Source organism: Stegostoma tigrinum, chromosome 14, assembly GCF_030684315.1.
Source record: "Stegostoma tigrinum isolate sSteTig4 chromosome 14, sSteTig4.hap1, whole genome shotgun sequence".
In the NCBI taxonomy this organism is placed as follows: Eukaryota; Metazoa; Chordata; class Chondrichthyes; order Orectolobiformes; family Stegostomatidae; genus Stegostoma; species Stegostoma tigrinum.
Genome location: NC_081367.1, coordinates 70,076,298 through 70,133,009, shown reverse-complemented (window position 1 = coordinate 70,133,009; position 56,712 = coordinate 70,076,298). Strand labels below are relative to the sequence as shown.

The following is a 56,712-nucleotide window of genomic DNA, read 5'->3' as shown; positions in this document are numbered from 1 at the left end:
ACTCTTCCAACATAAATATTAATACTGGGCATTTAATTGATGCTTGGCGTAAAGCTAACCGTCTGACTCGACAGGAAGTTAGCGAAAAGAATAATATGTCCTTTTCGGACACATTTGTTTACGGAAGTGCGTTGATGGATATTACACTTTTATTTGAAAGCCTTGGAATTTAAAATATATCAGTGTAATTAGGCAGCATTGTAGACACTTTTTCAAGATTTAATTGTGGCAGATTTCTGTAACTTTTCCATATGGAAGGGTAAAATGCACAAATACGTTTTTTGCAATTAGACAAGGCCTTCGTGACTTCATATTTTTTGCAAGTGCAAACGTTAATAGCAGGTATTATTTGACATCATCTATAATTTAAGTCTTTTTTAGACTGAATTATAACCAATGCTTCTTAGCCCAAGCTCTTGGTGCGAAATTAAATCTACAAAAAATACAATTTATTTTACGCAATCAGATTTTCTCTTTTGCGGCTTTACTAACTTAATTCACATCCACTTTTAAAATTCCCTTCCATCCAACGGTGCTCATAGAAATTGCTAAGTGAGGAAAAAATAAAAGTCTAAATTACGTAAGTTAAATGACTGCAGCCAAACGCCTGTTTCACTAAATCAGATGGTCCTCCTCGCTATTTACTTTGATAGATTTGCAGGCTATACTGCTTCCACTAACTTAGCTACGCTTGTTGGAACTGTTGGGCTTTGTTCTTCATTGTAGCTTGCATGACCGCCCCATTAAGCAGACAACATATCAACAGACAACACGAATCATGATGCTAGCTAAAGTTACCAAAGCTTGTGATGTCCATAGAATACATAACAGAAAATGACCTTCCGGGAGATGAGATTGATAGTTAACTGCTTATTCAAAGATTAGGGTTATAGAGGCCAGTGCTGTATGGTAAGCAGGCGGCCTAGTGAAAGAGATAAGTTCATTTGGTGTAGGGGTCGCAATGTAGCACCAAATACAATTAAAATCGTAAATATTAGTTTAGTCATCATACTCAGAAATGTAATGATGTTTTCCAACATCGGCTTGAAATTGTCTTAACTGACAAACAGGCAGCGCAGAGAACGCTGATTCGAACCAGTGAGGATACGCTTCATCCATGATGTTTAGCAATGTAGTTCTTTTTTAAAAAAGAAAAATCAAGCCGTGGCCTTATGTACGTTTGCGTGAAGAATGGCACTTTTTGAAATTAATCTTTTCAGCAGCCGGTAAGAGTCAGCCATAGTCGCGTTCAAAGTAAAACCAATCGTAGAGCGCCACCTTGTAGAAGGAAGAATTGTAGAAACTGAACTGCCAGTGGGATGGAGAGACTCGCTCAGCAACAAATTGAAAAAAAATGGTCATTTGCAGAGTTTTCTTGCTGCCTACGCCGAGATGCGTTTAAATATTTTTAAAATTGTTTTCCGATTTGTGGATCTTGAGAGCGGAGCCAGCAAAGTCATTGTGCTGAAAAAAAAGACACGAAAGCAAAATTGAAGAATGTTGGAGCTTTGAGCGAATGTATTTGGGAAAAAAAGCAAGCGTTAAAATAATGTGCATCAGTGTAAACCAGCTATGGCGTGTGGGAGCGCATATTGTTTATAAACAGGAATAGGAAACCGGTTTGAAAGCTGTTAAATAGACTAATGCCACACTTCGTTTAAAACAAAAAGCAACGATTGTTCCGAGTCCCCATGAAAGGCGAGCAGATAAAAATAAAAGTTACCGGAGTTGGTTTTTTGGAGAACATGCAATAATAACTGCCTATGATAATGGCAAGATAAAGTTGGTGTGAATGGCGCAGTGTGTTTTGAAACTGATCTGCACGGCCGCCACGATTGTGAGCTCCTGCAAACTGTGGAACACGAGTGTCGACCTCCTTGGGCCAATTCCTTCGCCCGTTTTCCAATTTGTTTGCTCTTAGTTTACTGGAAAGAATGTTAAAGTCTTGCCTTCTCCCTCCCCGCCATCCCCCGTTGCAAACCTAACGTTGGCAAGTTGGACATCAGGAGTGCTCGGCGAACTGATGAGAGCGCAAGTTTAGCATTTTCCAACTTTAATAAATGGGAATTCAGCGCGAGTTTAGCTGTTTGCAAATCCAGCACAACGATTCGCATCATTGCAATAAAAGAAACCCAAGGAATCAGAAGGTGCAGAAGATCTTTGACATTTTATTGACTTGCCTCAAACGGACAGCGATGTTGAAGAGTAACGTTGTTGGCCAATTTGGATTTTATTCATTACTTAATTTCTTTTTTTAAAAAATGATATTTTCTTCATGGTTTATTGATTTCTGAAAACCATGAGAATTTGCCTTAGAATGTGCTATTCAACACTATTTAAAAGAAGGCGAGTAAATGCTTCGCAAATGGCCAGTTTCAGTGAAAATACTTTCGGACCTATTTTTGATTTAAACGCTGTTTGCAGGAACATATAATACACGCACTGTATGGAATGCCGAAAACATAGCACACCCTGCATTTCCATCTTCGGAGTTAAATGGGGTGATTTTATTTTTCTTCAGGCGCGTTCTTGCAACATGGGAGCAGATTAGTGCGGTTTTCACTGCCGGTTCTGCAAAAACAAATCTCCAATATTGTTGCCAATATTTATAGGTACAGTATTGGTAACACGCATAACACATAGTAAAACAGTTTTTTAAAGACATATCTCCGTCTCGACGCAACATTGGTTTAGACAAGATCCGTCTCAAAGAACAGAAAAGCCTTTTATTTTGTTCTTCATGGTGGGAGTAAATACTGCAAGTAGCAGTAACAAGTGCAATTTTCTAACGTTGTCGACAAGCATTAACTGAACCTGGATAGTTTTGGAATAACGGGGTTGCCTTTTTTGAATTCTTACCTCCGACCCTTCTTGCTTAATACAACGAGTTGCTCATATTTTGGAAAATAACACACATCTTTGTTAAAATGTCCCAATCTCAGAAACCGTCCCTACTGGGAACTAAAATCAATTCAATGCAATTAAACAGGGTTATCGGCATGGAGATGCGCACCGAAAGATATCAACGTCCCTTTTTTTTGTTTTGTTTTTAAGCACGTTTGTTATGCAATGCACTGTATATTAAATTAATCCGAGTGGAGCCAACACTGTTTCGATCTTGGTTACTTTACTATTTCTCCTTGTTTACCTGCAGAAAACAAGCCGAGGCCCAAGGGTTCTCGAGGGTCGTGCAATTCACTAACTACAGAAACACGTTCAGTCTGTGGAACATCGCTGCTATTTTTAACCTGCAGCTGGAAGCTGCCATCAATTCGTAACATTCATTCCAATGTTAAAATGATAGCACACAAAAGAGCGGAGTTACCAGATGACGCACTTTACACACAAGAAAAGGTTTAAGGGGAATTAGCATAAGCATGCTGTATTTTTTTTAATTATTCGCGTTGCAACTCCTACAACTGGAATTACAGAGACAATCGGAGAAGGCAAAAGAAGGAAGATTGTTTAATGTTTAGCTCGGCGCTCTTCGTCCCAAATGACTGCTGTGTCATCAAGAGGTTTCTATCAGTGTGAAACATTCTTGGAACTTCACTTTGGCGAGACAGTGCAGCCGGTCGCCGTACATGCGCAGTGCACCCATTGGAAATGTGGCCAACAGTGTTACACGTGCTGGTGAATATTTATTTTATAATCGCCATCCCCTGACCTTCCAGCACTGACACCGAGCAGGTCAAATCAGTTCCCCGTCACTTACGGCAGCTTCTAACACATGCTAATGATATCCAGCAATAATTGCATCTGTATAAATTATATTAATATAAATGTCCCCGCATACATATTTATACATGCAATATATACACAGCCAGAATTAAAATGTTAAATTACTTTGCTGGTTCCTTGATAGTCTTATTGAATCAGCATCATTTATCTCAATTCAACCCTTCAACTTTTAATTTTTTTTCTTTGTTGACTTTGTTTGATCTGCAATGTCAGTTTAATATCAGTTCACATAAAACTAAATTGATCAAACACATCAATCGCGCTTTGTCTTTTTTAAACAGGGCATAACTATTGACTTCAAATCAGCACTTTTTCCTCTTTTGTCAGTGAAAATTTACTAGGAGCTTATCAGGGTTGCGTTGAAATCGATCACACATGCGAACGATCGTGGTACGGATTATATCTTTAAAACAGAAATGCCTTGGAAAAATCGATGTTTTCCAGGTGGATTCGGGCTGGTATTATCAAGGGGCAAACGCTGTGGCAATGCTTATCCTAAGTGGTGCCTGTGTGTGTGTGTGTGTGTGTGTTTGTCTCATATATGTTAGTATGTGTTATTTACATTTAGTGACATCCATATTACACAGGATCAAAATTAGCGTTTCAGAGAAGTAATATTGCTAATCACATACCAAAATAATAAATGGATCTTGCAGTTTATTCAACTTGAGAACGTACAAGGACCAGTTGAAGATGAACTTAGATTCGCTTTCATATTAATTATTTAGAAAATCGAATACTTCTTGACCATACAGTTTCCTGTCCACTCATTGGTGATGTTTATAGGCTATATACGGTGCTTATTTCGGCTGTTAGAAAAATGCAATGTCATTCATCGTTGATTACTGTCACAAAATCTAAGAGCCGCAAAAACTACCGGTAAAGATAAAGGTACTCATGGTGCAGCAACTCCAAGGAGTAATAAGCACCTGTCATAAAAATTAACATAGCATAAGTAATAAGAGCGCATTTTTTGACTGGTTTCATCATCGTTTAATCTATCTTAGGTTCTGAATAGACTGCATTCAAAGAACAACTCCGTGTATATTGAACAATTGGCTTCTAGCATATTATTGTGCACCTCTTCCCGATGTTCCATTAGCTTCAGATCAACAAAGTACTCTTTTAGTATGTACAGGTCGAAAGGGAAAGTTTGGCTTTGTTGTGGTTTAAAAGACGCAATACTATAAACCGCTAGGACTCAGTACCAGCACTATATTATTGTCGCAATGTTTTTTTTCTCTGTCTGTAAATACTGTGCAAGCAAGATAAATCAATACTTTTTTGTATTTGGCTTAATGTTGAATTTTCTGCCGGTTTGTCTGAACAGTATTTTGAATCTAGTTAAGGTGAGGTTACATCATATGCTTTCTTTCATGCAATATTGGTGTTGTGAAATTGATTGTATCTCTAATTTTAACACTTAATGTCGTTCAAAAGCACTAATTAAACAACACACTCAAAATTGTATTTTACTCGAATATTGAACAAATCTTTACAATGATAATAATTTTAGCAAATATGTTATATACATAATTAACGCCCATGCCACTAAAACTTGACTCCTACAAAATCCGTAAAACATGAAAACAGTTTCTACTGCCTGGCGTGATGCAATCATGAGGATGATAAAGGGTTTTTATTCCAATGGAAAATGCCAATTTTTTTTGATTGAACGATTTCGGAAACCAAAGGGCCGCAATGTTTTCAGTTTTCATGCATCTATTTGAACTTGGTCCTTAACGTATTGAAAATTGGGCTCTCCTACTTTCAGAAACTCGGGAACAATCGGTAGATATCACCGATGTGATGCATAGACAATGTACACAAGCTCAGCCAAAATAGTTCAAACCAACACGTGTTTTTTGTAATAGAGACAGCTTGTGTGCTTCATAACCGATGTTCTAATTTTCAAAGGTGCAGGGGTGTCTTTGTTTGAGAGTCCAGCCAACTTTCTCTTCGGAAAGAAATGCTTTGCAGAATGGCAAATGTTCGTCAACAAGTAACAGACCTGTCAGGAAAGACCTGGTACGTGTTTTTTTTCTCTCGCTCATATGCGTGCGTTTTCCTCATCTCTCTGTGTAATCATTTGATGGATTATTTCCTCTGCAGAGACCAAAAGTAAAATGGTAGCAACAAAACCAAAACCGCTGCACCGTTTTAGAAGCTTCTGTGGCAGCACTTATTGGAGAACTAATAAAAAGCAAATTAAAGATTGCAATCCCCGAGGAAGATTTTGTGAGACGGTTTTTCTGACAAACCGTCAAACTCAAGACAGAGAAATGGTACAGTGCACTTCAGCTTAATTTCCCAACACTGTACATAAAAACAATCACATTTATACATTTTATTTGCGCATTGCTCTTGCATATTTGTTTACTGTGTTGCATTATTGGCGTTCACATACAGTTCGAAGAAAACTGAAGCATGCACATTACATTTTAGGATCAGCTATAACATACAAGTCTACTGCACGCAACTTTTCAAAAAGTATCTCGTTCGGTTAAAGAAGTGCTTCTTTCTTTCTGCGGAGTACGATGGTTACCTCGAAAAAGAAACCAAAATAAAAATAAAACTCATCCTGGTCTTGTTGCTTGGACAGATTCTTGTCAAGATCACTTTGAAGTGAGACTTCATCAATAATTTTCATGACATCTGTAACAGCTTTGAATAAAATCTCAAGATTATTGTGACTATAGTTATCACAGACCTTCAAGTACTTGTGTTAAAAAAAACACAAACGATGTTTAAGAAAATGCTAGTATATATTTCTGTTTTTTTTAACGACATGTTGCGTGTGAAACCCAAAGAAAATTAGAAACGAGTGGGAGTAAGGGTTAGTGTGGTATATTGAGAATAAATGCAGTTATTTAGAATCATATTTCTAATATTGCAATCTGCTGTTTTTTTTAAAGTAGAATATCAGGCGATGCAACACGAAGGCTTTGTGCCCACAGGCTTGGAGTATGTCACATCGATCCTGCCTGCTGTTGTCGGTTGTAATTTTGTTATCTTGCTGTGTGTTTATTCACAGTCGTTGGTGCTGCTCTCTGGCACTGATTCCGGGTGAGAGGTTACTCCCAATAACTCCCTCTTGACGTGCGCCTTTCTTCAATTCGCCTCTACATCTTCTCATTTCTTAGCCCCAACCTCCTTCTCAATTCTGAAGAAAACTTACCGGCGTTCTGTTTATAGTTGCATCGTGTTTTGGCAAATGTGAACGGGACGCAGAAGAGATTGAAGATTGGACTTTTCTTTTTAAAAAAGTGCAATGATTAAGATTTTTTCAAAGAAAAGAATTTTTTTCAGTAAAGATTTATATCTAAAGGAAGCCCATCTTTTGCACATGGCACAAAGTGTGTGGCTGTTAGGAACTTTGTGTGTGTATATATTGCTGTGGACAGCGCTGTAAGAAACTTCTCCACAAATTCGATCCGCAGCGGGAACCCGGATCCGCCGCGCGTTCCGATTGCGCCCTTTCCTCCGCCCCAATTTCCGCGCGAGATCAGCGGGGCGCAGATTTACTCCTCGTTGTTTGGGACTGCGAGACAAACCACGTGCCCTCCCGCCCGAGTTTCCTCTTCGACAAAATTCCGGACGGTCGGAAATTCGGGCGCGCCGTCCTTTCCGATTGTTTGCAGTATGTTTGACATTTCCTGTGTGTGTGTCGGGGCAGGGGGTGGTGGGGTTTGCCGAAATTTCAACGAGATCTAATTATCCACGCCGAAGCAGTGGCCGGAGTTGCAGACCTACTCTAGAGAGAGGGAGGTCCTTAACTAATTCGGAACTTCTTTGGAGTCTAACAAAGTGAGTTGGCTTCCAGAAAGACCATTGAAGTCGGAGGAGTATAAACTTCATTGCCAAGTGAAGCCTTGCCTACAATGTGGATGGTGGCTTAGATAAGCAACTTATACCCAGGTGCCTCCTCACAGTCTGGAGTAGGTGGGCCGTAAATCCAGACCTATCTGGCTCAAAAGGTAAAAATTGTATCAGAGATACAAAGATGCAGATGCCGGAGAATCCAAGATAACAAAGTGTGTGTAGCTGGATGAACACAGCAGGCCAAGCAGCATCTCAGGAGCACAAAAGCTGGCGTTTCGGGCCTAGACCCTTCATTGATGAAGGGGGCCCCACTCTGATGAAGGGTCTAGGCCCGAAACGTCAGCTTTTGTGCTCCTGAGATGCTGCTTGGCCTGCTGTGTCCATCCAGCTCCACACTTTGTTATCTTGGATCAAAAGGTAAGTACACTTACCACTGCTTCACAAGAGCCACTTCGACGGTAACTTATTATGACTAAAAGGAAGCTAGATACTCATGTGAATGTGTAGGAAGTGAGTTATTGGAATTGAAGTCTTGTATTTGAGAGAAAGGCTTGTCCTGCATAGAGACAAATTGGACCCATGCCTGGTTATACACTGGACATTTAACATAGTTATGTGCTGTTTCAAAGTGCTTTATCCATTTATTATCGAGTTTTCTTTTGGCATGTTTTGCAGAAGCAAGCTTTCTTTTTCGCAGATTACTTCCTTACCTCCAATTTGGACACATTTAATTTTTAGTGGCTCTTGTGAGCTAAGTGGATTTTCCATAAGCCTTTTGATTTTTTTTCCAACTTCTTTACCTTCCACTGACTTCACTTTTGCCTGTTAACACCTTTCTCCATCTTTTACTCTTTCTCTCTCTGTCTGTCCCTCTTGTTTGTTCTGGGATTGTGTCGTGAACACCCTCATTATTCTGATGATCACCAAGAAAAAGCCAGCGCTGGTGTCAGAGCAATAAACTTGTGTCAGTGCAGTCAGTTTGAGGAGCATTTAAATCTGTGCTAATGGGCATCGAAATGAATGTGAAGTAGTGGATACAGATTACCATTGACTGGATGTATATGCCATGCAGTGCTGCATCACTTTTGCAGGAGATTGTGTTATTTACTCAATGGAAAGGGACTTTTATTCTGATTATGGATGATATTAAAGAAAAAGAGTTGCATTTTCTAGCATTTGTTGTGACTCAGAATTTCCAAGAGAACTTTAATATTAATATCTTTGTCATGTAGTACGTATCATATACCAGTTTATATTTCATGCTGAGAAGATAACAAAGTTGTTTCCTGCTTAGAAACACCAAATATCTAACAGTCTAATCCTAACAATGTAGTATAATTCAAGCCAACCAACTTCAATATTGATTTTGTTTTCGCAGCAGGTATTCTCACAACATTACACTGGCTATAGTGTGATTGTGAATGGTAAAAATGAACCCAAGAAACAATTTTAAAATGTAATATGTTCATTAATTGCTTTTAACTTTGTAATATTTGCAGGATGGTTTCTGCACTGTCACTCCTATCAAACATTCAAAAAATCTCACTGGCAACCAAATTAGTGCCAATGCCCTTTTCATTTCCTTATACCCCTGTGAGTGTTTTTTCATTAGATAAGTTTTGAAGGTTACTGCTGAATTTGTTTCCACCAGAATTTCAGGTAGCACGTTCGAGATCAGAACAACTTGCTGTATTTAAGAAAAAAAGTTCTATTCATTTTATTCCGTGTTATTTTACCTGTTTTTAAGTTTGTATCATCTGTTGACTGACCCCCCCCCCGTCATTAGAAACAATTTCTCCATATCAATGAGCAGAACCTTAATTCTTTAGTTTTTGTGCTTAAAATATGTGCCTGTAGCCACAATGCATAGCTGTAAATGCAAGATATCAAAAGTGGTGAAGCTTGTGGTGTTTGTGGTGCTATTCAAATGACTAAGAAAGAAGCATTGTATTTTTGTAGCATCTTTCACAACTTTATATTGTTCCAAAGTTCTGCCCAACCAATGAAATACATTTGAAGTGCTATCTCTGTCGTAATGTCAGATGACAATAGTCTGGTCTCCCTCTCATTGGGAACACCCTTCCTGGTTTACTGTTTCGAGTGCTGTTCAAATGTTTTTGACTTCTATCAGTGCTCCCTTCAACTTCAGTAAAGTTTTTCTGTTTCACAAGTATACACAATATTTGCTTGAAATATGCTAATAGCTCGCATGTTTCTGTTGAATCGGCGCATGAAAAGTTTCATTAACTTGAGCAACGCCTCTTTTCTTTTTTTGACTATGTCCTGTTCAATTCAAAAATTCTGTTATTTTATATTATCACCCTATCAATTATTTGCTTCTAATGTATTTTCTTCCAGATTTTAATCACATAATAAAGTACAATTAGTTATGTCACTTTGTATCCATGCACTTCAGAATTACGAAGCAAAACATATTTACCCAATCTCTGTGAAAGAGGGTTTTAAAAATATGCAATCATGTATGTGTCGTGCACGTTAGTAGCTGTGGTTGTTTGAAAATAAATCACTTGTGCTGTAGTATTTGTGAATTATACGTTCAAAATTGCAAGCAGTTTATTGTTAACATTTGGCTGTGGTGTGTCCCCTACATAGTTTCCAAGTTTTTGAGAACTGTCATTATAAGAGTAACACAGCATCTATTAAAATAAGTAGACTCTGTGCACTGTAAAAACGAACATACCAAAGAGATGTTCAATATGTGTTGGAAAGAAGAGGAATTTTGTCAAGTGTCCTTGCAGATTGTTAAGTTTTTATTGATATTTTAAAGCATAGCTTTGGTTTGTGGAAACATGAAAATCAAATATTACAGATTTTTTGACCCACAAAAACATTGAAAGAAAGAGGTGCCTGTGAACAGACAATATTGCCTAATGCTTGTGGTCGGCCTTACTTATGGTATAACATTTTATTGCATGGTTGGCAGCTTTGTGTCTGGTATGTGCAAGATGCTGTGCTTCAAAGGACTACAGAAGTATAATCAAAACTACATTTATTTTAATTATTATGTTTGCTGCATTTTGGAACCCTGAAAGTGAATGTTTGTGTGCTGTTAGCCCGTGAAACTGTTTTTTTACACAGCACATAAAGCGAATTTGATTATCTTCAACATATTTCAGCATCTGATCTTGGATTTATTATTGCACATAGGCAATCAGTCAAAATGTTTCATTCAGCTAATGCTATTAAAATTAGCAAAGCATAGCATTACTTTAATTTTGACTCAGTTATCTTGTGTTTGACATTTATCCGATAGGAGTTAACAAAGAATGTGATAGTTTACATTAGTGATAACGCTTTAATGTTCTCACCTACCATTCTTTACAGGGTTGGAGACAAAATGGTTTAAACAAATAAAAGGGAGTTAAATTGGAGACAATAGAAATGAAGTGAAATATATATGTATTAATGATAATACCCATTAAATTAAAAGCATGGGTCTGGATTAATATATTTTAATTTTGAATTCAACACCATGAATCAGAATAAGAAAATTAGAAGTCTCACTCTTGGTTGTTGAATGATCAATTCTTCTACAAGTTCTGGAAAAATTTTTAAAAAGTGGCAGAGTATTTACAATTTTAAACTTTTAGGCTATGTAAATTGTCCCACATACAAATGTTTTCATACTCTGTATTGATGTGTATGTGTTGCATATCTTTTGTGAAATAAATTTTAAAGAAATACAAAAATGAAACTCTCTCATAGCTGTGAAGGAGCATGAGGGAAATTATTGACACCCATTTGCTTGCGAAATGCGTGTAAATTTATTTATAGGGTAGCACTACATTTCAGCTTGACCAACAGAAATTATAATCTAACAATCAGAAATATTATCATAGCCCAGTAGGGCATTACTGCAACGAGGATGAGACTAACGAATATCACTAGGAAAAAAAGAGGATATATGAAATAAAAACTGAAAGAACTGCTGTCAATCAGAAACAAAAATAGAGATTACTGGAAAAGCTCAGCAGGTCTGGCAGCATCTGTGGAGAGAAATCAGAGTTAATGTTTCAGGTCGAGTGACCCTTCCACTGTTTCCATCCTGTTTGTTCCGGGGATATATGGATTTGTTTCTGGCACAGTTTATTCTTGCCTTGCAATTGCTTGATTGCTGCTGCTGATGGCCAACTAAATCCTCCTCAGCATTACGATTTGGGCTAGATTCTGCTGAAATAGGACATTAAATACCATTAGTTAGACTTGCCTTTAGAGTCCTCAGTACAGAATATTTTGGACTTCGGATTGCTAAATACCTGAGCACAACGCGGGAAACAAAACTATTGGGACCTGAATGAAAGACGACCAGCCCATGTATCTTCCTAATTAGTCAGATTGAAGGATTAGGAAACAAACAACAGAATACTTGAAAGAAAGTGCAAATTTGAGTTGTCAAAGTCAATGTAAAATCAGCTAAAGGAATAGAAGTGGAGAGGGAAAGAAGGATTGGAACAAGAAAAAGAAAGGAACAATAAAACTACTTTAAATATGAAATTTTCATAAATTTCTACAGCAATTAGTGTCTTAAAAACCAAGTTTGCACTTATAAATTTAATTTTCAGTGCCAGACATGTTGTTAAAAGAGCATTTATGCTTTTAGTAACAAAACTTAATTTTCGTTGGTGTTTTGTGTATATCAACTGAACAAGTACAACATCATAGCATTCACTACATCTCAAAGATAACGTTGACAATGAAATGCCATTTTTACGAAGCTGTTGTTCGTTGAAGTAATGCAACAGCAACTTTAAATATTGACATTTAAATATCTGCCTCACCAGAGAGGCTATCTATATGTAAGTAACATCAAACATCATTAGCTTCACCATTAATTTTACAGCAACATCTGATGAACAACATTATCCATGTAAAATTAGAAAAGTACGCTCACAATGTTTTTCAGTTTCACACTATGTCCTTATTCTTTTCCACTGCTTTTGTAAACACAAGCAGAAGTGTTAATCATGCCCCAGAACAATTAGAAATCTGTTGTGCTTTCTTGTTGTACAGAAAAGAAACAGTTTTATTTTACCGTCACTGGAGTCCTGTATGATTTAGAGACATTAAAACTCCTAAACTCATTCCCTGCTTTCTCAATTCATTTAGATGTTTAGTAGTTTGATCTGACCCCATTATCTGAAAGACTATGTCAATACTGTTTAGTTATTTCAATGTTTAAACATTTGAGCAAATCTAAAGGTAAGGATGACTTTTACCTCAATAGCTAAATACAGTATCAGGAACATAGGAACAGAAGCAGGCTGTTCAGCTCCTTTAACTTGTCCGACCGTTCATACCATTCAATGAGATCATGGCTGAACTGTGGTTAACTCTGTATACCTGTCTTTGGTCCATTCTCCTTCATACCTTTAACGTAACAAGAATACATCCATCTCAGATCGAAAATCAACAACTGACCCTGCATCCACTGATATTTGTGCAAGGGAGTTCCGAATATCCCTAGCCCTTTGTGTGTAGAATTGCTTCCTAATATCTCTTTTGAATGGCCTGGCCATAATTCTGAGCCTATGTCCCTAGTTCTAGAATCCCCAATGAATGGAAATAGTTTATGTACGCAATGCTTTCCTGTTAATATCTTGAAGACCTCAACCAGATCACCCTTAACCTTCTAAATTCCAGAGCAAACAGTTTAATTTGTATAATCCCACCTCATAAGGCAGAGAAAACATGAGTGCTTCTCTGGCCTCCATGCTTCTGATCCCTACTCCCCATCCATTTAACCCTTCCCCTGACATCTTTCAGGTGCCCACAATAGGGAACCACTGTCAAACTGTGATGGAGCTGGCTTTTAGTACGATGTGGCCTTTCCCAAAAGGGTCCAGACCCAAAGTGTCAGTTTTCCTGCTGCATTGATGCTGCCAGGCCTCCTGTGTTCATCCAGCTGTACACCTTCTTATTTTAATGCAGTGGTGTGTTTTTGATTTCCATGATCTGTCAGATTTTTTCTCAGCAGAGTGAGCAAAACAATGCCTCTCTATCCTATTAATAACAGTTTAAACTAGCCTCTAATGAAGAAAATCCAATTAAGCATGATGGGAAATTTAAAGATGTTTGATACATCTATCTACTTATAACACATGCACAGTGGCAAGAAGAATTAGAGCATTTTAGTCCTCAAATTCACCTTTTTAAATTACGCCACATTAAAAATGTTGACTGGCTAACTTCTCTCTAGTTGTAATACAGCACTTGAACTAACCCACTAACCTGAACCTTTCATCTCAGAGGCAGGGACATAACCATTGTGCCATGTTCTCAGTCAATGAACTGAAATGTCAAACAGTGTTTAATGGTTGATTTGGCACCCAATCCACCATCTTGGACCTTGCCGCTCCTTAAACTACTCCTTGGATCGCAGCTGAGCATGCGTTCAGTTTAACAAAGGGCCCTAACCTCACTTATATTATTTAAAGGGACCAGCAATCATTTTTCAGGTGACATGCTGCAGAGATGAGTTAGAAGCACTGTTCTCTGTTATTCGGGAAATTCCTGGATTTAATGGAAGTGGCAGTGGACTTAGACAAAAAGATAAGATGAGTTGAAAGATATTAGGGAACAGTGACCCAATTGAAATGAATAGATTCCTCAGGGAACTTCAGTGGGCGTAGGCCAAAAAGATGTTTGCCTTCTTGCGAGAGAAATATGGGACCTCCCATTTACAATGGAGATCAGGAGAGATTTCTTGTCTCAGAATGTCAGGATTCTGCTTTCAGTAGTGTGACCGTAATTGTATTCCTTCTTGTTTTTCATCAGCACTTGGAGATGGAGTCCAGGGAGGAGGGAGAGGAAGGCTTTCAGTAGAAAATCTTACTCCCCACCCCCCCTAATAATCTTTAGACCACGTAGTGTACTTCATCTCAGCTAAGAGTAGTGTCTGAGGCAGTTTTATTTCACGAAAGATTTGGTGGCTGACTTGTACCACTTCTTCAAATGGACCTGGTCCTGCACAGCAAAGTGAAAATGGTGCTGCCTGTGAAAATTAAAAAAAAAATTCTGCATCAGTGATCCTTCCCAATCAGAACAGATGATATTCCTAATATCTCCCTGCATCATTGGATCTGGGTGCTGAGAGAAGCCTTGTAAAGCAGAAAAGTGAAAGTTATTTGCTTCACTCTCACCAGGGAAAAGTAGACTATGTAATCAGTTGGCTTCCCCAGACAATATATTCCCAATGTCACTTCACTCTTCAGGGCTCATGCATTAAAGAGGAGACACATTGCAATGGCAAGGACTAACTCTTCACGAGAGTCAGCCTGCCCAGAGAACATTATCAGTCAAAGCCTGCTAACCTGGATGTATGTTTCATTCCACCCATAATATACGTTCACTCATCAATCTTTTATCTGTCTTAACCTCTGCATTAGTTTCCTCTGGGAGCTCCAGTTTCCTCCCACAGTCCAAAGATTTGCAGGTTAGGAGGATTGGCCATGGAAAGTGCAAGGCTACAGGGATGGGTTAGCGAGTTTCGGTCTGGGTGGAATGCTCTTTGGAGGGTCAGTATGGACTTGGGCTGAATGGCCTGCTTCCACACTGTAGGTATTCTATGATTCTTTGAATGTGTGTGCATGTGTTTGGTATTTCTGAAGAGTTACAGTTTAAGTCACAAAGTAATAAATTAAAATTATTTTCCTGTCTATGTCATTTGCTAAAGTTTAGCGAGTCACACTAAATAGCGGGTAGCACGGTGGCTCAGTGGTTAGCACCACTGCCTCACAGTGCCAGGGACCTGGGTTCAATTCCATCCTTGGGTGACTGTCTGTGTGGAGTTTGCACATTCTCCCCATGTCTGTGTGGGTTTCCTCCGGGTGCTCCAGTTTCCTCCCTCAGTCCAAAGATGTGCAGGTTAGGTGGATTGGCCATGCTAAATTGCTAGAAGTGTTCAGGGATGTGTAGATTAAGTGGGTAATCAGGTCTGGTTGGGATGCACTGAGGTTTGGTGTGGATTTGTTGGGCCAAAGGGCCTGTTTCCACAGTGTAGGGATTCTATGATAAATGAGTTATTATCCATTAGTGAGGAAACTTGGTGTGAATTGCTTTTGTGCTAAATTGCAGTCAACTCCAAGCAGTTGGTCATTTTAGTGGTCTCTTTGGAATCTGACACATTTTATGACAACTTGTGAAACAGTGGGACACTTTTGTAAGGATACTGTTTCCATTTAAGTCATGACTTCTACTTACTGCCCATCAACTTACCTACTTAGTTTACCCAGCTTACTCATTGACACACTTACACATTAACTCATTACGCCAACCACTCACTTTAGAGTTGTTCATTCACCAAAACACTCATTCATCAACACTTATCAAGACATAGCAGCTAATGTGGTATGTCTTGTCTGCCCCTTTGGTTGATCCAATGCTACAAGAAAGTCATTGGATTTCCTCCATTCTGCAATTTGAAGAAGCCAGCATCAGAAGAGCCAACGTGGAGCTCAGTCATAGGGCAGAAAAAAGAGCTCAAAGATGGTGATTTCTACTCATCAGAAGATTGGGGTCCTAAATACAGTCACATAGAAATATTGAATTTGTTGAATGATTCCTAGCAGTGTGCAATTAAGAATCCTCACAAAAGACAAGATATTTAAGTGGAAAGGTCCATCAAAACTGCAGAAGAAATCAGATATAATGACATCATTAAGGCCAACAGAATGGATCAGGAAGTGGAAAAAGTTTATGTTACAATTGAGTCAAATCAAGAGAATGACCCCTAAAATTACATAAGAATGGTTTCCATCAACTCTACCGGCAGTAATTGAAAAGTACTGATCTTGTTATATGTATAACTTCAATGAAGTAGGAGTTTTATGCAACTTAGTACCACATGTAACATACAGGTTTTGCAGAGGAAGTGTGTGACTGGAAAACAGAGCAAGGAATGTGTGACTTGTCTGGATATCAATGTGGATGGATGGATTTGAGGAATTAAAGTGGGTAATTACCCATTTTCCAAAACATTTGCTGCTTTCAGGAGGCATTGTTCATTCTTTCAACTAAAGATCTTTGACTTCTGTAAATGTTGTAGAGAATCTACGACATCCGAACACAAACTTTCATCTGAGAATCATTATGGATAATTGTACTGTACAACCTGGAATTGCTATTCAGTGGAATGTGGAACTTGTTTATCTTCCAAAAAGGCAAGTCTGTTTTCGTTAGAGAGAAGAAGGTTGAGAGGTGACTTATTGCGACATATAAGATAATCAGAGAGTTAGATAGGGTGGATAGGGAGAGCCTTTGTCTTAGGATGGTGACGGCGAGCACGAGGGGGCATAGCTTTAAATTGAGGGGTGAAAGATATAGGACAGATGTCAGAGGTAGTTTCTTTACTCAGAGAGTATTAAGGGAATGGAATGCTTTGCCTGCAACGGTAGTAGATTCGCCAACTTTAAGTACATTTAAGTCGTCATTGGACATTCATATGGATGTACATGGAATAGTGTAGGTTAGATGGGCTTGAGATTGGTATGACGGGTCGGCACAACATCGAAGGCCGAAGGGTCTGTACTGTACTGTAATGTTCTATGTTCTATTCCAAGCACCAGACATTTATATGGGGGCATTCCAACCATTTCAGTGGTTGCAAACAAAAACAAAAGTTGCTGGAAAAGCTCAACAGACCTAGCAGCATCTGTGAAGAAAAAGTCAGATGTTTTGGGTCTGGGAACTCATTTCAGCGGAAAGGTCACCTGACCCGACCAAAACGTTAACTTTGATGCTTTCTTCACAGATGCTGCCAGATCTGCTGAGCTTTTCTGGAAACTTGTGTTTGTGTTCTTGATTTACTGCATGTGTAGTTCTTTAGGTTTTCATTCCAGTGGTCAGATTTAGAAGTTATTGGCAAGAAGAAGACTTTGAAAAGGCCAGACTGAATTCCTAATCAATTTGCTGGAAGTCTTTAACTACAAAGCATTGGGGTCTTGTGAGTTCGTTCAGTACTGAAAAAGATTTTCAGGTATAGGCACAGAAGAAGAGGAGCACTTGATGAAACAAGCTGCACTGATATTCCTCAGTCTGACTATATTACAGCTGGTAACACTTTGAGCAGCATCAAAGTTTTGGTCCAACCTGGGATGAAATTCTTTAGGGTAGTGGGTACTTTGACAATGGTAATTTTCCTGAAGGGATATTTCAAGGAGCCTATGTCAAGAATATCACTAATATTCAGTATTGCATACAATCCTCAGGAATGGCATTTGAGTCAAAAATTGTGCCTTATGTGGCAAATATCAAGGAAGAATCTGCTTCTAATTCCGTTTTGAACTAACAAAAGGTGTAGAAAATCATTGACCCTGTGCGAAATTGGATTCAGCTTCTGATGATGATGCAAACTGCTGGCTTCTTCTGCTACCTGCACCTTGGCTTGTTTGGTTTGCTTGGAACATCTCCTCCTTTTGTTGTAAGAAAACAGGACTCTCCCTCCTGCCTTGAGCCTGGAGGAGAGAATGCCAGGAGTTATCACTTAGCCATGTAGCCTGCTCAGCTCTTAATCTGTGCAACCACAAGCAAGTTCCATGGGTTTCATGGTCCTCCTGAATTGTGGGGAATTGGGTTGCTCTTTTGAAGTGGGTGTGTTGAAAGGCAAACAAAGTGATGGTGAATGTTTTCCAGATTGAAGCAAGGATTCTAACATTCCATTGAGGGTTTGCCTCTGCTATGCTCTGGTTATGTTAAATTCTGGCCTGTGATGGCATTTTAAGATTTCCGCATCCTCTGCAACTTTCTACCAGATTTTAACCCAATTTATAATGCCCTGTTGTTAAAATCTAGTTCTGCGTAAAATAACTCCACAGGAGTCCGATATCCTAGTCATTGGGACTATCCCTGCATTTGTGCATTCATGAGCATGTGGCACTGAGGTGAAATAGCGGTTACTGATATTACTATTTTAGTCATTTGGGAAACCATATATTCAGTTTCAGTGTTCTCCAAATTTTCCTGCAGAGTATCATTCCTGTTTCTGTCTTTTTCATTGCTATCAAAATCTTTCATTGTTTGCATACTCTCTCAGAAAGGTTTGTTCATTTTCAGCTGATATCCTTGACCCTGGCATCAGGGAAACAGGATCCTATCTGTGCATGCAGGCTGTTTGTTCCCTGCATTCACTTGCTTTGTCATGCAGACTTGGCTTTCCATAGAAACCATTTCTGAAACCAGTATTGTTTAGAAAATGGGGGTTGGGGGCAGCATGGTGGCTCAATAGTTAGCACTGCTGCCTCTCAGTACCTGGAGGCCCAGCTTTGATTCCACCCTCTGGTGACTGTCACTGTGAAGTTTGCACATTCTCCCCATGTCTGCATGGATTTCCTCCCACACGCCAAAGGTGTGCAGGTTAGCTGGATTGGCCATGCTAAATTGCCCATAGTGTTCAGGGATGTGGAGATCAGGTGGGTTACAGGGGGATGGGTCTGTGTGGGATTCTCTGAGTGTCGATGTGGACTTGTTGGGCCGAAGGGCCTGTTTGCACACTGTAGGCATTCTAAGTCTAACTAAGTAATATGCTTAAGGGGACTCCTGCAATACTTAATATTTGTTGCCTGTCTAGCGGTCAGCTGTTCCCCCATTCTGGCACATATTTAAGATGAAGGGTTAACCCCTCCTGGACATTGCTGTCTGCTGCTGTTAGTCTGATGGATGCACTGCTCAAACTCAGAAGATTTTAGTTCCAGCTCCTCCAAATAATGATGTTTCTTATTCATGTAGTTTTCCAGGACCCAAGAAACACCTTGAAGTTCCACATGGCACAGGGTTTACATGAGATGCTGTGCCATTCCTCCACTTATTAAAAAATAAACTAAATTTCCTAGTTAAGCCCACAGCCGAAATCACCGATCTGTTGCCCATTGATGCCATTCCTTCATTATTGTCATGTTGCTTTTCTAATCGCCAAATGTGAGTGACTTCCATATGAATCTGTTCTGTGTTTTGGGCTTTCTGTTGCACTCTGTTTATGCTTAGGGTATTGTTTGTCATGACTCAATTAATTTCTTCATCTAACTTACGTTATAGCTTGATCGGATTTAGAGGTTATCTGTAAGATGCAGCAGCAGAAGTATTTGATGGAAAAAGATCAGCACCTGTGCCTAATTAATAACTTCTGCATTCACTCAGTTTGCAGTGCAATCTGCTTCAAAATGTGTGAGCAAACAATGACCACACTGTGCATCCACATATATTTTTTTTATACAACATAACCCACATTACAGTGATTGGTTTAATCTTTCAGCTCACTAAAATTCGACAGTGGCAGCAATTAGTTACCTATGAGTATGATTGTCCACCTCGGAAATTCTGTCACCGGTTGTGGGTTCTATGGGTTGTTGTTTGGCTGCTGGGCCAGATTCTAGGGCCAATCTCCATCCACACATTTAGCAAGTGCTTCCAGGAGTTGGAATTGGTTCTAGGCCTCGAGTTCATTGGTATTCCTTTCTCCGGCTCCTTTTCCGTATTTCCTGTTGCTGACGGGTGTTTTTGAAGAATTGTGACCCTTCGTACAGGAGCTTCCTTCAAGTTGGCTTCTTCAGAATGAGGATCTCCTTGGTGTTGACATCTATGTTGCATTTCTTGAGGGAAGCCTCGAGGGAGTCTTTGAAATGCTTCCTTTGTCCTCCTCTCATTTGAGTGCCCGTTAAGGCATCATTTTATAGCTATTGACAGTTCGTTGTCAATGTAAGACAGCTTCTATTAAGTGTTAACAAATTCAAAATTGAATTCAAACAGTTTAATTAAAACTGAAAAAGTTAAAGTTTCAGGTAAGTATTATTTGCCTACTACTTACCAGTTAGTCCTACTTTTACCTGATCTCAATTTCTGTACTGCATTGTGGCCACTCTGCACTGACCATTCATTTCTTGTGTTCGTACTATCTTTCCAATTTAAGTTATTAGGAGAAGAATTCTTTGTTACAGGGTAGGCTGTAGAGTAATGGACTGACTATACTGTTGACTCTGTTCATCCTGTGGTTTATGATTCTAAACTAAACAGTATCATTAAAATTATTTATCATGTGATTGTCTCCTTTCTCTCTTGGGCTGTCTGCCACCATCCTTCCTTGCCAAACATTTACACTGCTGACCCATCTCTGCTGCTTGCTGGTTTTGTCCTGAAAGCTGTCATTTGGAACTGCACATCCAACTTTTCAACCCTTTGCAGAATAATCTGTTCTGCATTTATGGTTTAACTCTGATAACATGAATAAGAATGAAAAAATCTTTTGTTAGAAATACCAGATGAGAATCAATGTCCTTTGTATGACAGTTCAGAAGTAACATCAAAAGCTGATCTTGCATTTTGTCCAAATGCATGACATTATTCCTTGAAATACACGTATCCTTGTGGTATTATCAGTACTTTGATGTGCTTAAGGTTGTCATTTATTTTACTGATAATCAACTCTAGATTCCAAGAAGACACATTGCTACTGACATCATTATAATATGAGAAGCAGCTTCCACAAAACTACTCCCTGCAGTTTACTATAAGATATCTGAATAAGTTACAAATAAAACAGGTGGTTTGAAAATTAGTGAATTTATTTTGGAATGACATATTCATGAAAGAACCACCTGAAAGCAAAAAATAATGTAAGGTTCGCATGAGGGACAGATCTTACGCCTAACCATAACTTAGGTTGGATTTTTTTTTCATTGAATATTTTTCAGGCTGCATTACATAGATTCCTGATTGACACGGAAGTTAACAGCTGTCAAAGGTGGATAGGAAAATAAGAGTAGAGGATACAGCCAGATCAGCTAAGATCAAATGGCAGAGCAAGCTCAGTGGACTAAATAGCCTCGTTCCCCTTAACTCACATGTTAATCTGTCATTCCAGATGTCAGACAAACAGTCTAATAAATCAGAAGCAATTAGCTTTAGTTTTATTGGTTCTTTTTTTCCCTCAGGTTCCTTGATACCGCATTACCTTGACGTCAAATACAGTCACTGTCACATCCCCTCTTGAATTTATTTCTTGTCGATATTTAACAAAGGTTATAATTGAGATCTGGAGCTAAATGATCCTGCCAGAATACAAACAGACATTAGTGAGCAGGTAATTGTTTTAGTAAGTGGCACTTAAATGTGCTGTACTTTTATACTTTTTAAATTTATTTTTCTTATTCATTCCAAGAATGAGTTTGTCAGAATTTAGGGTGGAAGAGAGTAGGGGAAGTACTGTGTTTAAGCTCCTGATATAATAACGTGTCGATGAAGAGGTAGTTCTTTCTCATCTGACAAGCAGATTGGTGCATTTCTTCTGAGCTGCCGAAGGTCGCTGAGTGGATCACCTGCTGTAATAACCTCTGAACGTCACATTGGAAGATATAGCGTTGTAACTGCATGGATCACTTCCACAGATCCAATTAATAGAAGATAAAACAGAAATGTGGATCATTGATAATGGGAACTGCAGATGCTGGAGAATCCAAGATAATGAAATGTGAGGCTGGATGAACACAGCAGGCCCAGCAGCATCTCAGGAGCACAAAAGCTGACGTTTCGGGCCCGAAACGTCAGCTTTTGTGCTCCTGAGATTGCTGCTGGGCCTGCTGTGTTCATCCATCCTCACATTTCATTAATGTGGATCATTGTTTGTTTTGAACTAGCATAAAACCGAACAATACAGATTTAAACATTAACTGCACACAAGAAATGAAAATATCAATTTTTTTAAAAAAATCAAAAGAACTTGGTTGCTCTACATCAGAAATAAAAATAGTGATTGCTGGAAAAGCTCAGTGAGTCTGGCTGCATCTGTGGAGAGAAATCAGAGTTAATGTTTTGTTTCGAGTGACCCTACCTTGGAATTATTTAAATTTTGAATAACATTGAAACTGCTGAGTCAAGCGACCTGTACGGAGAAAGGTAGTGATATGAGGGAAGACAACCCAACTTTTTCTTCAGATTTAAGTAACCAGCTTTGTATTTCTAGCATTTTCTGACTAAACATTAAAACTCTTATTGTTTCCAATTTTAAGTAGTTTTCAATGTTGTGTCTTATAGGAGGTCTTGTGGCAGTAGTAGCATCCCTGCCCCCCAGACGGAAGCTACGGATTCAAGTCGACCACAGAATATGATGGTCAAGGAAGTTTCATTAACTGAGTATGCCTCAACTGAATGATTATTGAAAGGAAAGTATCAAATCCACGTTGAGTACATCAATTTATGTAGTCCTTAGTCACCTGCATCATCTTCGGCTAACGATGAGCAGAAAGTGAAGATCGCCAAGAGCCCACAGTCACAGGAGAATGTTTCATGTCTAGGGGAGAGGGTGTGGAGAGATTTTGAAGATGATATTGTAAATTCAATCTGCTGGTATTGAGAACCTCAAGACCACTGAGATAGATGTAATGGGTGAACATGACTCATTGCGTATTTGAATGTACTAGGTGAGATTTTGAAAAATCTGACGCTTACATTAAAATGGAGATCGTGAGGTTGGCTGGGAGTTCATTGAAGAGGTTTAGTATGGACATGAAGAAGGTATGGATAACGGTTCAGCAAAATAGAATAAGATACTGGGAGGTGAGCAGTGCTGTAGAGGTGTAAATAATTGGTGCTAAGAAACAGTTTCTACTGTGCAGTTATCCCTTGCAACTGAGTTGAATACTGATACATACAAATATGTGCTGACGACATCCAGCTTTGGTTCAATATCATTCGTCTCATGGTAACGAGGTTCTATTTTGCAGTTGGAATTTAACTTTATTAACTGTGAGGTGGGAGAACTAACAAGACAAGAGAATACTCAGTGAGATTCAGGACACTAGAAAGCTCAGAGAAATCTTGGGATGTTTGTCCACAGATCCCTGAAGGCAGCAGGACAGTTAAGGTATAGATTGTAAGAACACAGACGTTATGTTGTAGTTCTAATCTCTGTGCCACTGGGACGATGTGATTATACTGAAGGGCGGACAGAAGAGATTAATAAAAATATTGCCTGGGGAGCAGTATTTTAGCAACAAAGAAAGGCTGGACAAGCTCGAAGAGTTTTCTTTGGAACAGAGAAAGTCGAGTCAGCCCTGATAGAAGTGTATAAGATTGTGAGGGTCGTGGACTGCGTGGCTAGAAAGCAGCTGTTCTCTTTAGTTAAAGGGTCAATAACAAGGGGTGCACGTATAAAGGGAAGTGAAGGAGGTGAGGCAGAAAAATGGCTTCATTCTCATGATAGTAAGGGTCGGAATGCACCTGCCTGGGAGCATAGTTGAGCAACCTCAAACTTTAAAAAGTATTTGGATGTGCACTTCAGATGTCATAGTATTCAAGACAATGGACCTAGTGCTGGAGTTTATTCATTCAGAGGACAATGACTATTTATTGCCCAATGCTGATTTCCCAGAGGTCAGTTGAGAATCAGCCACATCACTGTGGGTCTAAAGTCACATGTAGGCCAGACTAGATAAGGACTGCAATTTCCTTTCCAAAAGGATATTAGAGGTTGATTTGTTTTGTGGGTGGGTGGGTGGAGGGGTGAAAAATTGGCTGTGGTTTCATGGTCATCATTTGTCTCTTAATTCCAGATTTTTAAAACATGCCAGTTCAAATTCTGACATGTCAGGATTTGGATCCAGATTATTTCCTTGTTTTCTGGGTTAATAATATATAACACAGCTGTGCCATCATTGTCTCTTGGCAGTGCAGGTTCAATGGGTTGAAAGGCCTTGTCTATACTGTATGATTCTACGAGTCTGTACCTATTACAAAAAAAAATCCTTGTTCCCCATTACTCTTCCCTTCTAATTAACATGATATTCCTTGTTTACCTAACCTGACAATGCTTCAGGTCCTAAATGGTTACCTACAGCATCCAACTTTAGCTGCACATCACTTCTCTTGTGATACAAGGTGCTATTAACAGTGTGTTCAAGTGGAACATACCAAACAACTCCTGCTCACTAGTACCTGTTCGCATTTTACCAGAATCACTCAGCCCCAGATTTCATTATCACTTTTGTCTAAATATTGACAAGCAATAAATTCCAGTGGAACATGACAGTTCCTGGATTTGACTTCAAGATAATGCGGCATCAAGAAGCCTTAGTTTTAAAAATAAAACTAATAATGCTGGACTAAATTGTTTCTGATTTATTAGGCCCTTTGTCTGACATCTAGAACAACAGATGAACAAATGAATTAGGAGCATGAGACATCTATTTGGTCCATTCAGCATGCTCTGCTGCTTGATTAAGATCTTTGTTGATATGATTGTGCCCTCAAGGCTGTTTTCCTATCCTCCTAAGATAGCCATTCACTCACTTGTCAATCAAGAATCTGTCTAACTTAGCCTTAAAAATAGTCAATGACAATGCTTTCATTATTTTCTCAGCAACAGAATTCCATAGATTACCAGCCATCTGTGGTGACAAAAACTTGTCTTTGTGCTTGTTCTAAGAGAGAGACTCTGTTATTTTTAAGCAATGCCACAAATTTTAGTGCCTCAGATAAGGGAACCAACCTCTTAGGTTCCTCAATGCTTCACAGGAAGACGAAAACCCATTGTTTTCAGTCCCTCCCATAGAATCTATTTCCTAGCCATTAACTGCATTCTATTTCTTGACACTGTCCAATGCTGAGCTAGACCTTTTGGAATTATAGTATTGTATTTGCCTCAGATAAGAACAATCAGTTGTATATCTGCGATATCATGGGGACTGCCCGCTTTGATCACCTTTTATACTGATCTGTCTCAATTTACACTGTTGAAACCCTGTTCCAAGTTGTTACTACTTCTGGATTAGGGTATAATACAACTGTCTTCACTAAGCTTTCATTTTCACCCTGTGTCAACTTGAGCTCATCCAAAACTCTGCTACTTGTATCTCAATTCACCAAAATGCTTTTGTCCTTATGCTTTTTGACCTATATTTTATTGCAATCCGGTTGCAGTAGTTCTCAAATTCACATCCTTGTTTTCAGATCCCTCTGGTTTCATCCATTCCTCTCTGTCTCAATATTTCTACCTCAGAAATCTCTGAAAGCTCTGTGCTGCTCCAGTTCTGGCCTCTTGTGTGTCCCACATTTTAATTGCCCTCCCTTTGGTAGCTGTGCGTTCAGCTGCCCACACCCTACACAGTGGAATTCTGTCCGTAAACCTCTGCACCTCTTTATTTCAACCCTCCTTTAAGATGCTTCTTTTATCTATCACTTGAACAAAGCTTTCACTTTCACTTCCTCCTTAAATGCTTTGGTGTCTCAATTTTATTTGATAATGCTCCTATGAAGTGCCTTGGGATTTTTTTTTCCATTAAAGATGTTGCAAATATAAAAAATCTACTTGTGCACTGTGTGTGGCCTGACCAATGCACAGTAATATTGTCCATGAGAATGCAAGCTGACATGTCCACTTCTTGCTTTATGAGTTATGAACATATGAAAAATGACAGGAAATCAGTAACCAGTTTATTAAGTTTATCCTAACCTGACAGACCTAATGCACAACTCATGCACAATATCATCTTTCCCTTGCTTCTGATAGTCATATAGTCTCTTGGGTGAAGCATAGAAAAGAGGAACACTCACTGAAATTTGCCTTCAATTCTTAGAAGTAATGAAGCAAATTCTAAGATATCACCAGTTCCAACCACCTGCATTCTATAACAAGATATCTTTGACTCATCCAACTCTCAATTCAAATGGCAACTGTGAACCTACAATTGACACATGTTGCACAGTTTTTGGCTCTGAAGAAATCATTACTTCCTGGCTTGTTTTTGTGATGTTTTTGAGGCCTGTTTGTCGTCTCCTGCCATTTAATGCAGTGACCCTTCCACTTGGAATGAATCTAATCCCTTCATTATTAACAATATCTCAAAGACTTTGCTTTTTCACAGGGAAAAGTCCCAGCTTTCTAAATCAGTACTGATAATTAAAGGCCCTGAAATGAGCTATCAACTTTTCAGATCCTCAATATTCTGCTTCCACGTTAGGGGTCCAAGAATGGAAATGGTATTCTTGATAACCCTGAGCAAGACCTTGTGTAAGGTAAGGATTATATCTGTTTTACATTTAGTTAACTTAGCAAAATTCAAATGACACTATTCATGGCCCTTCAAAAGTAGCAATTAATGCACAACTTTGTAGTGTTGGATAGTTGTTTATAATCTCTCCTTCCAAAATGCACCATCCTTTGTTCCTAGACAGTGGTCTGTATCCCCAGTGCATCTAGCTCCACCAACAGAATAAGATCTTTACTCTCACATACATCTTGGTCATATACAAAACTATTTGTGGTCAGTTCCCCTCATGCCTTCAACATTTCGTTAGTTGGACGACAGTCTGATTGCTTTTGGACTCCACTTGTAAATTGCTCTGCTAATATTAATAACTGCTCTTGTCCATGCAACTAATTCAATGTTCAGCTTAAGTTCTGCCTATTATAAAACATAATCTATGTCATAGTTTTCTGTGTAGCATTTTACCAATGGCTCTTTGAAAAGTCAGATGCGCAGAATATGTTTCAGTTTTCAGTAATTTTATACATTTTATTGAAAAGCTAGATGTTATGATAGAAGGCTTTTTTAATGAGACAGTGCTGCAAAGCTCTAAAAGCTATTGCTTTTCTAAAATTATTACACATCTCTAATACAAACTTGTGGCTTGCTTATACCTGAAGTTAAACTAATGGACTTGTAGTTTCCTGGTTCTGATTTACTGCTCTTTTTGAATATGGGCAGCACATGGGCCTCTCTCCTTCTCATGGGAACATCTCAGGGAGCTGTTAAATACATGAGTTAGTGATTAATATTTTGCAGCCCTATTTTTTTTCCGCTCTTAAGTTGGATGTCATTAAGGCCAGCAGCCAAAATTGCTATGAGTCTGAACTCAGTTCGGGTCTACTTCTGCATCAGTTGCTATATGCTTAGTTTGCCATCACCTTTAGACCAGGGAGAACTCAGCATTGTCTTTAATCCTGAAATTGATATAAAGTAATAATTTGAAACTTTTATGATATAGCCATGAGCATTTGCCCTGTGGACTTCTTCATTGGCCCTTTGCAGTCTTTAATGGCCCTCTGATTCTGAAAGTGGCTGAAAAGGACCTCATTGTTACTATTATAAATGTGCAGTAAATTTCTTTACATTGCCAGTTTTGTCAAACTGATAGATTCCATTGCCCTCAGATAAACTGAACTGATCTGTCATCTTAAGAATTATTTACTGTATACATTGGAAGATATTTCTCATTTGAATATCAAAAGCTGATCATTTTCTTGTTTTGCCCTGAGCCATTCTTCTGCTCTTTATGCATGGCTTTCAAAAATAAAATTGTAGATTTACCTTGTGGGCTGAGACACACTACTCCTGTTGCTCCTGTTAGCCCACAGGTAGTGCTGGAAAGAGTCACCTGTTCCATGGAGCAGTTCTTTACACCAGCTGCTGTGATGAGACCAAACTGAGACAATACCACGGACTGAGTCACATTAAAATTTTCGAGAGCAGCTCACTTTTTGGTAGCGTCTGGATCATACATCTCCCACTCTGCCTTCATTAATACTGGAAGTGGGTGAGTTTGAAGTCATTTAGATTTGTATTTCTGATTTTGTACATTTCACTCCTTAACTGGCTCAAACCTGCATTTTTGGAAGTTAAAATGACATTCTTTCTTTCCATATCTGTTTTCTTGCAGTCCTTCCCTTCCCAAAAAATAGAATATTATTTCAATGTTAAGAAGAAGCAATGTGTTTTCAATAGATACTTGTCCAATGTCTCAAGTTTATTGTGTAGCAGTCACAGGTGCAAATCTATATCCTGCCACTGTTACAAATGTAAAAATTCATAAGCTTAAAGAGACCTATAATGTTTTAAGTCATAGGGGATGAGATCATGTCAAACTCTTTGTCGAGACAGGCTTGTATGATCTGGTTGTCATGGGGAAGGAGATTCAGGCTGAAATCCTTGGAAAATCAAGTGGCAGTTTTCACACCTTGACAAAAAAAGGGGGCAGCTGACCCTTCTGGACACAGACAATGAGACAAAGACAGAAATTGCTGTTTCTGTGAAAGGATGAAATAATGTGTTTTGTTAGCCAACTTGGGTGCAGTTTTAAGGATGAAGGGAAGCGAGCATGGCAGGTTGTATTGCTTTCAGAAGCTGGTCAGGGATACTTAAAGAATTGAATAGAATGACTGTAAAGGGGAACTGGGAGATTTGTTCTGGGATGGCAAGGAGAAGCAAAAGTTGAAAAGCCAGGAGAAGTTTAGGACTTCAGCTAAAATGATATGTCTACCGTGAGCATGGTATGATGTACAAAAAAAAGTCAAGGAACTGCAGATATCAATTAATGTGGAGCTTGGAAAGCACAGTAGGTTACTTAGCATCCGAGGAGCAGGGAAGTCAACGTTCCAGGCCTGAAAAAGTGTTTTGGCCCAAAATATTGACTTCCTTGCTCCTCGCATGGTGTCTGACCTGCTGTGCTTTTCTAGATCCACATTTATTGACTCCAGCTTCAGCATCTGCCGTCCTTACAGTCTCCAAAGAGCTGCAGATGCTGAAAATCAGAAACAAAATCAGAAATTGCTGGAAAAACTCAGAACCTGCAGAACCATTTTGCTAATTATCACTTGTTTACTGATTCCTTTATTCACTAATAGGATGAGAGTGTCACTGGTGAGACAGCATTTATGGCCCATCCCTAATCACCCAGAGGGCAGTTAAGAGTCAACCACATTGCTGTCAGTCTGGAGTCACGTGTAGACCAGTCCAGGTAAGGATGACAGTTTCCTTCCCTCAAGGGCATTAGTGAACCAGAGAAGTTTTTCCAAAATCGACAATCATCACAGTCATCATTAGACTCTTAATTCCAGATATTTTATTGAATTCAAATTCCACCATTTGCCGTGGTCGGATTTGAACTCAGGTACCCAGAACATTACCTGGGTCTCTGGATTAACAGTCCAGTGATAAAGCACGAGGCCATCACCTCCCCATTGTGATGTTAGCAAAATTTCTTCATTCCACTCCATGGTTTAAGTTATCACTGGAATGTTTTTGGCATCCTATGTAATGAAGACAGAAACAAAGAATGAATTAATTCCTTACACCACTTTTTTGTTATCTATTATTAACTCCTTATTTTCACTCTCTGGAGGACAGGCACTAACTTTATTCACCCTTTTCCTTTTCAGAAAACTGTACAAACTTTCTATTTTGTCAAACTATTTGCTAGTTTCCCCAGGTGTGCCAGTTTCCTTTTTCTGATTAACTACACTTTTCACTCTATTTTACAACAAAATACATGTGATAATAAATAAATCAAATCAAATCATTCCCTGCTGTCCTTTATAATCTACCTAATCATCACATCCCAATCACAACGATGTACATTTTTTTTAAGTTTGATGCAAGTGTCTATATATTTTTCTGATGCCCTTAGAAGTTTTCTTCATAGAAGGAATATGCTTATTTTGAGCATGCTGAAATATCCTCATAAATATCTGTTACTGTTTTCATGCTGGTCTATCCCCTAGCAAGGTAATATACTTCACATAGCTCAGCGTTCATACGCGCATGGTTGACCTTTTATAAGTTTAGTCTCAGACCCGCTCTTCATACTTTCAAACAGTTCATAACATTCAATCATATTACGGTCACTGCTAACTGGGGGTGTCTATCTGAGGTTATTAATTTATCCTGTCACATTGAACAATAGCAAATCAACCACAACATGTTCTGAGGAAGGGCCTCCGGACCCGAAATGTTAACTCTGTTTTTTTCTTCACAGATGCTGCCAGACCTGCTGAGCTTTTCCAGCAACTTTGTTTTTCTACAACATGCTCTCGTTCTGGTTCCAAAACACGCTGTTTTAAGAAGATATTTCAGATGCATTTTATGAACTTTTCATCTGAGTTACCAATGCAACTACGATTTTTCCCATCTACATGTAGATTTACATGTAGACTGATCATTCTTGCAGTCCTTTATTACAAACAGCCAATATTTCTTCCTGTAAACTTTGTTGTACATTGGTTAAGAGTCCTGTAGAGCATTGCCACTAGTAATTTATTTCTCCTGCTATTTCTCAACTCTCTCCATAAGGACTTATGTCCTCATCTCCTGAAACAAATTTATCTTTAACTATTTCACCAGGACCACTCTTGAGTACGAGTACTGCTCTACCATCTTTATTTCGCTTTCTTTTCTTCTCGAATATCCAGTTCCCCTTAAAGTTGAGGGCCTAGTAATGTCTGCATAATGGCAATAAAATCATATTCATTTACTTCACTGTGTAATGTCAGTTTGTTTACTTGTTATGAATGCTATGGGTATTCATATACATAGGCATTAGGTTTGACTTTTTGTTGTTGTCACATCTCTGTCTTGAATGTTAGTAAACTCTTAAATTTATTCTCTCTTCCACTGCCTGGCATGCTGTGAACTTCAGTTCCTGTATTACTGTTTTGGTCTTCTGCCTTGACTGTCCCCCATAATTTGCTACATCTACTCAAGCTTACTCCTACTATTCCTTATGGTCTTGTGTTGCTCATATGTGGATAAGTTGTGGACTGGCATCTTGAACCAATGCTGACAGTGTTACAGATGCAGTCCAGTAACCACTCTCTTCCCGAGTGTAAAAGCTGGAAGAGTTGCAGATGCTGTGAATCAGAAATAAAAACAGAAATTGCTGGAAAGGTTCGACAGGTCTGGCAGCATCTGTGGGGAGAAATCAGAGTCAGCATTTCAGATCAAGTGGCTCTTTTCAGAAAAAGTTCTGAGGAAGTATAGAAACGGGCCATTTGGTGCGACAAGTCTACACCAACCCTCCAAACAGCATCCCACCCAGACCCATCTCTCTATCCTTTCCCTGTAACCCTACGTTGCCCCTGGCTAATGCACCTAACCTATACATCCCTGAACACAATGGGTAATTTAGTATGGGCAGTCCACCTAAAGTGCACATCTTTGGACTGTGGGAGGAAACCTGAGCACCTGGTGGAAACCCACACAGACACGGGGAGAATGTGCAAACTCTGGACAGACAATTGCTCGAAGATGGAATTGAAGCCAGGTCCCTGGATCTGTGAGGAAGCAATGTTAACTACCGAGCCACCATGCTACCTGACTTGACCTGAAATGTTAACTGATTTCTGTATGGATGCTGCCAGACTTGCTGCGCTTTTCCAGCAATTTCTGTGTTTGTCTCTTCCCAGATATATTGGCTGAAAGATTGGACTACAAACTGGCATAGAATGACTGCTACCAGCGTAGTGTGCATACACCAGCATAGTGTGCATATTGTGCTGATCTTGGTAACTTCTCCATCTGCATGATATCTCACCATTAAGGCGTGGTATCTGTAATACACATTGGCATTATTCATGGCGTCTTGCAGCATGGGGAAGCTTATAACGTTCTGGTGTACATGTTCAAAAGTAAATACTAGGTCAAGCAAAGAGGCACAGAATGGCAGCATTGTTTCAACTTAGTGTTGCATGTTGACCCACTTCAACGTGTAGCTACTGTCTCTGTTCCTAACACGTGTTCCAAATGTCTGTGCTAATGCTTTTATCAAGATTGAATATGGTGCAAGTAAGAAGTGAGCACAAGTAGCATTTTAGCAGTAGATCAGCACTGGCAGTGTTGAAACCACAGAGTCATATAGTTTTGAAGAACAGAGATGGTCATTTTGCCCAAAGGGCCTAAACCAGTGTTTATGCCCCGTAATGAGCATCCTCTTTGTTCATTTAGTTCCATACAGCTATCCTGATGAAGGGTCTAGGCCTGAAACGTTACATCTCCTGCTCCTCTGATGCTGCTTGACCTGCTGCATTCCTCCAGCTCCATGCTGTATTGACTCTGACTCCAGCATCTGCAATTCTTGCTATCTCCTTCCATTCCTTCATTATTTGTGTGTCCAGGTGCACCCTATAGCAACTGCACCTAAATTAGTTGTCTCTGCTATTGTGTATCGTATGCAGTTACTCTTTGAAACCATTCTCTGGGCAAATAAGTTACTCTTTATTACCTTATTGGATTTATGGATGAGTGCATTATATTGTGGCCCTCATTTTTGTCTCTTCCTCAGGCAGAAACATTTTTTCTGATTATAACCTTTTATTCACACTTATAAAGACAGCTTTCATGTTCGCACGTCAATTATCACTTTCTTCAGGAAAGAATTCAGTTGTTCCATCTTTCATTGCTTATGGCAACATGCTTGTAAATCTATTTTGTCTTTTCTCCAGTGCCTATGCATCTTTTTCATAATATTGTTTTTCTAATATGAAGATCAGAAAAGTTCCCATTAAGCAAGGTGTGATCTAACCATTCTCTGAATAGAGTCAGAGGCTAAGTGACTCACCACCTGACTTCCCAAAGCCTGTCCACCATCTACAAGGCACAAGACAGGAACGTGATGGAGTAATCTACATTTTCCTGGATGAGTGCAGTTCCAAAAGCACTCAAGAAGTTTGACATTTTTCGGGACAAAGCAGCCCACTTGATTGGCACCACATCCACAAACATCAACTCCCTGCACTATCAGCGCTCAGCAACAGCAGTGTGTTCTATCTGCAAGATGTATTGCAGAAATTTGTTAAAGAACTTTAGACAGACACCTTCCAAGCCATGACCACTTCCATGTAGAAGGACAAGGACAGCAGATACATGGGGCCACCACCACCGACAGGTTCCCCTCCAAGCTACTCACCATCATGCCTTGGAAACATTGCAGTCCCTTCATTGTTGCTGGGTCAAAACCCTTGAATCTCTTCCCTAAATGCATTGTGTGTCAACTTACAGCAGATAGACTGCAGCTGTCAAGAAGACAGTTCACCACACCTTTTTGAGGGCAACTAGGAATGGAATAAATGCTAGCCCAGCCAGTGACCTGTCCCAAAGTGAATAAAAGCAAACACAAGCAAATTAAGTTGTAAATTCTAATTGATTGTTAATGGTTTTTCATATCTATGAGGAGAAATTTCTTAAAAAAAGGATCTTCAGCCTGATTTAATTTTGATGGTAGAGTTTATTTGTTTGCTAAAATTTGATCATCCACATGGAAAATGTGAACTCATAAACAGACAGATGCTAATAGCATGATTTGATCTGATAAGTTGTATCTTGTGTGTTTAGCTCCATGTCTTGTGACCCAGCTGAGCTGGGTAGTATTGCATAGTTTTGTGGGAACCTTAAAGTGAAATTGATTGAAATGGAAATACAACAGCAGCATGAAAGAGTATTTTACCAGTTGATTTCATTAAATCTAATCAGTTTGCTCTGAATTTCAAAGAACAATAGTTAAAACCAAAATCTACTTGGAGACTCATTTCCTACTTTGATTGTCAATTTAATTTGCTTTGAAATTAAAAATTGTGGCAATACATTATTGGAAAAATATGGTGATTAAATAATAATGAAAGACGAGATGCTGATTCACTATGGCCTCTGGATTTCATTGCTGGTGTAAAGTAATGTCAGCTCCAACATGTTTCAAATTTAAAAGGCTAAGAAACAAATAATCTGATGAATTTATCTATTTTGAGGTAACACTCATAAAAGCCATTGCATTTGAGTTGTTGGTCATGTATTTGTGGAATCTATTAATGTTAAATTCTTAAATATGGTATCTAAAGACCTTTAGAGCCATAGAGCCATGGAATCATACAGCCCAGAAATAGACCTTTGGCCCATCTCATCTATGCCCACTAGGTTCCCAAACTAAGTGAATTCCATTTGCCTGTGTTTGCCTCATGTCCCTCTAAACCATTCCTATTTATGTACTTGTCAAAATGTCTTTTAAATGTTTAACTGTACTGGCATCTATCAGTTCCTTTGGCAGTTCATTCTACATAAGACCCACCTTCTTTGTGAAAATGTTGCCAGTCAGGCCCCTCTGAAACCTGTTCCCTCTCACCTTAAACCTATGCCCTCTAGTTTTGAACTCCTCTAACATAGGTAAATGACCTTTGCAATTTACCTTATCTATGCCCCTCATAATTTTAAAACCTCTGTGAGGTCACTCCTCAACCTTCTGTGCTGTAGGAAAAATATGTCCCAGCCTAATTAATAACTCAAACCCTCCATTCCTGGCAACTTCCGGGTAAATCTTTTCTGAACCCTCTCTAATTTAATAAAATCCTTTTTGCAGCAGAGTGACTAGAACATCACGTAGTACTCCAGAAGAGGCCTTCCCAGTGCCCTGTACAACCACTTCATGATGTCTCAACTTCAATACTCAAAGCTCTGAGCAATGAAGGCAAGAGTACAAAATGTCTTTTTAACTACTTTTTCTATTTCTGATGCCACTTTGAAGGAACTATGCACCTGAACTCCTAGATCTCTCTGTTCAACAACACTCTTCAGGACCCTACCATTAACTGTGTGCAAATACCAAAATGCAACAACTTTGCATTTATCTAAATTTAACTCCATCTACCCCTCCTCAGCCCATTGGCCCAACTCTTCAAGATCATATTGTACTCTTAGACAACTTCACTGCCCACTATACTACCACATATTGGTGTTATCCACAAACCCACTCACCAGGTTTCCTGTATTTGTTTATATAAATCATTTATATAATTGACAAGTAACAGTGGACCTAGTAGTGATCCCTGAGGAGCACTGCTGCTCGCAGTTCTTCAGTCCAAAAACACCTCTCCATTACCAATCTCTGTCTCCTATCATCAAGACAATTTTGTATCCAGTTGGCTGGATCTCCCTGGATCCCATGCGATCCAACTATACTAACCAGTTTTCTATGTCAAACCTTGACAGTCCTTGAATCATAAAGGAAGAGGTATTATGGGGAGAAGGCAGGAGAATGAGCTTGGAAAACATATCAGCCAAAATTGAATGGATTAAAGGTCCAGATGGCACAAATGGTCTAATTCTGCTCCTATGTCTTTAATCCACTTGTACTTGAATGTCATGTGCTTTTGCATGAAAAAGAAAAATCCACAGTTCCTTGTACAGTATTGCAAGTAACCCCCAGACTTGAGCAAACATGGGAACTTCATATTGAGAAGACTTTGCATGGCCCTCAATGACCCAGCAGTAAAAACGTATTACATTACATACAAGCTGGATCTCTGGTCTGTGGCTGTTTCCCATCTGCTTGATGATGTTCTCATCCTGGACTTTATTGCTTATCAACTTTATGCAGTGGGCCCAGAGATGTCAACAGGTTAAATGCTTGTATCCACAGCAGACAATGACATTTAACTATCAAGGTTGAAGCGTTGGTTCATGGAGACTTTTGACAAGGATGATAATTGGATACCTCCACATGGATCCTTTACATTGTTGATAACAAAGTGTGGAGCTGGATGAACACAGCAGGCCAAGCAGCATCTTAGGAGCACAAAAGCTGATGTTTCGGGCCTAGACCCTTCATCAGAAAAGGGGGATGGGGAGAGGGTTCTGAAATAAATAGGGAGAGGGGGGCGGCGGATCAAAGATGGATAGAGGAGAAGATAGGTGGAGAGGAACTGACAAGTTAAAGGGGTTGGAGCCTGGAGAAGTGAGCATAGGTGGGGAGATAGGGAGGGGATAGGCCAGTCCAGGGAGGATGGACAGGTCAAGGGGGTGGGATGAGGTTAGTAGGTAGGAAATGGAGGTGCGGCTTGAGGTGGGAGGAGGGGATAGGTGAGAGGAAGAACAGATTAGGGAGGTGGGGATGAACTGGGCTGGTTTTGGAATGCAGTGAGGGGAGGGAAGATTTTGAAGCTTGTGAAACCCACATTGATACCATTGGGCTGCAGGATTCCCAAGCAGAATATGAGTTGCTGTTCCTGCAATCTTCGGGTGGCATCGTTGTGGCACTGCAGGAGGCCCAAGATGGACATGTCGTCTAAGGAATGGGAGGGGGAGTTGAAATGGTTTGCGACTGGGAGGTGCAGTTGTTTATTGCGAACTGAGCATAGGTGTCCTGCAAAGCAGTCCCCAAGCCTCTGCTTGGTTTCCCCAATGTAGAGGACGCCACGACAGGTACGGCGGATACAGAATACCACACTGGCAGATGTGCAGGTGAACATCTGCTTGATGTGGAAAGTCATCTTGGGGCCTGGGATGGGGGTGAGGGAGGAGGTGTGGGGGCAAGTGTAGCACTTCCTGTGGTTGCAGGGGAAGGTGCCGGGTGCAGTGGGTTTGGAGGGGAGTGCGGAGCAGACAAGGGAGTCACGGAGCGAATGGTCTCTCTGGAAAGCAGACAAGGGTGGGGATAGAAAAATGTCTTTGGCGGTGGGGTCAGATTGTAGATGGCGTAAGCGTTGGAGGATGATGCGTTGTACCCTTTACATTGTTGACTTGATTCATATTTCTGATGGACAAGCCATGTGGCATATAAGTAATAGGAAATTATAAGTGTGCTGAGAAGAATGCCTTCGCCCCTCATTCCTGCACCGCCCCCCCCTTAACCCTAGTAAGGCATTATCGCACATGAGATAACGGTGTGAAAATTTTCAAAATCCACGGTGTGAGGTAACCATGTCTGGAGCCTAATTAGGGAATGCAGGTTAGATTGATAGGGCTTACACCCCTGCAGAAGTGGAACAATACTGACTGATGAGTGAACAGACCCTGACTGACCCCTGCAGTTCTGTAACTGACCACTAAATCTCAGGGTGGTTACACAGGACCTGTGGAACTGACTGTGGCCTATTCCCTGGACTGTAATAATACAGAACTGCTGACCCTGCACATTCCAAATGGCAGACTTACCATGTCCAAGCCACTGAAATGAGATTGGACATTGGCCTTGACCTACTGTGTTAATATTCCCTGATTGATGACTGTCCCCCTTGACTTGGTGAAGGACTGTTCCTGTAGACTCTGAAACATTGTCATTTGGTTGAAGCACATGCATTGTGTTTGCTACATAGACAGCTGGCACATGGTATGGATGTCACATTGACATAACGCAGTATTGCGTAGCAAAATGCCTGGCCCCTTCGTTGATCATTGCTGGCAAAGATGACACGTTGCCTAGCTTTGCATCCATGTCAAATACTGGACAAGACGGAAGTACTGTGAGCCTGTAAGTTCTGAACAAGGTACCAATGTGCAAAAAGGCAGGGCAAGGCAGAGATACTGTGAGCATTGAAGAAAGCACAAAGGGAGTGAATGCTAAGAAAGCAACTAAGACCCTGTTCCAGTGTATGATTTGGCTATCTATCCCTGTGTGCAGAGTGATCTTGCAGTAGCAAAATGCTGAACAATATTATAAGTGAGGCAGAAACACGTCCTAATGATGTGGTACTTTGCTGGTGCTAACCTGCATGGACAAAGGGTTTGAGTGATTGTTGTCCTGAGGTGGTGGAAATGCTGGACAAGATAGAGGTGTGGAGAAGATACAGCAGCCAGATATCCAGTCATGACTTTCATGGTGGGAATTGTCACTGTTTAGTTTCTTTCCACTACCTGGGAAAGTAACAACTTGTATATAAGTCAGTTGATATTAAGTAACAAAAATTGCTGGTGAAGGTCAATAGGTCTGCCAGCATATGTGCAAAGGAAGCAGATTAACATTCTATGACTCTTCATCTTGCAATGACATTAAGTCATTGAGATCAGCCAGAAACTTCTGTTTTATTTCAGATTGCCAGCATCTGCAGTTCTTTGTATTATTTGAGATCAGGCAACATTGAGATATTAATGCATCCAAATATGCCCCTCACCACTGATGAAAAAGATTCTTATTGAGCTGTTGAAATCTTATGTGGACGGTTAGACATTTTCTTCTGGACATTGAGAATCCCAATCTGCCATTCATGCTGCATTTTCCCAACTGTCTTGCATTGCCTGTGATTTTCAGGGTTTGGGAAAACTGCCTATTGTTTCTGTTAGAGATTGCTGGGAGGAGATACTGTTGTACAAATCTTTGTACATCACTGTTATGCACCCTGTAGGTAATAGATACAGAAGCCTCAGTGTGCTGGTGGGGCAGAAGGCTACATTTTTTTTTGTTATGGAATTCTCACAGTGTGGCCATTCAGCCCAAAAGCCCACACCATCCCTCCAAACAGCATCCCACCTAGACCCATCACCCCATCATGTAACCCTGCATTTCCCATGGCTAAGCCACCTAACCTTGAAATCCCTGAATACTGTGGGTAATTTAGCATATAATTTAACATCTTTGGATAGTGAGAGGAAACCGGAGTACCTGGCGGAAACCCACACAGACACAGGGAGGACGTGCAAACCCCTCACTGACAGTTGCCCAAGGGTAGAATCAAGCCCGGGGCCTTGGCACTGTGAGGCAGCAGTGCTAATCACCGAGCCACCGTGAGCGAGGAGTCTGCTGGAGCCAGGTGGATAATGACTCCAATAATGTTTGCACTGATTAAGTAAAATGTTCCATCCTGAAGAGTTGGCAGCTTTTTTTAAAAAAAATTCTTATTGTTCCTGCTATCTTTAGGTCAGGTTATCATTTTATCATGTGATGTGATTTGATTTGATTTATCATTGTCACGTGTACTGAGATACAGTGAAAGGTATTGTTTTGCATGCTTTACAGGCAAATCTTGAAACTTGAAAGGGTTCACAAAAGATTGACAAGGATGACGCCAGGGTTGGAGGGTTTGAGCTTTAGGCAAAGGCTGAATTGGCTGGAACTATTTTCTCTGCAGTGTTGGAGGCTGAGAGGTGACCTTACAGAGGTTTATAAAATCATGAGAGGCATGGATAAGGTGAACAAACGAGGTCTTTTCTCCGGGGTGGGGAGTCCAAAATTAGAGGGCATAGGTTTAAGGTGAGAGGGGAAAGATTTAAAAGGGACCTAAGGGGTGACTGTTTCATGTAGAGGGTGGTGCTTGTATGGAATGAGCTGCCAGGGGAAGTAGTGGAGGCTGGGACAATTACAACATTTAAAAGGCATCTGGATGGATATGTGAAAAGGAAGTGTTTAGAGGGATATGAAACACATAACGGCAAACGGGACTAGATTAATTTGGGATGTCCAGTCGGCGTGGACAAGTTGCACCAAAAGGTCTGTTTTTGTGCTGTACAGCTCTATGACTCCTCTGAACCTAAATCATACCTTTCATAAGTACATCAGGTAGTAGAGCTTCATGCAGAATACAATGTTACAGCTGCAGAGAAGGTGCAAAAAAAAACTTCAATAAGTGAGAGGTCCATTCAAAAGTCTGATAACCGCATGGAAGAAGCTGTTCTTGAATCTTTTGGCATGTTTTCAAACTTCTATGTCTTCCGGATGGACAGGGTGGAAGAGAGTTTAGCCAGGTGTGGAAGGGGTCTTCAATTATGTTGGCTGCTTTTCCAAGGCAGCAGGAAACATAGATGGAATCAGTGGATTGAAGGCTAGTTTGTGTGATAGACTGGGCAGCGTTCACAACTTTGATTTTTGACTCATCTTTGACTTTGACCATATTCTTGGTTCGATGATTTCTGTGCGAGCAGATCAACCACTTAATATGGAGTATTCAACTTGTCTCCAACACTAGTAGCATTGGTTTTGATATAGCTGGTCCAAATATGGGTTTGGTGAGTGATAGCACTTAGATACCATTGAGAGTGCTCAGTGACAGTGATACTGTTGAGTGTAAGGTGAGATGGCTGTCTTTCTATGGTTTGTGATGGTTGTGACATTGCACATGGATGACCTAAATGTTGCCTATCACTTGGCAGGTGAAGTCTGGATATTATCGAGATTATCTGTAGGATCGGGTCAGCTAGTTGGAGAAGCTGTGAATGGAGTTGAACATCATACTTGTGAATTTATGATTGAAAGGAGCTCACTGATGAAGGAATCATGAAGAGATATTTGGATAGAAGATAACACCTGGAGCAATTATTGCATGTTTTCTTGGAACTATGATTACTGGCCTCCAACAATCATAATAAAAATCAATTGTGCCAGGTGCAACTCAGTTATTTCAGGATTCTCGCTTAATTTCATTGACCTAATATGCTACAGTTTATTAGTGCTATATTCAGATTAGTGGTGCTCTAACAAAAGTATGTGATGTCTCATCTTTGCCCTGGCATTCATCCCTTGTATTTTATTTTTGGCTTAAGGCTGTTATGAGGTCTAGAGTCAAGCAGTTCTGCTGGAATCTGAATTGAAATCCAGAATTTTGTTGAGGAGGTGTTGCTCGATACCACAGTTGAAGTCTCCTTAATCAATTCTGATTTTAAAAAAAGCTTGATAAAATTAATATTATCTGGGTTAGATTTACCCTTTGTTAATGGATTGAGATTGCATAAACGCTGTTGATGAATAGATGGAGAAGGTGAAATTTCAATCAATCACAAGCCTGGAATTAGAACCCTAGTATAGCGATGACAAATGAACTGCTGCCCATTCAGCATCCTTACTTGGTCTAATCGATGTGTGACTCCAGACCCGTGTCAATGTGGCTGAGTCTTAACTGCCCTCTGTGTAATTAGCAATGTACAATAAATTAGTTACACCCACATTTTAAAAAAATTCATTTGTGGCATGTGGGAGTCACTCACTAGGCAAGCATTTATTGTCCATCCCCAGTTGCCCAGGGGGCAGTTAGGAGTCAACCACGTTGCTGTGGGCCTGGAGTCACACATAGGGCAGACCAGGTAAGGATGACAGTTTCCCTTTCTAAAGGACATTTTTGAATCAGATGTGTGTTTTAACAATGGATTCATGGTCATCATTAGACTCTTAATTCCAGTTTTTTTCAATTAAATTCAGATTCCACCCTCTGCCCTAGTGGGATTCAAACCCAGGAGCCCAGGACATTATCTGGATCTCTGGGTTAATAGTCCAGTGATAATATTGCTAGATCATTGCTTGCCCTTAATCTCATGAATGAATAAAAAGAAACTAACTGTACTGCTACAGCTTGGTTGTGGCGATCAATGCCTTAAAGAAAATATTTCAGTTATAATTTTAACACTTGCAAAATAGAGATGACAACATTACAATGTGTATCACTTCAGTTCTCACCAGCAAGCATATCATTCCATTAAAAGTGACCAGGTGAGATGTTGAGTGGGGAAGCAGAAAATTATGACCATCAAATGTGAGTGATCTGCATAGAAGTAGACTGAAAGCAAAATATATAGAGATGAAATGAAGGAATAACACAAGCACAAGCTGTACAATAGCCAGAACAATACCGAACATTCAAATTACAGTGTCTTGTTGAACAAAGCATCAAAACAACACCATGAAAGAAGAAAGCAGCAGATCCAAGACTGTTTCAGTTCTAGTGATTCCATGGTCTGATTTCTTTTGGACTAAAGGTTTCTTCCCAGCGGTAGGGCAAGAAATATTGTCAGATTGCATTCCCAATTTCCTATGAAGGTCATAGGTGGAATTTGTGACCTATGACACATGCTGATAATTTAGTGGTCTCCTGGCAATACAAGACCAACTTGAGGAAAAGTGAAAAAAGGAATCCAAATTAAACCTGCAGGAAGCAGAACAGCATGAGTGGGGAGTGGAAAAGTAGAGAAAAATAAATCAGAAATGTGTGCATTGGTTTTAGTGAACTATGTCTGCATTGTCAATGTTTTGAATTACATTCTGACCTGAAAGAAATTATTTTAATTTTATTCACTTGTGGGACGTGGACATCGCTGGCTGGGGCAGCATTTATTACCTGTATCTAGTTGCCCTTGAGAAGATGGTGGTGAGCTGTCTTCCTGAACCGCTGCAGTCCTCGTGCTCTAGGTTGACCCACAATGCCCTAAGGGAGGGAATTCCAGGATTTTGATCCAGCGACATGGAAGGAACTTCAATATATTTCCAAGTCAAGATGGTGCCTGGTTTAGAAGGGAACTTAAGAGTGGTGTCATTCCCATGTATCTGCTGTCCTTTTCTTTCATGATAGAAGTGGTCATAGGTTTGGAAGGTTCTGTCTCAGGCTGTTTGATGAATTTCTGCAGTGCATCTTGTAGGTAGTCCACACTGCTGCTACTGAGCATTGGTGGTGGTGGGAATGTGTGTCTGTGAATGCAGTGCCAATCAACTGAGCTGTTTTGTCCTGGATGGCATCAAGCTTCTTGAGTGATGTTGGAGCTGCACCTCTCCAGGCAAATGGGGAATATTCCTTCACACTTCTGACTAGTGCCTTGTAGATGGTGGACAGGCTTTGGGGAGTGGGGAGGTGAATTACTTGCCACAGTATCCTGAGTCTCTGACTTGCTTTTGTAGCCAATGTGTTTCTACGGCAGGTCCAGTTGAGTTTCTGGTCAATAGTAACCTCAAGGACGTTGATAGTGGGGACATTCAGTGATGGTAATGCTACTGAATCTTCTGGAGGAGGTTAAGATAGATCATCCACTTGGCACTTCTGGCTGAAAATTGCTGCAAACGCTTCAGCCTTACCTTTTGCACTGATCTGATGGGCTCTTCCATCATTGAGGATGGGGATATTTGTGGAACCTTCTCCTCCAATGAATTGTTTAGTTGTCCAGCACCATTCACAAGTGGATGCGTCGGGACTGCAGAGCTTAGAGCTGCTGTGTTGGTTGTGGGAGCACTTACCTTTGCCTATCACTTGCTGCTTGCGCTGTTTGGCATGCAAGTCGTCCTCTTTGATAGCTTCACCACATTGACACCATATTTTTAGATATACCTGGTGCTACTCCTGGCATGCCCTTCTCTACTCTCCATTGAATTGTTGCTTTATTTGTCATATTAAAAACATTACACACTCCAACAATAATCCAATTTCTGCACACTGTATGAAAGAGGGAGAGAGAATTCAGCTAAGTTCATAAGCCCTGAAGAAAGACATCAAGATTGTGGAGCAGAATAGCAATTTTGGTAAATTATATAGCTTGTGTCAGAAGAGGATAAAGGATTTAATAAAAGTGATGGGGAAATCCAGCCAAAGAGCCCGTTAGTAGATTCTTCAAGGCTTGTTTCTGGGCCCTTGCTGCTTGTGGTGTCTATTAATGATTTGAACCTAAACGTAAGAGTGATTATCAAGACGTTTGTGAATGATATCAGAATGGTGAGCAGTGAGGGGGACAGACAGAAACTGCAGGAAGATTTCAATGGAACTGGTCAGAAGTACAGAGCAGTGGCAAGTAGAATTCAACTAGAAAAAGTATGAGGTAACACACTTGGAAAAGAGTAATTACACTGTGAATACTAGGGGCCTGGAAAATACTGAAGATCAAGGGGACCTTGTTATGCTTATTCACAGACCCTGAAGATAGCAAGGCAGTTAGCTGAGGTGATGAAGAAGACATATGGGAATGCCTTTATTAGCTGAGGCATAGAATACAAAAGCGAGCAGGTTATGCTGGAACTGTATAAATTGCTCTTTAGGTTACATCTGGAGTACCTTATAAAAAAGATTTGATTGCATTAGAGAGGGTGCAGAGGAGATTAATAAGGATGATCCCTGGGCTGGAGGGCCTGAGCTCTGAGGAAAGGTTGGATAGGCTGGGACAATCTGCTTTGGAGCAGTAGCGGTAGAAAGGGAACCTGATAGATGTATATAAGGCTATGAGGGGTGTAGACAGTGTGACTAGAAAGGCACTTTCTTCATTAGGATGGAAGTCAGTGACTAGGGGCAATTAAGGTTAGAGATTGAAGGTGAGGGGGAGAGTTCAGGACAGTTCTTTTGATCTAGAGAGTAATAGGTGTCTGGAATTCACGGACTGAAGAGATGGTTGAGTTAAAAACTCATGTAACATTTGAGTAGAGTTTCGATATCCAATTGCGTTGCCATAGTCTCCGGGGCTATAAGCCTAGAGCTAGATGCATCTTGTCAGATGTTTGTTGACTGGTATGGATACACAGGCTGAATGGTTTCCATCTGTGCTGTCAATATCTATGAGTCTACTTGGTGGCTTGATATGAGGTTGTTGACTTGCTTGCTGAGCTGGCTTGTTATCATTCTGATGTTTTGTCACCATGCTAGGTAACATCATCAGTGAGGCCTCCGATGAAGTGATGTTGTTCTACTCCGCTTGGAATTTATACATTCGGGTCCATTGTGGTGAGTAGTGTCATTTCCGGTTTTGTTCTGTTTGGGTTTGTAAATGGGGTCCAATTCTATATGTTTGTTGATTGCGTTATGGGTTGAGAATCGTCAAGCATATAGAATTGGACCCCACATACAAACCCATACACAACAAAACTGAAAATGACACAACTCACCGTAACGGACTGGACAGTATAAATTCCAAGTGGAGTAGAACAACATCATTTCATCAGAGACCACACAGATATTGTTACTGAGCATGGTGACGAAACGTCTGAACGAAAACGAGGCAGCTCAGTGAGCAAGTCAGCAAAATCACCCTCAATCTCAGCTACAAATCTTTGCTCAAACCTTAAAGGTATTTTGACATGCATGCCTTGATCATCCTCCTATACCATGTCCTCAGCAATGCCTAATACAAGTGGAACATTGAATACAATACCACTCGATGGGCACGTTCAGAGGAGTGGAAAATAAACTTGAATCTACTTACTTTTAAGTACTCCCTGTAGGCAAATATCATCATGTAACACCATAACAATGTTTGAAGCATTTACCTTTTATAACCAGTCAGGTCCTTTGGTGGTTTTTCAGAATCTGAGCCCATTTGGCCACATGTCCCAGCACCATTTTTTTCATGCTTTTATGTAAGAATGTTTTGCCCAATAAATGCCAAAATGTTGCTGCTGTTGTGTAAGCACTTCAGGACACTGGAGCAATGCTGCATTGATCTCACAGAGCTGTTCCTACCTCCCAATAAAATGTTGAGTATGAGTGTAGTTGGTGAGAAAGAAACAGATAGAAAGAGAGAAAAACATGCAGAGAAATGTGAAGTGGATGAATTAGAATTAAGTGATAAAGTTCGTGGAATACCCTTTGATGTACAGCAAAATGTGACCTGTATATCGTATACCTCTATACAGTAAAATGTATATCTTGGATTACCGTGTATTTAGACTTAATATTGTATGGGTTATAGGTAGGGTTAATAGTAGGTGTCTTTTCCCTAGAATGAGGGATTTCAAGACTCGGGGACATGTTTTGAGGGTGACAGGAGAGAGTTTCTAAAAAAGTGCATTTTTTTTAAATAGAGAGGGTGATTCACACGTGGAATGAACTTCCTGAGGAAGTGTGGTTGCGGGCACAGTTACAAAATTTAAAAGACTCTTCGGTGATAAATGAAAAGGAGAAGTTTGAAGGGATATGGACCAGGAGTTGGTAGGTGGGATTAGTTTAGTTTGACATTAGGTTCGGCATGGACTAGTTGGGCCAAAGGGTCTGTTTCAGTGCTTGGGAGTAAGTTTGCCTGTTGTGGTCCCACTATGAGAACATTTTACTGACAACGTGACTAAAAGCAGATATGCCGCTCACTCAAAGGAAATGGGCAATCAACTGCTGTAATCAAATAATTTACTATTTTGCTGCGTCACCAGCATTGTGGCATGGCAGGGTGTATTTTCGCCATTGGGCAGGCCAACAGCCCTAAATGGGACACTCATCTAGATGTAACTGATGGGTGGTGGGGGAGTGGTGTACAGAGAATGAGAAGACAACATTAATAAGGGACCATGGTCAACATTAACAACCCATGCCTCTAAAAACTCTATTCCCGCTTTCCCTGAGTCGGGCTTCCTCTCTGAACCCCGCTCGCTGATTTTTTTTTTTCACCTACCACAATCCCCCAGACCACCTTCATACCTCAATCACAACCACTCTCCTGGTAATGTTGCTGTGCAATCAGAGATGCTAGCCTTTGATATTGGACCACAGCTTGGAGACCCACCATCTATCTTTAATCAGATAATGGGACTGCACATGGCCAATTATGAGGCCCAACACTCTGGCAGATTTTCTGAGTGGACCCCTCTGCTCACAAGTGTCACCTCAGAATAACGGATAACAAAGTGTGGAGCTGGATGAACACAGCAGGCCAAGCAGCATCTCAGGAGCACAAAAGCTGACGTTTCAGGCCTAGACCCTTCATCAGAGAACTTGCTTTTCACACTGATGCCAGTGTACACAGCTGCTAAAAATTAGGCCGCTATTTGATTGATTTTCTACAAGCATGAAAACAGATATCTCTAACACACCTCTAAATTTCAATTTGATATTGATATATCTCACATCCAACATTGCAAACAAAAATTATCAGATTTAGCTGAGTGAAACTAGACTTTTTAAAAAATCCTTTTTTCACTGTTTTGTATCTTTTTGTAAGTATGATTGCTAAACTGTACAACTTAGCACTCTTAAAAGATTTCACACATCTCTGGCTAAGTTAAACCTTTGTTTCATTATCACATAACATTGAGCATAAAACAATCCTCAAGTGTCTGAATTTTATCACACAAGACAAATTTAATGAACTTTTATTATAGTTGATGACAGTTGATGGGCACTTCTGCTTAATTAAGGGAGAAGAAAATCTAATTTCCTTCTGAGATGTAAATATTCTGCATAATACAAGAATGAAGTCAGATTGTGTCATTCACTGGTATTACTGTTAGGCAGTTGGCAAGTTCACTAAGCTTAATATGTATTAGTTTATTGGGCTGGCTGGCTAGTTTGTGACGTAGCATAATACCAGTAGGGTGAGTTCAATTTTTACACCAGTTGAGGATGCCAGAAAGGACTCTCCTTTTGCCTGAGGCATGGTGGCCCTCAGGTCAAACTACCACTGATCAACTCTCTGATGACGAAGCAGACCTATTGAACATGGGAACTTTACATATTTGCAACCATATAAAGAAACAAATTTCTTCGATATGTTCAACAACATTGCCATTTGTGAGTTAGCACGTGTAGAAATTATAACAGAGATAACAAGGTGTGGAGCTGGATGAACACAGCAGGCCAAGCAGCGTCAGAGGAGCAGGAATGCTGACGTTTCGGGTCCGGACCCTTCAGAAATGGGGGATGAGAAGGGGATTCTGAAATAAATAGAGAGAGAATGGGAGGAGGATGGAAGATGGATAAAGGAGCAGATAGGTGGAGAGGACACGGACAAGACAAGGAGGCAGGGATGGAGCCAGTAAAGGTGAGTGTAGGTGGGGAGTTAAGATGGGGGTTGACCAGTCCAGGCAAGAGAGACAGGTGAAGGAGGTGGGGATGAGGCTGGTAGTTAGGAGGTGAGGGTGGGGGTTGAGGCAGGAAGAGTGGATAGGTGGGAGGAAGGACGGGTTGGGGGGGGGGGGGGGAAGGCTGGGCTGGTTTTGGGATGCAGTAGGTGTTGAGGAGATTTGAACATAGAACATAGAACAGTACAGCACAGAACAGGCCCTTCAGCCCACAATGTTGTGCCGACCATTGATCCTCATGGATGCACCCTCAAATTTCTGTGACCATATGCATGTCCAGCAGTCTCTTAAATGACCCCAATGACCTTGCTTCCACAACTGCTGCTGGCAACGCATTCCATGCTCTCACAACTCTCTGCGTAAAGAACCTGCCTCTGACATCCCCTCTATACTTTCCACCAACCAGCTTAAAACTATGACCCCTCGTGCTAGCCATTTCTGCCCTGGGAAATAGTCTCTGGCTATCGACTCTATCTATGCCTCTCATTATCTTGTATACCTCAATTAGGTCCCCTCTCCTCCTCCTTTTCTCCAATGAAAAGAGACCGAGCTCAGTCAACCTCTCTTCATAAGATAAGCCCTCCAGTCCAGGCAGCATCCTGGTAAACCTCCTCTGAACCCTCTCCAAAGCATCCACATCTTTCCTATAATAGGGCGCCCAGAACTGGACGCAGTATTCCAAGTGCGGTCTAACCAAAGTTTTATAGAGCTGCAACAAGATCTCACGACTCTTAAACTCAATCCCCCTGTTAATGAAAGCCAAAACACCATATGCTTTCTTAACAACCCTGTCCACTTGGGTGGCCATTTTAAGGGATCTATGTATCTGCACACCAAGATCCCTCTGTTCCTCCACGCTGCCAAGAATCCTATCCTTAATCCTGTACTCAGCTTTCAAATTCGACCTTCCAAAATGCATCACCTCGCATTTATCCAGGTTGAACTCCATCTGCCACCTCTCAGCCCATCTCTGCATCCTGTCAATGTCCCGCTGCAGCCTACAACAGCCCTCTACACTGTCAACGACACCTCCGACCTTTGTGTCGTCTGCAAACTTGCTGACCCATCCTTCAATTCCCTCGTCCAAGTCATTAATAAAAATTACAAACAGTAGAGGCCCAAGGACAGAGCCCTGTGGAACCCCACTCACCACTGACTTCCAGGCAGAATATTTTCCTTCTACTACCACACGCTGTCTTCTGTTGGCCAGCCAATTCTGTATCCAAGCAGCTAAGTTCCCCTGTATCCCATTCCTCCTGACCTTCTGAATGAGCCTTCCATGGGGAACCTTATCAAATGCCTTACTGAAGTCCATATACACCACATCCATAGCTCGACCCTCATCAACCTTACTAGTCACATCCTCAAAAAACTCGATAAGGTTTGTAAGGCATGACCTACCCCTCACAAAGCCGTGTTGACTGTATTTGATCAAGCCATGCTCTTCCAGATGGTCATAAATCTTATCCCTCAGAATCCTTTCTAACACCTTGCAGACGACAGACGTGAGACTTACCGGTCTATAATTGCCGGGGATTTCCCTATTTCCTTTCTTGAAGAGAGGAATTACATTTGCCTCTCTCCAGTCCTCAGGTACGACTCCAGTGGAGAGCGAGGATGCAAAGATCTTCGCAAGTGGCGAAGCAATTGCATTTCTCGCTTCCCAAAGCAGCCGAGGACAAATCTGATCCGGGCCTGGCGACTTGTCAATCTTAATGTTTGACAAAATTTTCAGTACATCAGCTTCCTCTATCTCTATCCATTCCAGCATGCACACCTGCTCTTCAAAGGTTTCATTCACTACACAGTTCGATTCTTTCGTAAAGACAGAAGCAAAAAACTCATTTAGGGCTTCCCCTACCTCCTCAGGCTCCACACACAAGTTCCCTATGCTATCCCTGATCGGCCCTACTCTTTCTTTGACCATTCTCTTGTTCTCTTGATGGAATTTGGAAGCTTGTGAAGTCCACATTGCTACCATTGCGCTGCAGGGTTCCCAAGCACCATGTGAGGTTCCTGCACCCTTTGGTGGCATCATTGGAGTTGAGAATAGGGGGTGCCATTTTTTTAGGAAGTTGGGTGAGAAGAGGTGTATTCTAGGTGGCTGTGGGAGTCCATGGGCTTGAAATGGATATCGGCTTCCAAGTGGTTGCCAGAGATGGAAACAGAGAGGTCCAGGAAAGAGAGAGTGGTATTGGAGATGGTCCAGGTGAACTTAAGGTTGAAGCGGAAGGTGTTAGTGAAGTGGATGAACTGTTCGAGTTCCTTGTGCAAGCACGAGGCGGCGCCGATACAGTCATCAATGTAACGGAGGAAGAGTTGGGGGATAGGGTTAGTGTAGCTTCAGAAGAGGGATTGTTAACATGCAAACAAAAACTGAGGCTGCTTCCTTTGCATTTACTGTTGACATGGACAGATAGTCTAAGTAAATATGTTTGAGACTGTATTAACTTGCCTTTTATCTCATGTTATGGTAAAAGAGGAGGCAATTTAAACACTTGATGGAGGATGTATTGGATTGGGCTGCATTTACTAAAACTGTACTAAGATAGTGGATCAGAACTGGTGAGATGCAGCTGAGGATACAGATGGATTTGAGAGTTCAAATTGTAGAGGCTGCACCCAAAGTTTTCCAGCTTTTCTAAGACTCAAGAGTGTGCCAGACGCTGGAGAACGCGACAGTCTGTTCAGAAAAGATTGTTAAGGTAAATCCAGCATCTACTGCCCCGTCAATTTAACCATGGTGGCGGGAAAGCAACTAGAAGCAATAATGCTGCGGTAATGAATTGGATTAGTAATTGAGAGGCCCAGAATAATGTTCAGGAAGCATGGGTTCAAAGTCCAGCATAGCAGCTGATGGAATTTGAATCCAGTTATGAATGTCCAGAATTGAAAGTTGTTCTCAGTGGTTGTGCTCATGGAATTATAGATTGTTACAAAAGCACACCTTGTTCACTAATGTCATTTTCCTTTAGGACACAAAATCTATAAACTTTAGCTAGTCTTGCTTACGCTTGACTTTAGAGTCACAGAAATTTGTTGTTGACTCTTAACTACTTTCTGAAACGGCTTGTCAAACCGTTCAATTCAAGGACAGTTAGAGATGGGACAAAAATGCTGGGCTTTGCCAGCAATGCCCACATCCCAGGAAAGAATAAATTCCTGAATTAAAGAATAAATTTAGGTGTACAAGGTAATGAGAGGCATAGATAGAGTCGATAGCCAGAGACTTTTCCCCAGGGCAGGATTGACTGCCACGAGGGGTCATAGTTTTAAGGAGTTAGGAGGAAGGTATAGAGGAGACGTCAGAGGGAGGTTCTTCACCCAGAGAGTTGTGAGCGCATGGAATAGTTTACCAGTGGTAGTCGTGGAAGCAGAGTCATTAGTGACATTTAAGCGACTGCTGGACATGCACATGGACAGCAGTGAATTGAGGGGAATGTAGGTTAGTTTATTTTGTTTTTGGATTAGGATTATTCCACGGCACAACATCGTGGGCCGAAGGGCCTGTACTGTGCTGTACTTTTCTATGTTCTATTCTCAGTTGTTACAGGTAAGTGTGGAGATAGAATAGGTCCTCCTCTTTTAACCCACAAATGGTTGGTTGCAATAAATAGTTTAGTCTCTTCTTAGCACACAGCTAACATACTTCAATTTAAACTTAGGTAACTGGATCAAAATGCAAAAACTAATTCCAAAGTTTTCTTGAGTGAAATACATTTCATTAGCTACTAACCTGAAAACAAACATCAACACACATAAAAAAAAAGTTCAAAATGGAACAAATATTGGTATGGAAGTATAGGCTGCTCATTTTTTTCCAAAAGGAAGATTTTAAACCTGAGGCTGGTTGTTATCATTACTATCTTGTTTCTTCATTAGCTGTGAAGTTTCCAGATATCCTTGCATTTTTTGTAAATAGTTTTCAACAGACATTGGTGTCAAGGTTGAGAGAGACAGGAAGACAAAGGGACCTACCAGCTTCTTGCTAATAGTTCACATTTATTTACTTCTCAATCTTGTTATTCAAAGCAACAGTTGCTCTAGGTCTGTTTGTATATTTTGAGTCTGATTCATTGTGCTTCAAAACTGAATATTCTGCAAGTATCCTTTCATTTTGCCAATAGGTAAATTAATCATGCTAGCATGGATTAAACCAGTGGTGAATATTCATTGATAACAAAGTATGGAGCTGGATGAACACAGCAGGCCAAGCAGCATCTTAGGAGCACAAAAGCTGACGTTTCGGGCCTACACCCGTCAGCTGATTCAGTTAGCTGGTTTCAGTTTCACATAGCATAGTAATCTCAATGCAGTTGGTTTTATTTGTTTTGTATGGGTTACTTGGACTTCACTCATTCCATGGTCAGTGGATTAAAAAGCCCCTTTCGGTCAGTATTTGAGATAACAAGGTGTAGAGCTAGATGATCACAGCAGGCCAGCAACATCTTCGGAGCAGGAAAGCTGACGGGAAGGGTCTAGGCCCGAAACATCAGCGTTTGTGCTCCTAAGATGCTGCTTGGCCTACTGTGTTCATTCAGCGGGACACTTTGTATCTCGGATTCTCGAGCATCTGCAGTTCCTGCTATCTCTTAGGTCAGCATTTGGCCTTTTTAGCCATTCAGTCCATGAAAGTCTCAGTTACTAACATCAGAAAATGAAGAATAAACATTGATCGTCTATTTTTATTAAAATCATTACATGATCCCTTGGGTGAATGCAGGATATTTAAAGAAAGCCAGTGCGGAAAATCATTAACTAAAACAAAAAAAAGAAAACTGGGAACTGTGGATGCTGGAAATCTAAAACAAAAACATAAATTGCTGGAGAAACTTGGTAGGTCTGGCCTGAGCAAGTGTCGCTGGACTGGAAACATTAACCTTGTTTTTGCCTCTCCGGATGCTGCCAGAACCTGCTAAATTTCTCCGACAATTTCTGTTTTTGTTTCATTTTTAACTAAGTTGCTTTAGTTTTTTGATGATGTAACAGTGAACACTGAAGTAGGCAATGCTACTGATGTAAAAAGTAAAGTCTCCATAGTGTCACTCCTTTGTTAGAGAGAAGACTGGTGGTGAGTGAAATAACTCTACAGAGGCCAGTACCCCATCACCAAGCCACCCTTTTCCACATATACTTATATGTGGAAAGCCCTTGACAATCATCCAGCTCCCTTAGATCAGCACCCAGAGTATGAGGATGCCTGACAATCCTTTTTTTTTAATTTTTCAGCCAGGCATCCCTGATTTGGCCTGTGAACCTGGTCCAATTGGGGAACATGTCTTCTATGAGGTCCACATGGATGAAGTTGTTACAATTGTTACATCCCTCCCCCTCTGAGTCTGAGGACTTAGGCCAGCTCTTGTTTTTGTATCTCCTCTTGGGGTGTTTTACCACTGTGTCATCTTCTTCTGATTCTGCCTAGGACACAGGCGGCACGTAACGCGCAGTAGCTCGGTCTTGTGCATGGAGCATCTAGGAAGAAATTGATTCTCTTCCATGGACACAACAAAGATGTGAAGGTGGTGATGTCTGCCATGTCCATCCATACAGCCAACTGAGCTAAATGACCAGTCCACCCCTGTGCTGATGTAGTGTGAATGATTTCCAGAAATCACTGAGTAAAATGCTGCAAAATAACACAATGCTGCAAAAGAAACTTGTGAGCAAAGTTAGATCTCATAGAATTGAAGCGGTAAAATAGAAAAAATGCATATGAAATTGGCTGAGTGACATGAAACAGAGTAGTGATTAATGCTTGCTTTTCAGACTGCATCAGGGTTTATGGTGGAGTTCCTCAAGGGTCAGTATTGGGACCTCTGCTCTTTCTGATATATATTCATGACCCAGACCTTGATTTCACATCCTCATAACTCTCTGTGCAAAGAAATCCCTCCTGCTGTCAGTTCTAAATCTTTTTGATGAAGTAAACCTTATTAAAGACCTTGCATATGGATTGAACTGTATGCTTTATGTGCTATGTTCTACTTTTCCATAAAGATTATTTTTTACATCAATCTACAATCTCTGTTGTTGCAAAAATAAATTTTATTTTTTAAGCTTTTTGTATCTTTCTGACAAAATACTTTAGTGAATTGAAGTTGTCCCCTTCTTAATGTGAAAGTTGTTTGTGGCATAGAAACAGAAAATAGGATCAAGAGCTTGCCATTTGGTCACTTAAGCCTGCCATTCATTATGATCGTGGTTGACCATCCAACTCAGTGCCCTGTTTTTGCTTTCTCCCCCATATCACTTGATTCCTTCAGTTCCAAGAACCATATTAACATCTTCCTCGAAAGTCTTCAATGTTTTGGCCATAACAGTTTTATGTGACTGAAAATTCTACAGGTTTATCGTTCTTTAGGTGAATAAATTTCTCCTCAGTTCTGTCCTAGGAGGAAAACTACAACAAACTGCCATTCCTAGATGTCACAGTAGAGCGAACAGCCAATGGGGAACTTCAAACCAGCGTCTACAGGAAAACAACACATACGGACCAAATACTGAACTACAGGAGCAACCATCCCAACACCCACAAACAAAGCTGCATTAGAACATTATTCCAACGAGCCACCACACACTGCAGCACAGAGGAACTACGCAGAGCAGAGGAAAATCACCTATACAGCGTATTCAAAAAGAATGGGTACCCTATGAACTCAGTCCGCCGATTCCTCAGCAATAAACCCAAACAAACAGACAAAACGGGCTCAGAAACCATAACCACTCTCCCCTACATCAAAGACATTTCCGAAATGACTGCCAGACTACTCGGACCTCTTGGCGTCAGGGTAGCCCACAAACCCACCAACACACTGAAACAGCAGCTAATGAACTTAAAAGACCCTTTACAGACAACAAATAAAACGAACGTCGTCTACAAAATACCTTGCAAGAACTGTGACAAACACTACATTGGACAAACTGGCAGAAAGCTAGCCACCAGCATACATGAACATCAACTAGCCACAAAATGACATGACCCACTATCACTCGTATCCTTACATACAGATGAGGAAGGACACCACTTTGATTGGGACAACACATCCATCTGAGGACAAGCCAAACAGAGACACGCACGAGAATTCCTAGAAGCATGGCATTCCAACTGGAACTCCATCAACAAACACATTGATTTGGAGCCGATCTACCATCCCCTGAGAAAAAGAACAGGAAATGACATCACCAATGCAGGAAATGACATCACCAACCCAAGGAAACCTAACCAGATAAATAGAAAGCGGGACATAACACCAGCGCTTCGTCGGAGGCTCATTGATAATGTTACCTAGTATGGTGACGAAACTTCTGAAAACGAACCTTCCAGCTCAGCGAGCAAACTCACATCCAGAACCTCAACCTGAGCTACAAATCTTCTCAAAACTCATTGATTTTTACTAGCTGGTACTGAGTGAGTAGAATTGTTCAGAGATTTAAACTGCTGCTTGAAGTTGGTGAAGTTTGCATTGAGTGATGGAGCCCATGGTGCGTGTCTTAGCTTTGACTTTAAAGTTCCACCCAGGTTCCTTGTTCTGGTTTTCAACTGTCTTTCTCTATAACATTTCAAAGAGAATGAGCCGAGACAACACAGGGGAGCACTGGCAGCTCCCAAAGGATGGAGGAAGATGGGGACAAAACCATTCAGTGGAAGGCTGATGTGTAATGAGACAGACTGGACAAGGGACCTTAAGGTGAAGGAAACCCAAGGCGACAGTGATCACCATATGATAGAATTCGCCTTGCAGTTTGAGAGCGAGAAGCTTGAATCAGATGTAACGGTATTACAATTCAGTGAAGATAATTGCAAAGCCATAAGGGAGGAGCTGGCCAGAATTGATTGGAAGTGCAACAAAACAAGGAAGATGGTGGAACAGCAAAGGTAATTTAGGAGGCACAGCAGAAATTCATCGCAAGGAAGAAGAAACAGACTATGGGGAGGACAAGGCAGCCATGACTTGTATGGTCAGGCACAGCGTAAAATAAATGTGGGGTGAAGACTAGTGGGAAGCCAGAGGATTGGAAAGCCTTTAAAAATTGGCAGAGGAGAAGTGAAAAAGCAATGGGGGAAAGGGGGTGGGAGAAGATGAAATATGAGGGTAAGCTAGCTAGTAATATAAAATAAGATTGCAAGAGTTTGTTTGGCTACATAAAAGACAAGAGAGAGATAAGAGAGAACATTGGACCACTGGAAAATGGCATTGGAGAAGTAATAACAGGGAACAAAAAAATCAGTAATGGAACTGAATAAGTACTTTTCATCAATCTTCATGGTGGAAGACATCAGTAGCATATGAGAACTTATGGCTTTATGGTGTAACTCCACTATTCAGCAGCATCTGATAGATGATGTTGGTCTTTACACTATTGACAATGTTGTCCCCAGCCTGCTCTGAGACCAATATCTAACGCTGAACCTGTTTTTTAAAAAAATACCTTACTAGGCAAATAGAGTATGGATTGGAGTGTTGGGCTACATAGCATACTACATGAAGAATTTACACTTCAACGTGGCGCCAACAATAATTCACCGGAATATCTTCCTGGGAGGATACAAAAAAAGCTTGAAAATTTGTATTTATTTTTGTTACAACTTAGGTTTGCTTACAACTGCTGGTAAGTTTCTGTGACCACCACCTTTGTGAGACAGAGACCTTGCACACATGGTTTAGGATGAATCAGAAGACTATTACCATTCAGAGAATGGTGAACCTATTGAATTCTCTGCCACAGAAAGTGATTGAGGCCAAAACCGAATTAGAATTAGAATTGGCTTTATTGTCACATTGAATTTTTTCAAGGAGTTAGATATCGTTCTTAGGGCTAAAGACATCAAAAGGCGTGGGGCGTAAGGGGAACAGTTACCTAGCTGGATGATCAACCATGATCCATATTGAATGACAGAACAAGCTTGAAGGGCTGAATGGCTAAATTCTGCTCCTATTATCTACATTTCTCTAAAAAGACAAATAAGAGTGCTTTACCCAGGGGGTGCTTATACAGGCTTTCCCTTAAAACAAATTATTTATTTCTCTTTAGAGTGGCTGCAAAATTCAGAGGGAGAAGAATTTTGATTATCTTTAATTTAAGGAACAGTTTGCAAGAGTGACACACAAAATTCTTGTTCATATGTTATTCAGCTAAGCTAGAACTGTAGAGGCA

General features: G+C 40.5%; 1 long non-coding RNA gene across 3 annotated transcripts; it reads left to right on the top strand.

The window, feature by feature from the left end:
* Positions 1-5,670: 5,670 nt before the first annotated feature.
* On the top strand, positions 5,671-54,291 carry LOC125457405 (uncharacterized). Of its 3 annotated transcripts, none has more exons than XR_007248619.2 (5): positions 5,671-5,769; positions 22,603-26,580; positions 27,916-28,101; positions 29,189-29,301; positions 30,319-30,775. It is a non-coding gene; the product is annotated as an uncharacterized LOC125457405 (long non-coding RNA). The 3 variants fall into 3 exon arrangements; XR_009446684.1 differs by lacking the exons at positions 5,671-5,769; positions 30,319-30,775 and adding exons at positions 6,650-7,718; positions 53,938-54,291; XR_007248618.2 differs by lacking the exon at positions 5,671-5,769 and adding an exon at positions 6,650-7,718.
* Positions 54,292-56,712: the final 2,421 nt, after the last annotated feature.